This window comes from Rosa rugosa, chromosome 2 (assembly GCF_958449725.1).
Source record: "Rosa rugosa chromosome 2, drRosRugo1.1, whole genome shotgun sequence".
Classification (NCBI taxonomy): Eukaryota; Viridiplantae; Streptophyta; class Magnoliopsida; order Rosales; family Rosaceae; genus Rosa; species Rosa rugosa.
Window position 1 is genome coordinate 7800286 of NC_084821.1, and position 71052 is coordinate 7871337.

Genomic DNA, 71052 nt, shown 5'->3' on the forward strand with positions numbered 1-71052 from the left:
TGTTTCTTTTTCTTTTTTTCTTTTCCTATTTGATGAGTCAATCATGAATCAAACATCATTATACAATAAATCAAATTTTTTTTACCTATAAATTAAGGAAAAATAATAGGTTTTTGAGTGGAATGACCTGTATTATTAGACAAAGAATATGCTTCTCAGGTAATTACCTTCATTCAACTTAATCTAAATTGCAAAGTTTGTCCTCATACTTTGCAAAGCACCAAACTCAATGCTTGTTTCTTTATGATTCTTAATCCGGGTGCATCATCCTCAAATAAAAATATATATATAGAATCAACGTTTTATCCATTTCAGCCACAAGTTTCCATACTGTAGCCGATGATGTACACAAAATTTGGAGATGCTCTAAATAATATTGAATGCAATGAGTTGCAATCTTCGAGTGGGGCCAATAGTATGTTCTACTAGCATAATATAGTAGAACAAATCATGTCTATCATCATAAGGCCATTATTATTAGGCTGTTGTAAAGTTCTATAGTTGCTCAATAGATTCAAATACACCAAATAATTTCAGTTAGAATATTATCAAGAATGATGGATTCAAAGGGGCTCGAATGATCACTGAACTCATATTTTTCTTCCATGTCTCCATTACAAATCAGATGTAAAATTTTCTCCAAAGATGGGTGTAAAGTTTCTTGTTTTTCCATGATTGAACTTCAAAGCATCACATTAGAGAGAGAGAATGACTATGTTAGAAAAAATTTTGATGGAAAAGAAAAGAGGGAATCGAACAGAGTTTTGAAGTCCCCTGTGTTTGCGGGAAAATAAAGGTTTAGGATTTGGGGATGATTGACTTGCCAAATAGAAAAAAGAAAAAAAAACATAATTATAAAGGAGGGCAGTTAGAGTAATTTATAAAAAAAAATTGAATTAAAGTAATAGAAAAATAGAGGGACTGTGGTGAATAAAGAAAAAGGGTGTGTGAATAACACCACCCTTCAATAAAATAAGAGAAATATATAACTCTAAGTGTTACCGAGAGGAAGTCGGTCTAATAGTATTTTTCTTTACAAATATGGATGAGGTCTCATGCTCATCAAGTCCCCTTCTCTTAAGGTAAAATCCTCAAGTGCGCTTCTTACAAGATAAAATATAATGAAATAAAAACTGTGTGTTTTGAGAAATTTTATTTTATAATATTTGAAAGAAAAAAAGAAACCGACTTTGTAAGGGAGCTAGCACGCGTTATGTCAACTCCGAAAAGTATAAGTTGCAGGAACTGCTGTTCTAGGCATTAACAACGTTCTCCTAACAATTTTGTGTAACTTTTACTTTCAACCAAATTGTCTCATGTGCCCAAATTAGAGGTTTGAAAAGCAAAAATTGTCTCATGTGCCCAAATTAGAGGTTGGAAAAGCAAAACATGCTAAGAGATAAAAGGCGGGGAAAGAGTAATTTGAAGCGTTTAACAAATTGTCTAAAAAAAACTAGTTAATAAAGAAATTGATACAGTAACTTCGTCATCATCTCACCTCGAGGGGGAAATGCTGCTGAATCTCTGTAACATTAAAAAGGACGTAACATTAGAGGACATATCGTGTCAACAATTATTGTCGATGCAGAATTATATTGATGTTCGTCTGAGAAAATAACACAAGGTAAAGTTGAGATATGTTAAAATTTGAAATATTACCACGAAAGCACATGTGGCACCTTTAGCCTTTGGGTATTTGTCAAACTACAGCATTGGCATCCAATATTGGTGAGGACAGATGCTCGACGCAGAGTCAGACCTGTATCTTATACCTTGTAGTGTAAACAGAATTGAGGATTTGGCTTGCCTTAGCAAATTAATATTGACAATCCCGATGTCCTGCAAATATGTCCAATCTATATGCATGTTCATCGGATGGGAATTTGGAATCGCATCACACGATTCACACCTTTATGTTGTGAAGAGTGCTGAGTTTGCCAGTTTTGACCATTAATAATCCAAAGAGCTTCAAGTTGATAAAGAAAAGGTAATACTACTCTTTGCTCAAGATAATGGTACATGAATATGGCCTAAATTGAAGGTTTGGAACGTGCACGCATAAAACCTAGCCTAAACGGCTAAACCTAATATTTGACTTCAACAGAGGCACACAGAATCTATGGAACAATAAATGATTTCAAATGCCTCTCGTTAGAAAAAAAAAAAAGGGAAGAAGAGGGTGAGCTATCACCCTCGTGAATGATGTGCATGAAAAATTCAAACATAACTTCTCTACCGGCCCTTCCCTCCATTCACCAATAGTTGTAGCTGGTCCATATCTATTTCTAATCAATCGTGTATTTATCCAATACGTCAAAAATGTTTAAGGAAAACTGAATTGGGAGAGAACTGAATCATACTTTCATTGATAATAGGGGCCTCTTTATATAGAGCATTACAAGCATAAAGATAGAGTTGTACATGGAAACATAATCGTACATTGATTGGATATCTCCTAAGATTCTCCGAGAATATCTCTAATATAAACTCTATTTCAAATAGAGCAAGTAACCTCGAGTTTGGCTCAGACACATATTCTGGATTTACTTGAAGGCACAGTTGGCACCTTTAGCCTTTGGGTATTTGTCAAACTACAGCATTGGCATCCAATATTGGTGAGGACAGATGCTCGACGCAGAGTCAGACCTGTATCTTATACCTTGTAGTGTAAACAGAATTGAGGATTTGGCTTGCCTTAGCAAATTAATATTGACAATCCCGATGTCCTGCAAATATGTCCAATCTATATGCATGTTCATCGGATGGGAATTTGGAATCGCATCACACGATTCACACCTTTATGTTGTGAAGAGTGCTGAGTTTGCCAGTTTTGACCATTAATAATCCAAAGAGCTTCAAGTTGATAAAGAAAAGGTAATACTACTCTTTGCTCAAGATAATGGTACATGAATATGGCCTAAATTGAAGGTTTGGAACGTGCACGCATAAAACCTAGCCTAAACGGCTAAACCTAATATTTGACTTCAACAGAGGCACACAGAATCTATGGAACAATAAATGATTTCAAATGCCTCTCGTTAGAAAAAAAAAAAAGGGAAGAAGAGGGTGAGCTATCACCCTCGTGAATGATGTGCATGAAAAATTCAAACATAACTTCTCTACCGGCCCTTCCCTCCATTCACCAATAGTTGTAGCTGGTCCATATCTATTTCTAATCAAATCGTATATTTATCAAATACGTCAAAAACAAATTGTTTGTGAATTGAATTTTAAGTTCAGTAAAAATTGTTTAATGTTGATGAATGACTTAATAATTTTTGAATTGGTTGATTTACCAGAATATATATTACAAGAATAGCCGCTCTCTAAAAAATCCTAGACTACGTACTGTTCTTCTGCAAAGAGATTTTCGCGTCGTCGTCGTTGAACATGCCTTTCGTGTTGCAGGGGCCGAGCATGAGTCTATGTCGAGGTAGGTAGGCGACAGTATCCAGCGTTGGGTCACTTGTATACGCCAGGGACAGTGGAAGATGTCCAAGCGCACGTCGAGTACTGAGTCTCTCACAGTTCCAAACATGGGCCTAGGCTTGGTTTTCTATGGGCTTGGGCTTTTGTTTTGGGCCAAGATTTTATTAGGTTTTATTTATATTGTCTTTTATTTCTAGTAAGATGTGGCTCAATGCCGGCAATAAGCTTCTATCGTTATGTAATAGGGCGACGTGGGCTCTGTCCTGGTGTGTGCACCTTGTGTGCCTTGTCTACCCTAATTAGGTGGCGAGCTACTTGTCTCTTCAAATAGTCACAACCTCCTAGTAGTAGGATGAAATTAAGTGTCACCGGTCTCAATTCTGGTCGGCAACATAATGGGAAAGCTACACTACTTGTACTGATGCTTCGAGTTCAAGTCATTTTTTTGGTTGTGTCAACTTTGTCAAAGTAAATAGAGTAGTCAGTTGTGTGCACTCTTTACTAGTTAGTGCACGTTAAAATATATAGATTTTTTATAGACTTCTAATATTATTTTGGGATGTTCTCTTGATGCTTATTGTATTCTGGGGTTCAGGCTCTCTCTCTCCCTCCCCTTGTATTCTGCAGTTTCATTAATCAAGTTTTAAATGCAACTGCACCGGTCCTTTAAAAAAAAAAACAAAATTAAACTATGAATTAATCTACAATGCGACATGTATGCAAACAAATGGAAAATTAGATGCTTATATCCAACTTAACGGGGACAAGAGTTGGATTCCACTAAATTTCACTAGATTAGAAATGCACATAGCATAAATCTGACAAGACCTACTAATTTGGAGGCATTTCGTCTTGGCGCTCTAGAACATGCAAGTGCTTCGCCCCATTTAAGTGGCCAAGATCAAACCATATATATTATTAAAAATTGATGAACGGCCAAGATTAGCCATATAGAACTTTCCATCCATCGACAAACTTCATATAGTACGTTCTTGTCTCAAATTCTAGCAGAACAATAATTAAGAAGTGTTGGTACTGAAGCCACTATAAACGGAAACCAAACGAGATAATCACACACACTAGCTGAATGGACCAATGGTTGGACCAAACTATCAAACATTCAAACTTATACATTGAGAAGTAGGAGAGTTTCTCTATGAGAGCATCTTCTTGTGAGAGTCGAGTGAAATTTGATAAAATAAAAAAAAGTGCTGAGAAAGTGAAATGTAGCCTTTTGTTTTGGAGTTCTATTTCAACAATACTAGCTTAATATGAAATAGGGTTATTATCACAAATTGTACCTGAACTATACCTCAATCTTATCGATGGTACCTGAACTTCAATTTTGATCACAACCAGTACCCGAACTTTTCGATTTCATTTTAAATGGTACCTAGAGCCACCTCCGGTCACTATTCCGACTAAAAACGGCATGGGAGGCAATCATAGTGATGATTTTTGATGATTTCAAGGGTTGCAATCATATATAGTGATGATTTTTTGGTAATAGACTTGCCTTAAACTTTTTTTATTTTTTTATTTTTTTTTAGATTTGGCTTTTTTGGCCGGAATAGTGACCGAAGGTGGCCTTAGGTACCATTTAAAATGAAATCGAAAAGTGCGGGTACTGGTTGTGATCAAAATTGAAGTTCAGGTACCATCGATAAAATAGAAGATAAGTTCAGGTACCATTTGTGATAATAACCCTATGAAAAATATATATATATATATATATATATATATATATATATATATATATATATATATATTATTTTAAAACGAAGACAGAAGAATATGGGAAAGATAAAATCAAAATAGTTTTGGTTAGAGATTGCTCACTAGCCAAATACTGGAGCCGGTCATTTTCTGAAAAGTGAAATTTCACTTTGTTTTGACTAGTGGTGGAGCCGTTCTTCAGTTAAGAAACTAGTCAAATAATTTTAAAATTTAGTCACATTAGTTTGTTGTAGATATATTGAATGAGTAAGTTTTTTAAAAAGAAATTTTATCTACACATTCCTAATTTTTTTTTTTTTAATCGAAAGAGGTCAATCTGATTTTATAATTAAGCAAGCAGTATCAAACGACACACCCCTATAAGGTTGACAGTAAAAAGTCATCTTTTAGGACTTATAAAGATCCTATTCTAGACAAATAGAACTCCGCAATCCAGAGTACACTCACCTTTTAGGAAATTCACACACCATTATTCTTAAATACTTAATACATACCCCAATTTTTCTACATTTAAAATTTTATGCGTAAATGAAATGACTAAAAAAAAAAATATATATATATATTCAAAAAGAAAATATAAATTATTTTTTATGGAAATGAATATTCATATATTTTCATTGGTTCACTGAGCCGCCCGCCAGTAAAATACATACACCAGAGCCTAAGCCCCCCAAAGCAATACAATGCTATGCCTACTCGGCCTAAACACTGAGCCACCGCCAATAAAATACATACACTAGATCCTAAGCCCCTGCAGCAATATTACAATGATATGCCTACTCGCCTAAACGGGGAAAGAAAACCCAAGTAAACTTCATTATAGAACTTATTGCGCACTAATTTAAAAATAACACGAAACAAAAGAAGAAAAAAAATTGGTTTTGACTAACTACACAATTTTAGGGAAGACAAGATGGAAGTAGTCAATGCACGCAATTGTGGTACTAAACACCATCTATACCACCCAAGAGTTGCTCACGCAGTATAGCAATTAAAGCAGTGAACCAATAGCCTCACCTACACCTCTCTTTCCTCTTTCCCGAAGAGAATGGGAAAGCTGTAAAACTAGAGGAGGAAGAAGTAAGTGGCTCACTACCCATTTCCACCTGCTTTTGCTTGTTGTACCGTCCTTGGGGCTTACCACGAGCTTTCTTCCCCTCATCAGCCATCAACACCTGCACCTCCACTAGGCCATCATCATTCCAAGTCAGCACCAGGTCCTTTGCAACCAAGGTCAATGGAATCAACTCTAAGGAAAGGAAAACCTATGATCTGATTGGGGTCAACCTCCGTACCCTCCTCCCTGCTCCGCGGCACACCAGCAATCCGTAGACACTACTCTGCCACCGTCTGCCGCTCCTCCACCTGATTGATTACCATTTATCTCTTTAGCCCCATAGCATGCATCATATGTCTATGTTGTATAAATGGAGTAGAGAGAGATCTAGGCACATTAGCCTCAAATACCATTGGTGGCAAACTAGGATCAAGCCTCACCAACTTCTGAAGCCGCCACATCGTCTTGTTGGACCTATTGTGGACACGATGCTTCGACATAGTACAAGGAAGCACAGTCCCTGCACCTACCTACCATCCTCTCACATGTAAAGTTAGGGTTAGAGTTTTCATCATGAGTAAATCTCCTTGCCCAGCCACATTAAATCAAGCAAAAGTTCCACCAGAACACGAACCTGACCTTCTCAAAGTCCTTTTCTTTCAACGTCCATCACCTTCCCCTACGTCTCTCCGATTACGACCACGGTTGCATGAGTCACATATGTTGGCAGTAATTCATGAATATGCACCCAAATTCATATATGATTCAACGACACCTTCTGAATCGAAGACAAGTCATTATAGTCATTGAGTACGATATGAGCCCAGTTGAAACTCCATGTCGCTTCTTAATCTTATCAACGTCGCCGACCTCATAAAAAGTTAATAAAAACCTTCCATTCATCCTTTCCTGAACATTGAGAGTATCATGCAGAAGCCACATTGAGTGAAAGGCTACCATGAATGAGTGATTTTGAAAACCATACAGATATTCAATCTTCCAACCATGTAATATTGGTTAGCCACAAAGTTCTTGCCTTGCTTTCTCAGGTTTCTGAGATCAACAGGTTCATTCTCGACCTTCAACGACAAAGCTGATGCTAGTCTTGCGGTCATGGAGGCAATAGATGTCATCTCTAGGTTTGGTGTTGCAAAAACTCTAACAGAGAGAATAAGACACTAGGGTTTTGTCTTTTTTGAATTACAGATGTTAGAAAAGAAAATATTGTTTTTTTTTTTTTTGAATAGAGAAAATATTGTTTTTTTTTTTTTTGAATAGAAATTGATATCATTAGGATCAATAGCCGGCATTCAGCCAATGGCTAGATTCTAGCTGCACTTACAAAAAGATACCCAACAAGAAAATCCGGAAACCCTAATCTAAGCTAACCAAACTCATTACAAGTCAATGATAAGCTCGCTATAATTAGCGAACTTATAAACAAAAAACTCCATGTCTTCTAGGGCAAAATCAGTCACTAGCCTCCCATTAGCCAATCACGCAATTGTGATACCAACAGAAAACCACTTCCTATCCAACAAATAGGAGCACCTCGTTATCCATAAGCTCGCTTGAAAAACAAAAATCACATCCAAGATAATTACCAACTCTCGAAGAAGTCATGATCTGAATAGATTGGCACTTGAAGACCATAGGTAGCCCAAAACATGCTCAAGTAGGTCTAAAACTCGTGGGTCGGGCCTGCCCAAGTCTAAATAACAAGTGAGGGTGGCAAGGCACCCTCCTTGATAACCCATGAGCTAGGCCCAGCTAGCCCAAGCTCAGAATCAGACCCAGAACCTCAGGCCCAACTCCAAGCCCAGGAAGCCGCTCTAAGCAACCCCACCGGCGCTGCAAGTTCCGGCGGCCGGTTTCTCCAGAAGGCCATATCCGCCCTGCTGTATCCATGCAAACCGGTCTACCAATCAGATCGGCAACAACCGATCTGTCCCAATTTTGCTTAACCTCGCTCGATCAGAGCCTTCCCCACCGACACCAAATCCGACCAAGCGCCAATCACAGATAGCCCGACCATCGACACGACCACACCGCCGCGCTACCCTCGATCTATATCACGTTGATCACGTCAAACTGGCAGATCGACTCTGCTCCCCGACGCCACTGACAGACACCCCTCCACCTTCGATCAGAGATCGGAACGGCCGGCCAAACACACGACCATGCCCTAGATTGCCCCGACCCGTGACAAGAAGCCTTGCCGTCGCTAGAACCGCCTGCAACCGGAGAAGCTCTGGCCGCCGCACTCTGCTAAACCCTAGGGTTTCTTGACATTAGATCACAAATAATTTGATTTGATACCAAGGTTTGATTCTTATTTTCCCCCCAGACCTGTTAGCACCCTATTAATCTCTAGAAAACAAAATATTGTTGAAATATAGTTAATAGAATTTAGTTTTGTTATAAACCCAAGTTAGAAATTTCTTCATGTTTTCTTGATAATTTTCTGCAAACATGATGCCAGTAATAATGCATTACAAAATCCTTATGATTGTTTATATTATTTCATGGTGGTTAATGGATGGACAAAATTAATAAACATTATTTTGATATGAACCCTAATCAGGATCTTCAAAAAATCATGTTAATAATCATGAACCCTAGTCAAAATCTTCTTCATATGTTGATCTTGATAATCTTCAACAAACATGATTACGGACAATTTTGCATTATTCTTATATTCATTCATGTTGTTTCATGGTAATTAATAGAAAAATAAAAAGCATTCTAATTATTCTGATAAACGCATTTAATTTCTTGATGATATATATATATAATCTTGTGATTATGATCAATTTTAACTAAAAAAAAATCGAGGATTTTGATATTGATTTGAATTATGAAATTTAAGAGTAGTTTTTTTTTTAATTAAATCAAAACAATTTATTATTGACCTCAAGCCAGAATGACACATTACATACTTTTCTACTGTCATGAGTAAGCTGGTAAGAAAAGTGGTATATATAATAGTACCGCTCATTTTTTTTTTTAATCAAACCCAAACCCAAAGGGCGGGTGGCAATATATTCATCTAAAGCCAGGCTAGGCCGTTACATACCATTCCGCTGCCACAGACAGACAAGAAGGTAGTGGTAGTACCCACAGTGGTACATAGAAATAGACCTACTCATTATACATTTCATATCGTAGAGATAGCGGATATCCTCCATTGGTACTACGCCGGAGGCGCTAGAGATCGAGATTCCTAATACACGGAAATTATTGAATTTAGATAAAAACTAAAAACATAGAGTTGGGCCAAGAGCCTAAACCCTAGCCCAAATTGAAATCTACTGGGCTAGGGTAAGACCCCAGCCAGAAACTCAAAGCCCAAATAGAGGATAGCCACCAAAAAAAGTCCACCAAGGCCCATCAGACCGGTTTGGTCCAAGTCCACCTGCCCAGCCTCCCTGTCGTACGAAACCAGCCACGGCAAGCCTGTCTCCGTCCACCGCACGCCACCGCAACCCGCCCCCCACGGTCGCACCATCAGTGACTCAAATCGCACCGCACAGGCCACACTGTCGCCGCCACTACCCGCACAGCCTCGATCCGCTCCGCCGCGATCACACCGCTACGACCCAAACCCCACGGGCCAAGTCGCTACAAACCATGCCAAGACGAAGAAAAAACACCCAGATCCAGGACCACGCGCCACCCACCGCTCTCGAGCCAACCTCGTGGCACTGCCGTCCTAATTCGTTGCCGGAGCAGTTAGCACGACCACCACCGTCCATCCTCCCAGCCAAAACAACCCATTCGATGGCCCTCCACGAGCAATAGCAATCCAAAACCCGTCCGGCAGCCGATCTCACGACGACGAAGAGGCCCAAAGGCCCGCCCGCGCGTCCGAGCGCTGCCGGACGAGGGCGATTTTGTAGAGTGGAGAGACTTTAGGGTTTTCGTGGAGAGTTGTTTTAGTGTAAAGTTATCAACTCTTTAATAGTACCACTCATTGAAAACATCCAACGCTCGCTTACTCAAAGCAAACCTATGAACTATGATAACACTAAGACATAGTAAATAGGCTAAGTAACAAAAACTTAAATTTTCTCTTACCGTTAAACTACGGCTAAGAGGCTTAGCAGGGTAAATCATGGTTAACACCTCTTCAGCAGTAGCTTTCTTCGTCTTGGAGGGATTTTTAGTCTTTGAACCTAAAGGCTTCCCCGTTTTTTCTTTGTCTCTATCTTTTCCACATTCACCAACTCTCGTGACTCGTGGTACCATTACATATACCACTCGGTGCCTCTACTAAGCTCAGTGATTTAGCAGTAAATTTGGAAGAAAATTCAGGTTTCTTTACCTTCTTGATAGGTGCATCAATGCCCTTAATTCCTTGCATCAATGAAATATGGCAGCAAGATTTTCAGTTATTTTGGAGAAGAGAAACGAGAGGTCGAGCGACCTCTTTTCGATGGCAGTGACTCCTTAACAGGTATTAGCGCTGGTGCATTGTCATCACTATATTGGTGGTTGAGTGCATGCAGGGACGTAGCCAGGATCTAGATTTTGGGTGGGCTAATTTAAGGCTTGCTTACAAATTTTTTTTTCTTTGTCGATAATAATTTGATAGATTTTGACTCTAAATTTTAAAAGAAAAATTAATGACGAATATTGTAAGTAACAAAAAAAACGAGAACAAAATGTGGAAAAAGCAAAGAAAAGCAGACAAGATTTTCCTTTAGGAGAAGAATTTTTTAAAAAAAAAATAATAGGTAAAATTGATAGAAAAGTTGTAACAAAAGAAGGGGAAAGAAAAAGAAAAAGGGAGGAGAAATGGGGAAAGAGACAAAAATAAAAAAGAACATGAACTAAAGGGAAGAAAATGATGCAAAAAAAGGAGAAATATATTGGATAATAGCAAAGAGAACCGTCCTGGAACTCGAACCTAGGTCTGCACTTTTAGAAAGAGTTAAAATTCTTGCCATTTTGCCAACTGGTTTGGCCTTGGTCCTGTTGTTCAACAAGCATACTTATGCTATGTAAAATATTAGAAGAATTTTGGGTTGGGTTGTAGCCCAACTAGCCCACAACGTGGCTACGTCCCTGAGTGCATGTCCTGGCTGCGAATCACCACCGAACTTTTGACAGGTTCTTTTGGCCTAAAGAGAGTTCTTCCAATCAAAGGAATTAAAAACTGAAGTTTGAATGCCTTGAAATTTGAAGGCCCCATTCACAAACCTACCATCTGCAAAACCTAAGAAGGGACTGGCAATGTCAAGGCGTTTAGCAGTTGCAGGTTCAACTGCTTTTCCAACGATTCTTCCATCAGTCACCGAACAAACTCCATATTCATGGAAAATCAGCTGACAAAATCTACACTTGCAATTTAAGAGTAGTTTAGGTAATTTGAGTGGTGTAGTTAATAAAATGATAAAATAAGAAATTAAATGGGTGTTTATTAAATATGGAAAGAGTGTGTATTTTTTTTTTTTTAAGAATGAAAGTAAAGAGTGTGTATTAAGTAATTGGAAAAGCGTGAATAAAATTTTCCTTCTTTAAAATTTCAACAAAAATAATTTGGTTATAATAAAATCATAACAAGTTTGTAATAATATGTCATTCTTGTTAATTATTATTATATATAGTCTTTTTTTTTTTTTTGAAAAGATATATAGTCTATTTCTTATTTGAAGAAATTCATTATATGTGGATGATATTTTTGATAATTTTCAGAATGTTAACGCGTATAAGACATAATATCAAATGGAACCCCAGAAGATGACATTTTTTATCAGTGCTCTGCTAAGGACCTCCGCATATTTTAAAATAGGCCTCATCAAAAAGCCCGCGGATCAAGTGGGCCGATGGAGGCCCGCCGGCCTGGCCCGCCAAAAGCCCTTTAGGCCCGGCCCGTAAAAGCCCACAAACAAAAAATATTATATAAATAACACATAAACTGTTGTGCAGAACACCTAACTTTGCTGAATTACTGGGAACTGTTCGGATGGAATTAGGAGTTGTACCCTATATGCACGGAAAGCCCCATGCGTCTAGTTTCTGAAGAATTTTACGGTTTATGATTCCGACTTTTCTAGAAGGAGTTATGGCAATTTAAGTGAAGGCAGTTCAGCTTGAACGAGAATCTGCAACACAGAAACTGTTGTACAGAACACCTAAGTTCGATGAATTACTGGGAACTGCTCGGATGGAAATAAGCTCTGTACCCTATATACACGGAAAGCCCCATGTGTCTAGTTTCTGAGGAATTTTACGGTTTATGATTCTGACTTTTCTAGAAGGAGTTATGACAATTTAAGTGAAGGCAGTTCAGGTTGAACGAGAATCTGCAACACAGAAACTGTTGTGCAGAACATCTAACTTCGCTGAATTACTGGGAACTGTTCGGATGGAATTAAGAGCTGTACCCTATATGTACGGAAATCCCCATGTGTCTAGTTTCTGAGGAATTTTACGGTTTGTGATTCCGACTTTTCTAGAAGGAGTTATAGCAATTTAAGTGAAGGCAGTTCTGCTTGGAAGGGAATCTGCAACATCTTTTACAAGTTCATGTCTAGAAACGAACTTCGCTGAATTACTGGGAACTGCTCGGATAGAATTAGGAGCTGTACCCTATATGCATGGAAAGCCCCATGTGTCTAGTTTCTGAAGAATTTTACGGTTTGCGATTCCGACTTTTCTAGAAGGAGTTATGGCAATTTAAGTGAAGACAGTTCAGCTTTGAAGGGAATCTGCAACATCTTTTACAAGTTTATGTCTAGAAGGCCCAACACATATATTTGGAAATCTTCAGTGTGCCACATCATCATTATATGTGTGTGTGTGTGTGTGTGTGTGTGCCTCTTTGTGTGAGTGTGAATTTGTTGTAATTTGGCTTAGGGTGAAATTTGATGTTCTCATACTTCTATATAGAATATGTGCATATATATTCTACATGTCATGACTACGGTTGACCGATTTGATCGGATTCGAAAATATGGTAAAATTAGCTAAATTTTTTACCACACTTATAATTTATTATAATAATCTTATCCAACGGTCAGTTTTTCCATTTTATTTGAATTGATAGAGGTTGCCCTTTGGAGTGGATGATATATAAATATAAGTTTATAAGAGTAACTAAGTATGACCTAGCTAATCGAATTCGAAACGAGAATCAAATTGGCTGGATTTTCTACAACCACCGTAAAACATTACAATCTCTCCATCGAGCGGTTAGTTTCTTCGAATTCATTTTCCATTTCATGGTTGTTTTCTCCACTCTCCCCAGATGGTACCTTGGCAATTACAGGTGGCAGGGAAGAATTGTGTGCATCACATTTCAATGATGCAATTTCGTTGCTCACATATATTTCGTGAAGGTAACCAGGTGGCTGATGCATTGGCCAATTTTGGCACTTCTGGTACGGGCTTTACTTGGTTTGATTCATCTCCTAGTTTCGTTAATCAATTTTGTTTAAGAGATAAGTTGGGTCTCCCTAATTTTCATTTTAGATGATTTATTTTGTTTTGGAAGGCAGGATGATGTCTGTCATTCCTCATCAGTAGTACTTTACTTCTGGATGGTGCAGGATATGTCCTCTCCTCTTGCTTGTATTTTCCTTTACTTTTAATAAATATTTTTCCTCGCATTTGCGAGGTTTGATTAAAAAAAAAATGCAATGTACAAGTCAATACAACTTTAGGAGGCAAATTGGTATAGGTCAACGTCTTTGTAATTAAAATTGAAGTTTTTATCTTATGTTCACGCTCCATCTATGGAATATTTACAGACGTGATGTGAAAAAATAAGCACGTTTCGCGGTCGTCATGCCATCGGTCAACCAAGAAGACATACAAGTGATGACGGTTGACCAATTCGATCGGATTCGGAAATATGGTGAAATTGGCTAAATTTTTTACCACACTCATAATTTATTGTAATAATCATATCCAACGGTTGGTTTTTCCATTTTCTTTGAATTGATAGAGGTTGCTCTTTGGAGTGTATGATATATAAATATAGGTTTATAAGAGTAACTAAGTTTGACCTAGTTGATCGAATTCGAAACGAGAACTAAATTGGCTGAAATTTTTACAACCACCATAAAACATTACAATCTCTCCATCGAGCGGTTGGTTTCTCCAAATTCATTTTCCACTTCATGTTTGCTTTAGAATGAACCTCAACAATTAAAATGCAATGTATAAGTTATACTACTTTAGGAGGCAAATTGGTATAGGCCAATGTCTTTGTAATTAAAATTGAAGTTTTTATCTTATGTTCATGCACATCCATCTGTGGAATATTTACAGACGTGATGTGAAAAAATAAGCACGTTTCGCGGTCGTTATGCCATCGGTCAACCAAGAAAACAAACAAGTGACGACAGTTGACTAATTCGATCGGATTCGAAAATATGGTGAAATTGGCTAAATTTTTTACCACACTCATAATTTATTGTAATAATCATATCTAACGGTTGGTTTTTCCATTTTCTTTGAATTGATAGAGGTTGCTCTTTAGAGTTTATGATATATAAATATAGATTTATAAGAGTAACTAAGTTTGACCTAGTTGATCGAATTCGAAATGAGAACCAAATTGGCTGAAATTTTTACAACCACCATAAAACATTACAATCTCTCTATCGAGCGGTTGGTTTCTCTAAATTCATTTTCCACTTCATGTTTGCTTTAGAATGAACCTCAACAATTTAAATGCAATGTATAAGTTATACAACTTTAGGAGGCAAATTGGTATAGACCAATGTATTTGTAATTAAAATTTCTATCTTATGTCCACGCACATCCATCGATGAAATATTTACAAACGTGATATAAAAAAATAAACACGTTTCACGATCGTCACGCCATCGGTCAACCAAGAAAACATACAAATGACTACGGTTGACCAATCTGATCGGGTTCGAAACTATGGTGAAATTGACTAAATTTTTAACCACACGCATAATTTATTGTAATAATCACATCCAACGATCGGTTTTCCCATTTTTTTTGAATTGATAGAGGTTGCTCTTTGGAATGTATGATATATAAATATAGATTTATAAAAAAATTAGTGTCTTTAAATATTTATTATAAATAAAGCCCACAAGGCCCGTCCCGAAAAAACCCGCAAGACCCGCTTTATATGGACGGGCTTGGATCATTCGATTTACAATAAAGCCCGGCCCGCCATTATTTAAAAATATAGTAAGGTCCGGCCCGGCCCCGCCCAAGCCCGCTATGAATGGCCCAGCTCGGCCCGTTGACGAGGGCTATTTTAAAATATGCGGATGTCCTTGATAGACTCACTTTTCGATCACATATCAACATCTCGACCGTTCAGTTTTTAGGTCCTAATGTATAGATCACTTATGTAAATTTTCAGCCAAATTGATGATCGTTTAGATATCGAACTAGATTAAACCAATAGACGAACTGAATTTGTCCAACCTGAACCGTTCATGTTTATAATTGCAAATAGCAATTATGATTGCCTTAACGATTACCAATTTGGTTGAAAATTTGTAGAGATGATCTGCTCTTATAGACCTAAAAACTGAACGATCGAGATGTGGATATGAGATCGAAAATTGAGCCTATCAAGGAAATCCGCATATTTTAAAATATGCGGAGGTCCTTAGCGGAGAAGCTCTGCATTTTTTTTATCATTAAGATCCCTTATTTTCCTTTGACCAAAAAAAAAAAAATCCCATATTTTAACCACTCCGTACACTTAATCATCGGCTCACAAATATTCCTCATTTCGTTCATGTATGTTTTACAGATACATGAAAAAGCCGCAAACTCGGTACTTTTTTCTGTCTAGGCCACGATTCTAGTTTGACGGGACTCGTCTGTCACTTAGCGTAGGTCACCCAAGGCACACCTCTCCCCTCTTGCCCTTTATATACGCGCTCTCAACAAGCTTCAACATCATCGCCAACTAAACCATAACTCGAAACCATCGAGCTAGCTAGTCCATTCATCATTTAAAGTATACATATATAGATCGAGTTGTGTGGTGCTCATGGAGCTCCTCCACGGGTTCGATGTGAAAATGTTGGTGTCGACGGTGGCGCTGATCGGGTTCGTGGGGTTGCTGGTGCGGTTGTATAAGGGGCTAGTGGCGGAGCCGAAGAGGCTGAGATCCCTACTGGCCAAGCAAGGCATCACCGGACCTCCACAGGCTTTGCTTCTCGGGAATATCTCGGAGATAAAGAGGGCTCACGACCGCGGTGGCAATGCTAAGGCTCCGAGCAGCGAACCACCCATCTCACACAACCTGGCTGCTACTATCTTCCCCTTCTTTGATAAGTGGAGGAAGCAATTTGGTATTGTACTTAAAACACCATGCTTATCGTTCTTAATTGTCATTTCATAAACATGACTGTTGTCTCTCTTGCCGGAAGAACTTGATTGTTGTCATACCAGATATGTGTACACGTATATTTGTCCGTGCTTCTGTAGAAAGTTCATTTTCTGAAAGCGTTTTAGTTCGAAGCACATGAAATTTTTGAGATGTACCGATCAAAAGTGGCACCCAAAATTTAAAATTTTACAAGAATGGCACTTTGGTACCACTTTTTGTTACATCACAAAAGTACCATTTTTGTGTTATTTGGGGGGCTTGAGTGAGTTAATCTTTTTGAATTTTTATAACAAGAAAAAAAATACACTTTTAACCAAAGCACAAGCACTACCAAACAATCATACAACATAAAATTATTGATTCAAATTTATTGGTTACATAACGTACATGTCCGACTATGTTGACCTATTATCATACTTTTTTGTCATGGAGCTTAGTTAGGGATATTGAACGATTTCACTTGGGGGAGGTGGTTTCAGATGGCTGAAGGCCTTGGCATAAGAGAGAAACGTTTCGTATTTGTTTTCCCAGTTGGTGAGTTTGCGTTTCTACTAAAATTAACAGCGTGAAACTTGTGTGCAGGTGATGTGTTTGTGTTTGGTCTTGGCACCACGCAAATCCTATATGTGATCAAACCAGAAGCAGTGAGGGAGATCACAACCTGCACATCCTTGGACTTGGGGAAACCCACATACCAATTCAAACAGCGTGGTCCTTTACTTGGTAAAGGTATTTTGACCTCCAATGGAGCCTCGTGGGCTCATCAGCGCAAGGTCATGGCTCCTGAACTTTACATGGAGAAGGTCAAGGTAAGTAATGAGTAAAATTTATAGGTGGTACTTGGTAATGAACAGTGACATGAAAAAGTGTTAATTTTTGTAGTTGTGTTGAATCCTGCAGGGAATGATCAACTTAATTACCGAATCCTCGAATACTCTGGTGAACTTGTGGAACAGTAAAATTGATGCTGGCAAAGGAGTTGCAGACATAAAAATCGACAACGATTTGAGAAGCTTCTCTGGTGATGTTATCTCGAGGGCATGTTTTGGGAGCAGTTATACCAAAGGGGTACAGATTTTTGATAAACTAAGGCAACTCCAGGAGGCCATGGGCAGGAAAGTCTTTGGGGGTGCAGTTCCTGGAATGAGGTAATAAGAGTTAGTATAGTTGTGGCTCCTAGTGGTATTACACTATTACTGGGGTCTTATTGAGATGCTTGAACTTTCCGGACAGAAATTCGCTAACAGTTGCACAAATCAATGGAAAAATATGCTTGTAATTTTACATATTAAATATATGGTCTAAATTGGTGTCATATTAATTTGATGCAGACACCTTCCTACAAAGAGCAATAGGGAAGAACGGGCATTAGAAAAGGAGGTTGCGAGGTTGATACTGCAATTAGTGAAGGAGAGACAGGCAGCTGGGCACGAAAAAGACTTGTTGCAAATGATTCTTGAGGGTGCAAGAGCCAGTGATCTCAGTCAAGATGCAGCAGACAGCTTCATTGTTGATAATTGCAAGAACATATACTTAGCTGGATATGAAACCACAGCTACTTCTGCCACATGGTGCCTCATGCTGTTGGCTTCGAATCAAGAATGGCGAGAACGCATTAGAGCAGAGGTACTTCAAGTTTGCCAAGGCCGCGTCCCAGATGCTGATATGCTTCGCAAGATGAAACAGGTATCACTAGTTGACTAGGTTATATCTCACACATTATGTAGTTAATATGACAACATAACATGCCAAACTATTTGACAAGAGATTCTTAATATGAATAATGCTATGTGAACTACTTTTTTGGGTGGCAGCTGATGTGGCTGCTGATGTGGCACAGTCATGTCATATAATAAAATTCTGTGATAGGTTAAACTTTCTTCTATATCAGCTGTCATATAAAGTGAGATGCAGGTGATACCCCAAAATGTGGTTCACTTAGCATTACTCTTTTAATATTGCGCTTGAAACTACTTGAACATGTCTTATAAAAAACATACTACTTGAACATGTCCAATCAGTAACCCTAAACTTGAATCTTTTAATGTGCAGCTAACAATGGTGATTCATGAATCATTAAGGCTCTACCCACCCGTTACCATTATGTCAAGGGAGGCATTCAAGGACATGAAATTTGGAGACATTCATGTTCCAAAGAGTGTCAATGTTTGGACCAGTGTGGCGACAATACACACTGATCCAGAAATATGGGGACCTGATGCCTACGATTTCAAGCCGGAAAGATTTGCAAATGGGATCACTGGAGCTTGCAAGCTTCCCTACTTGTACATGCCATTCGGGCTTGGACCTCGAGTGTGTCTTGGACAGAACTTGGCCATGATCGAACTCAAGGTTGTCATAGCTCTCATAGTCACCAACTTCTCATTCTCACTTTCGCCCAATTACAGTCACAGACCTGCTCAAAGATTGGTTGTAGAGCCAGAAACCGGCGTCGATCTTTTGATGAAGAAGCTTTGAGGAATTCCCTTTGGATGAAGAAGCTTTGATATTTTGCTGGAAAATAAGATAGCTAGTTAGGAGCGTATTACTTTCTTTGTATTATTAACTTTAAAACCATGTTGGGTGTCTTGAGTTTGGTTGTTCAGTAGTAAGCCTGTACTTTTTTACTTTTACATCGCTGGTTCCATGTTATATATATATATATATATATATATATATATATATATATATATATATATATATATATATATATATATATTTTATCCAGAGCGGAGCTCCGCTTTGAAATTAACGTGTGAAGTTCGAGTTTTGGGTTACTTTTCGGTCGCATATCCATATCTCGACTGTTCAGTTTTTAGGTACTAATGTATAGATCATCTCTATAAATTTTCAGCCAAATTGATAATCGTTAAGGTATCTAACTCGCTTAAACCAATGGACGGACTGAATCTATCAACCTGAACCGTACTAGCTTGAAGGCAGTTATCAATGCTACTTGAGATTATCTAGTGATCAATAGTATGATCATTCTTATTCTTTTACCCCATTAATATACAATAAACCACATTGGGTAATTCCATGACTCCATCTCCCTGATATCTTTACATGGTATGATATATTTCCCAACCTGAGACCCCCCTGCCAGAGGGTGGGCCCTATTGCATCACAAGAAACCCCTCACTGGGTTCCTCCCCCCTGGTATGCGGCCTGGAATTATGACTCTCTGCAATGTGGTTTTGCTGCTTTGGCTCGAGACTCAGCTGAGAATCTTCTGGGAGGGCTCTCAAGAAGTGCATCTGCCTCCTCCTCTCTAGCTGCTGAAGCCATGGCTCTCGACCTGGGTCTCAGTTTAGCTTCCTCCTTTTCTTTCTCTTCCTTTCAGCTTGAATCAGATTCCTTGATCTTGATTTCAGCTTTGAAAAACCCTCTTTCGGCAGTTGATTGGTGGGCTTCGACTATTGTAGCTAGGCTTCGTGCTCATGCCTGCAATTTCAATTGTGTTAACTGGTGCTGGACCAGTAGAAGGGCGAATGGTGCGGCGGATTTGGTTGCATCTTTGGCCTCGCGCATGGTGTGCCCAGGGGACTGGTTTTCTAACCCCCCCCCCTCCCTAATGCGCATTCTCCTCTTTGACGCTGCTGCTCCCCCCCAAATTTTTTGTTGTTGTTGTTTTCTGGTTTTCTTGCCTTGTTCAGGGCAGGTTTACCCAGTTTTGCTTTGTTTCCCTGTTTTTGTTTGGTTGCTGTTGTTTGTTTCCTTTACCAAAAAAAAAAAATATGTGGAGGTGTCGTTTCAAAAAAAATAAATTATATATATATATGTGTGTGTGTGTGTGGAGGTGTTTAATTTGGAGTAGGATGCTTTACATTATATGATATATGTTTCTCAAACTTTGTTAACTAAAAGGAATAATGCTCATACACCCCAGATTCCTGAGAATACTTCTCATACACCCCAGTGTCTTATTTTTATTCCTCTTTACACAACTCTTTCTCTTTTCCATTCTCACCAACCCATCTTATCAAAATTCTTACCAGTAGTACCATTTTCTGATGTCTCTGTCAGTTGTTGGTTTCCTTTAAACGTCTGTTTTCTATTTGCTTTGTTGAAACGTGGTGGGCCCATAAGAATTATATTTGTCTGAATATATACAGCTGTTGCATTCATCCTCTATTTCAAAGGTAAATGATAGCTCTTTTTAAAGCTATTGATTTTCCTTATTCTCCTGCAAATATGTCGATTGTAATATAGGAAAATAAGAGTCTCCCGCAGAGGATTAAGATAAACTAAAGGCTTCAACAAAAGTCACAAAAACGTGACTGCAGCTCCTACTGAACCGCAGTAGAAAAACAAACTAAAAACCTAACTAAAACAACCCAGAAAAATACGAAAATTTACAGAGATATACTACACACGTAAAGAGTCTAGCACACAAAATTTGGTGAATTTTGGAGTTGATTTGCTATGGAAATAAAATACAGAAAAACAGAGAACAGAAAGAAAAATGAAATTGAAGCAGATTTGAAGTTGGTTGAGATCAAGATAATGAAACTAGCTAGGAAGGAAGTATCCACCCCCAACAATAACACACAACACACTTTGTCCAATTTATCACCAATTAACTTAGTTGAAGATACTCAGATTGGCTCGGTACGCTTGAACACAACCTATTACTCTTTCTTACCTTGTACGCTAGGCAGGAAGTGCTCTACACCTAGACTATTCCCAAGCAATGCAACCTAAAGGTACGTTTATTAGATTAAACATGCAGAGATCATTAAGTTTGAAAAGAGTTTGAGCAATCACTAGGCATCGCAAATAACTTAGAGCCTTGCTAAACCTAGGATTTTGTTTACTTGCTAGTGAAAACTACCAATTACTTCTCTAGATAATTTGAGGAATCCAACTATTGATCCAGGCATCAAACCATCAAAGTATTAGAACCCTAGCATGCATACTAAGTAGTCCTCCAAAGCATACAAACATAGAATTCATCAATGAGAAATTGGTAAACAAAACCTCAACTTTATTAATTGAAAACAAACCGAAAATCAAAGCATGTTATGGATCATGTCTAGGGGCTTCAACAGCTCCCTAGCTACTGGAAATTTAGTTACACATAATTGGAATCAAAAACACAAAGGAGTTCATGAGAAAGGAAGACAACAAAAATCAGAAATTGGGAAAAATACGATCAATGATCGATCTTTGAGAAACAGTGATCGATCGTCTCTGGTGTGATTTTGCAGTCTTGCTTCTTCTTCTTCTTCTTCTTCTTTGGTGTGTCTCTGGTTCTTTTTTATGTGATATGGTCTGTATGTGGTTGGTCACTCTATTTATAAAACATGGAAGGAGGCCCCTTTATGTAGGAGTTGCAAGTTTCAAGGGCACTCTTGCAATTAGGCCAAGCTTGTTTACTTGTTCTATTTGATTTTCTCTTCTTAGGCTGAATTCTTTGACTTGTAGATCCTTTACAGCTGATATAAAACATGCTAACAGCTCATATAAAACGTGTATAACTCAGCAAAGGATCCCCAAGAAGCCTCAAAACAATCTGCCAAGAGATAAGGAAGGTGACTTCCTTATCTGCCTCACTTAGGATTGCCTTTTTAGCCCTTCTTTTAACTCGGTTTCATTTCAGCTTTGAATGTGATTTTTAACAAGATAACAGCCTTGATGTTGATATTTAAGAGTGTATAAAGATCTTCTAAAAATCCCCTCAACTTGCTGCCCAAAAGCAGCCTTGAAAAGCCTTCAAGATAAGGTCTGTCAGAAATTTCCAGATTTTCCTTATCTTCTGGTCAATTTTATGGGCTTGTACACCGACCTTGTAGCTATCTTTCTGAACGTTTCTTAGGCCTATAATGCCCTATGATATCATTTATTGACGTCCAAACAATATCCTTCCAAAAGACTTTCCAAGAAAGTCTCCAAAAGACAGCTCCAATATGCTTCATAGATAAGACTGAAGGTGGAAAGCTGATCAGGATGCCTACTTTGTGCAACGTTTCTGACTTGATCCTTGACTATTATGATCACTTGATTTGGCTTTATTGTAGTGAAATATCTGGTTTTCACATGTAGTCAAGAATTGCTGCCATGGTGCACTCAAAATATCTTCAAAATGGGGTCCAAATATAGAAGAAAATAAGGCAGATTCCAGTTTTCATATTTTGCTTCTCAGCAACTGTTTTGCACGAAGTTTTCCACAAGCTTCCCTTCTTGTTTCTGACCACATAAATGGTTGTCCTTCATCTTTTGCATCAGTATTATACATCTGAGCCTTAACTTGCCACAATTGAGCTCCTATTTTTCCATGGTTGATCCACAAACCTCCTAAGAAAATAACAAAGTTAGTTTGATCTTTTTAACGAAATAACTAAGCAAAAGTGTAAAGGATTAAACTATAAATTCGTCGCATTTTATGCTCCTATCAGTAAACAGTACACTTTACTATTCAAGATTTCTATCATTGACAGATTAGAGCTAAATGCTATCTGCAAAAATACTAGCAAAAAACTACATAAGGAAAGAGAAAAGTTGAGAAAACTTAAAGAGTATAGAGAAGGTCTTAATAGAGAAACTCCCCATTACTGGGATATCATCTATAGACTTCAAACCAGAATTTATAAACTAGAAGAATATATTGATAATTTGTTATATATTCTGGAAGAGGAACAAAAACCTCTTGATTATCTGAGTATTGGTTAGATCCGCAAATCACTGGTATCAGAGCTTGCAAAGAGCTCAGCAGGGGAATCCCCAATGGGGACAATGTCTGATTTAATAATAGAGAGACTGAATTCTCTATTAAAATCTTCTGATGAAAGAAATTTCTAGATATCAAGAACATCTAGAAAAAATTCCTGTTATAATCCACCAATTAGAAAAATTGGAAAACAAACTGGATTATATCAAAGATCTTCCAAAAACGGAAGAAGAAAAGCTAACGAGTGTTAGTAGAAAAATCAATGAACAGCAAAAAACGCTGGATTCTATGAAAAATATACTGAAGGACAAGAAAGTGCCTACAGTAAAGAAGGCTAATGGATTCAAACCATTAGAAAGACCAGAAAAGAATCCTGTTCCAAACATGATTTTTCTGGATCCCTCAACTAGTTCTACTAGTATTCGGTATGAAAAGCCGAAAGAAACTCGAGATGTCAATATGATGAGCATCTTCGGGAAAAAGAAAGGAGTACAACTCCTAAATGCTGAAGAATTTGAATACAATGAAATCGAGCATGAGGTAAAAAACGCCTCAATTCCTAAGCTAGATTTCAAACAAATCTACAAAAGGAGAACATTTGACCTGATGGACAGCCATCATTTCAAATTGCTGGAATTTACAACCCACTCTACAACAGGAGAAACTGATCTACTTCTGATCACTCCTGCTGAAGTTGCCCGAGCAAAAGCAAAAAATTATCAATTTATGCACATTGGAGCAGTCCAAGTAGGCATAAAACTTATTGCTCGAGAAGGCATAAACTGTTCAGTTCTATGTGTCTTACAAGACAATAGACTAACAGATTTTCAAGCTAGTCTTTTGGGAACCCTTGAAGCATCTCTGTGCGACCAAGTGGCATATTTCAACTGCTTCCCCAACTTCTCTACCAGCTTGAAAGATGCAGCCCACTGTCTCCGACTGAGAGTCAAGACAGATGGCATATCTATGAAAAATGATATGCAAGAATTGGCAATAGTATACAGGATATACTATAAACTGATGAGTACTACAGTAGAACCAAAGACAAGGATATCAAACATCCCTGATCTTACTATTGGATTCCTCACCAGTCAGAAGAACCATTCACAGCAGATCTACAAGGTTACTTGGAATGAAGTAACTTTTCCTATTGAATGGAAATTATCTGGTCCGAAGCTACCAGCAGAAAGTGCAAAAGCAAAAATTTACGAAAGTAGAAAGACTGGAGAAATCAATCTAAATTTTGAAAATCACAGAAAAAGTGATGTCTGTCCTGAAAATATCAGGATAAACAAAAATCTTCTCAGAAGAAGTTACAGCACTAGAGAAGCTAGTGTTAGTGGTACAAAATACTCTGAAGAACCATCAGAGTCCATCACTGAAGAAGAATTAGAAGTTGATCTAAACAGACCAGTTAATATGCTTAGAGCACAAAAGCTCTATGATCTCTATGAAGAAGCAGAATTCTGCGAAAATCCTGAAAGATTAGAAAAACTAATCGAAGAAATGAAAAACTTCAATCCAGGAAAGGAAAGAAAACTCCTTCCCTACCAGGATGTTGAAATGGAAGACGGAGATAGCTCCAAAACTTTCATCACTAGAGAAAAGGGAAAAGTGAAACTCTCTATACAGAAGGCCCCTACGGGCAGAAATGGAGAAAGAAATTCTCAAAGGTTTGTCCCAGAGGACAAGATACCCAGAGTACCAATTTCAAACTATGGTATCTGGCTAGATTTAGATAAAGCTCTAGACAAGAGAAAAACTCTTGACCAATGGGTAGACAGCCTGATGATGGCATCTGCTCTAACCCTTGGAAAATTTGAAGCTCCTGATCTTCAGATGTACTTTGAAACTACTCTCACAGGAGTAGCCAAGAAGTATTATTATTCTTTCAAAGAAACAGCCAGAGGAAAAGAATGGCTGGAAGAAATCAAAACTTCAAAATCTCCTTATGATTTTGCAGCACCACTGTATGATCAGTTCTGTGGAGATCTTGCAAATATGAGTGAAAAGGCTAGAGAAACGGCCAAATCAAATATCTATGCTCTCAAAATTTGTGACATGAGATATTTTAAAGAATACTTGAATGAATTTCAAGAATACTACTGTACAATTGGTGAACTAGAAAATACAGATCTAGTCAACCTGTTGCACAGGAAACTCCCTGAACCATGGAGAACAGCTGTGCGAGAAACCATAGCAGAAAAACCAATTGAAAGATTTTCAGTTGGAGGAGTTGCCGACAGAATCCGGCAGCTATTGAAAGAACAATGCAAAGCCAATCTTAGAGCTAAGATGGCCAAGAAACAACTCAAAGGAGTTGAAAATTTCTGTTACGGAATACTGGATATGCCAACCAACTGGGGATGTCATGAATCCAAGTTCTACAGAAAAAAGAAAGGAAAATATTACTCTAAAAATTTCAAAAAGAGTAATCAAAGAAAGAATTGGAAGTTCAAGAAAAGTTCCAATTACAAGAAACAACAGGATGAAGATCCAAAAAAGAAATTCTTCAAGAAAAAGAAGAATACTCATCAACATAAACAATCAAGCAAGAAAGCTTGCAGATGTTGGTTATGTAAAGCTGAAGGGCACTATGCCAATGAATTCCCGGAAAATGGTAAAAGATCTACTAAAGCTCTCTTTGAAGAATATGAGCACATAGTAGAATCTGCAAATATGAAAGGCTACGAAATAGCCTATTCTGATGATGAAGAAGACGACAGGTCAGTTTACTCTGCCTGGTCCGAAGAAGAAGATTCATCTGAGTCTGAGACAGATTCTGAAGTAGAGTACTTCGAATCCAGACAAATGAATGTTTTGAGAATCAAAAACTGGGAAGAAAGCAAGACAGAATCCTTAATGTCTTCTTATCAGGTGAACCCTGGTACATTCGTTTGTGACTACTGCTTATGTCATGAAAAGAATGGTCTCCCTATGTTTTGTGAAGAGTCAAAAAAGACTTATCACAAAGAATGCTTCATAGCTGAAGCAAGAAGAAAAACCAAGAATGGTCTTGTCAGCCAACTGGTTGAACAAGAATATGAAGAATATTTCTCTGAACAAAAAGAGAAAGAAGTAGAAACTTTGTTCCAAGAAATTATGGAACCATCTTCCTCAAAAATAAAGGAAGAAATCATCGAAGAAGAAAAAACCGATGAAAATTTAAATTTTGAACTGGTTGAACCACCAGAAATTGTTCTGGAAGAATGTAAACCGTTCATTCCAAAGGGACAAGCTCAAGAAAATGAGCTTCAGCAATCGAAAGTCGTCTCTACGAGTAGATACAGCAACTACATAGAGATTGGACTAAAATTCCCTGATCATAAAAAATATCATCTACATGCCTTTGTAGATAATGGATCAGGATTTACAGTTGCAAAAAGATTTGCAATTCCAGAAAAACTCTGGAAAGAAGAAAAGAAAACAGCTACTGGTGTTACTTTTGATGGAAGCCATCTCACCATGAATAAAGTAGCAAAAAATGTTCATATCACCATTGGTGGAGGAACATTTACCATCCATAATGTCTGGCAATCTGAAGGCCAAGGCGCAGATTTCTTGTTGGGAAATGATTTCATTCTCCAACAGAGATTTATTCAGGATGAAGAAGCAATAGGCTTCAGAAAAGGAGAACGGGTGTTCCGGGATGATAGGCTTATTCAGGCCAAAAGTATTGTAGGTCCAAACTTTCCTACCCAATATCAGAGATCGCAATAGAATAGTGGTGATCTTACCCCCTACAAACCCAAATTTGAACCCATACTCCAAATCAAACAACAAGAAGAATTACTTGTTGAAGAATCTTCTGAAGAAGAAGAAGAAACTAGTGAAGAAGAAGAAGCTAGTTTCATTCATGAGCATAACCTCAAGCACTTTCAGAATAAGCTTGAGTCTCAGAAAATTCCCACTCTTGAGAAAATCAAGAAACTACTCGAACAGAACATCGATGTAGACCCCCAGAAGTTTTGGGAAAAAGACCCAGTGGTCTGTGAATTGAGATTACATGACATGAATGCCATCTGTCATGTCAAAGCCATTCCTCAGTACAAAGAGGAAGATAAAAAAGAATTCAGAAAAGATATTGAAGATCTCCTGAACAAGAGATTAATTCAACCTTCCACTAGCCCTCATCATGCTCCAGCATTCTACGTGAGAAACCATGCAGAAACGCTAAGAGGAAAAGCTAGAATGGTGATTGACTACAGAGACGTCAACAAGAAGACTGTCAAAGACGGTTATCAAATTGCTCTAGTAAGAGTATTGATCAACCAGCTCAGAGGAGCTAAAATCTTTTCGAAATTCGATGCAAAGTCGGGTTTCTGGCAAGTCAAAATGCATCCTGAGAGTATACCTCTCACTGCATTTGGAACACCACAAGGGCACTACGAATGGTTAGTGATGCCTTTTGGTCTAAAGCAAGCTCCCTCAATCTTCCAGAGAAAAATGGATAATATCTTCAAACATGTTGCGGAGTTTTGCGTCGTCTACATAGATGACATTCTGGTCTTCTCCAAAAACAGAGAAGAACACATGAAACACCTCCATGAGGTTGTAAAGCTGATAGTTCAGCATGGAATTATCCTAGGTGAAAAGAAAATCTTCTTTATCCTTGATGAAGTTGATTTCCTAGGAATAAATATCAAGAATAGAGTAATAAAACTCCAACCTCATATCCTTGAGAAGATCTGGAAATTCCCAGATAGAATTCCTGATGCCAAAAGTCTAGAGAGATTCCTTGGTGTCATAAATTATGGGAGAGATTTCATCCCCAAAATCTCAGGGTTAACAGCAATGTTATCTCCTAAGACAAGTTCCAAAAGAAAATGGAACTTCACAGAAGATGATGAGAAAACGGTAAAGCAGATAAAAAATCTCTGCAAAAACCTCCCTCCTCTCCAACAACCAGAAGAGAATGATGAGATTATCCTCCAAACAGATGCGAGTGATAACTACTGGTCTGGTGTTGTTCTGGCAAAAACGCCTGGAACTAACAGAGAAAAAATCTGTAAATTTTGTAGCGGCAAGTTCAGCCCTGCAGAACTGAATTATCCCACAGGGGAAAAAGAAATTTTGGCTGTTAAGAAAACAATTTTAAATTCTCCAGCTTTTCTTGGAAAACCCTTTACTGTCCGCACCGATTGTGCTAGAGTAAAGAATTTCAAAAATTTCAAACTTGATAAAGCTGCTGATAGAGGAAGACTAGCTAACTGACAATTATTCCTTAACCAATATGATTATATTGTTGAGTTAATTGCAGGAAACAAGAACTATCTTCCAGACGCCTTAACAAGAGAATTGGCCATGTTCAGTAGAAAAGATGACAATGACGACGAAGGTCGCAATCCCAGAAGCAGAAGAGCTGGGAAAGAACATGAAACCAATAAGGATCCCAAAGAAAAAATACTCAAAAGATTCTTGCTAAGCACAAAAGACTTAGCCACAACTGATCAATCCCAGGGTAAAGGATTGGCTAGCCCGTCTCAAACGGCAGACGGTAAAGGCTCATCAAGACCGTTGACGGCTGTTGCTTTGCCAAAAGCCAAACCTACTCCATCTAGAGTAATAAATGTTTTCAACTATGAACTTCGAACCTTTGATACTCCTGTGTTCAGAACTGGCACGAGACTTGCTTACCACCAGAAGGCAATTCTGGATAACCTTTTATTTGCCTTTCAGGAAAGAAGCAGTGGTCTGATGTTCCTAGCCCTCTTTGCATTAGCTGAAGAACTTTATGAGACTGCAAGACCACAGTTTGAAGAATTACAGCAGAGTGCTGTCAAGAAAGAAAAAATTCACTTCCTAGAAGATCCTGAAAGTGCTAGGGTCCCTATCATAGCACTCAAAGAATCAGACTGGCATGAATTCCACTGTCTGATAGGAAGTCATAATTCTGAAGATCATATTCCTCCAACCCTCTTCATCATAGCAGGACCTTATGTTGGAAGATACCTGGTAAATGTTCAGAGTGAACATCCACAAGAACACAAGCTTTGGCTTGTTGAAAATGGTTTTGTCCATAATCTGTGGACTAAGACCAATGATGATCTCAAAGGTTTGCCTCCCATCCTTGTCAACACAGTCAAGAACATAAGAAAAAATGACTGTACGCTTCGTTTGAAGTTCAGATCCACCCCCCCCCCCCCCCGAATGGATCAAAAAGGAAAATGGTGAGGTTGAATATATTCCTCCGTATCATTATGTGAGAATTATTCAAAGACAATATCTTCAACCTGCCTGTGTTGGGTACAATGGCCAACCGAACTCAAGCATCCCTTGGATGAAAGCCATGGCCCTAGAATATATCAAGAAGATCATCTCTGAAGATATCAACAATACCTTCCTGGCAGCAAGAGAAAAAATTATTATCACTGCTTACGATCATCCCGACGTAGTCAGCAGTGACCTGTTCCTATCTCTCACCAGAAAAGAGATAGACTCGACAATGGCATGCATGCAATGGGTGGAAAGACTTGAAACTGACAACCACTACAAGATGTATGTTGATACAGACGTCGAGGACAATGCAACAACTGGCAGAATGGCCCAAGCAGACAACAACTCCTTTGTCTTTGGCCAACATTCAGAAACAGCCGAGAATATGTAAAGTCACGGGTGAGAATAGTATCAAAAATTGCAACTGTTGTCTTTAAGACTTTTGCTTAAAGTCACCTTTTGCTTTTCATAAAGGGAAGTAAAAAACACTTCACCTCTCACCTACTAAAGACTTTTGCTTTTCCCTATCCGACCTCCATCATCAGGAGCACTCAGAAAAGCAGAAGATCACGGAGTTGTTCTGTACATTTTGTGTTTTTGAATTCTAGTTTGAGTTCCGCTCTCTATATATAAGGAGCTTTAGTTTCATTTGTAAAGCATTCGAAAATTTCCATATCAGTTCTAGATTCAAAAAATTGAGCAGAAGAGTCTTCTCTTAAATAGTCTAGCAGTGTGCTTCCCTTCTTGTTTAATTGTGAAGTAGTGTGCTCTCAGTACAAGTAAGTACCTGTTCTCATTCTTATGGATAGCTAAACAGCTTTTGCTGTTTGCCTGAGAATGAGGCTCTGAATGTTTAACATATATATTATTTGAATAAATGAATTCTTGTGGTTACTTATCCACCTCTTCAACAAGTATCGTTGTCATAATATAGTTATCTTCATCTTTATCGTTGTCATAATATAGTTATCTTTATCTTTAGGTCACTATCTCAATGTCTGCATCTTGTAGAAATCCAAGGTTTTGATTATACTATTTAACTGAAAAAACCAGTTTTAAATCCAAAACTAAGACAAGCAGCAGTGATTCCGCCTGTTAAAGTATCCGTTAGACAAGAGGCCGTTAGGAGAAAAACTTAGGCATGTTGAAGGCTAGTTTTGTTTTGTTTTGTCGTTTAAAATGAAATTTTTTCAGTCAAAAGGGTATTAGCAAAACTGCAGGTTAATATAGGATACAAATGGCATTTAGATAAAGACTTATCCCTGTTAGTCTTTTCTTAAAAGAAACAGTGTAATACAAAAGTGTTGGGTAGTTGGGAAAAATACTGGTGCTTTTTGGGTATACGGGAAAAACCCCTAACTAAAATATGTGGATGGTTACATTCAAATTTCAGCTAGAAAAGGAGCTGCCGAAAGTTCTGAAACCCTAAAGCCCTAAAGATCGAGTTTTTTTCCGATTGAGAACTCGTGCTCGTCCGGCGGCGCCTGACGTTTAGGCTGGCTCCGGCCTCGCCGACGGCCTCATGTTTGCTGCCGGACGGGTATTCGATCTGTAATTAGTCGAGGATGCTCCTTGGGGGGACTCTATGCTCGAGGGTACCAGACGGCTTTGGTTTTGAGTTTTCTAGCATCATCTCCGATCAAGACCGGCGGCGGGCTCGTGCTAATCAAGACCGACGACGTGATTCTGAATCGAGTCTTAATGGCATGGTTCTGAATCGGGTCTCAAAGGCGTGAGTTTGTGGCGGCGTGAGGTGGGGCGGTTGGAGTCGTAGCGATGTGGGATCGTGGCGTCGACGATCGTGGAGGCTCTGGTCGTGGCAGCTCGGGTCAGGCGGACGGAGGCGCTGGTTTTGGTTCGTACGACATGGCGTTTTTGGAGCTGTTGGGCTTGGACCAAGCCAGCTTGATGGGCTCTGAGTTGGAACCCTTCCCTGTGGGGCTCTTGGGCTTCGTATTGTGGGCTGGGATTGTAGCCCTAGGTCTTTTCTATGTTTTAGCTTTTGTCTTTTACAATAATTCCTTTTAGGACGCTATTGCACCTTTTGGTGCACTCTATGTACCTCTAGCACCTCTGGAGTAGTACCGAAGGAGGATTTCCACTATCTACGTATTTCAATGTGTAATGAGTAGGTCTATTGTCTATGTACCACTGTGGGTACTATCACTATCTTCTTGTCTGTCTATAGATGACAACGGAAGGGTATGTAACGACCTATTCTGACTTGAGTTGAATGATATTATCGCCCCATGGGCAAATTAAAAAAAAAAGGGCTAAATATTAGTTACTACCCTGTGGTTTAGGTCCAAAATCAATTCAGTCCCTAAACTTCTAATTTCATCAAAAACACCCCTGTACTTTTAATTTTGATCTAATAGGTCCAATTCGTTAATATTCTGCTATGGGTTCAACTTATAGTTGGATTATTTGATGAAATTTTTTTTATTTGATAGATTTCTAATAGTGAGACCCACTCCTAAATTGACTATGCATGCCACCTCAACACCACATCATAAAACATAGGCCATATATGAGCCACGTCAACAAGTTAAATGACTCAATTATCGGAAGACTAACAAATTGGACCTATTAGATCAAAATTAAAACTGCAGGGGTGTTTTTGATAAAATTAGAAGTCCAGGGACTGAATTGATTTTGGACCTAAACCACAGGGTAGTAACCAGTATTTAGCCAAAAAAAAAAACTAAAATATGTGGATGTATTTAATTTGGAACAGTGTAGGGCACACCTTTGCTATGATAAATGGCAATAGCTCTGTTCTACACATTTTAGGGTAGGATCAAGTTGTTACACTGGTCTATATTTAGGCGTACTTTACGCATCAATTTCTTGAGTTTGAATTATTTAAGGTGTGTCAATGCTACGCGCCTATGCCTATGCTTCAATACTTGAAAATGACGAATTTATTAGGTAAAGTCCATGTTCTAAAAATTTTTGGAGGTTGGTGGGTGGTGGAGAGGGACCTAGCGTTTAGGTTCTTAGGCGGTTCCTTAGGTAGATGTTTATTTTAATTTTATTTTATTTTACAACATAAAAGTAAGTGCAATTAAAACAAAAAAAATGTACTCGGTAGTATATTGATTGAAAACATAGTGAAAAAGTTCATCATATAATGACTATTTACATATAAGAAGTCATTTTTAAGTATTTGACCCAAAAACACATATATTTTGAATATTTTTTTTATACCCAGCCAATCTAGACACCGCCTAGTCTAATCAGGGCGGCTGGCCACTAGCACCTTGGCAATCGCCCTGAGGAATTTTTTGAACACTGCCATAAAGTGTCTTTCATGCCTCCTCAAATAGTTTTACGTTTATTTAGACTAAATATATATAATTGCTTCTTTTAAAACGTGGTTGTTAAAATAAGTGAGCATGGGTACAGTCAAATGAACGGATCTAATCTATGTATCGCTGTGGTTTTTCACAAATTCTTTATTTACCCAAAGATGGTAGAGGGAGGATATGTAATAGTCATGTAATACCCCGAAAATCCAAATTAAATTCCATGGATTTTTAGAAATGATTTCACGATAGTAGGAGCGAGTACGAAGCTTGGAGAAGTTGTGGAATTAGTTCGAACGATTTTATTTTCAAAAACGAACGTTTTTTTAGGGGGTCAACAAAGTTGACTTTTTATACGTTCAAAATTTAGGAAAACTTCCTTCATGAAAGTTGTAGAGCTCGTCGATACGAGTTCGTGGACATGTGGAACGCAATATTCGGAGTTCGTATGAATAAGTTATGAATTTTTGAAATTTGGGAATTTTCTATAAATATCGAAAAAAAATCAGAAATTTCATTTAAGGACGAAACATTTTCATTTTTGCTGAACAGTCCCCCAGCTCTCTCCGTTCTCTCTCTTCCTTCGACCCTCAGACCCGACGGGTCTTAGTCGACCCGACCCGGCCGAAAACGGCGCCTCCGGCCTCCTCCGTCCCCGGACCCGGGCTCCCCTGGGATCGCCGGCCCACTACGAGCCTCCCTCTGGTGTCGCTTTGCTCCGCCGCTGCCCCGAAAACTGGATCGAAGAAGCCAGCCAAAAGGAATCCGACCCGACCGGAATTCCATTTATCCGGCGTTTCGTGGGCCGATCGTTCCCATTTTCGTGATCTCCTCCTCCCCCTGATCATCCCCATATAGGCCTTGCATGACGATTTTGGGTGTAGAGCGCTTGATCAAAGGTTTGACTTTTTCGACGGCTCTGATTCAATCTGGAATCAGATCAGACGCTCCGGATTAATCCAACTTCAACGCTTGATCTAGGACGATCTAGGCCGAACCAGGCTTAGCTCCAGGTATGAAAGACGATCACCCTTTCATTTTGAACAAGTTTGTAGTTGGTCGCTTTGCCATCGGAGGTGGTTGACCCGGAGTTGACCGCCGCGTTGACCGCCCACTGACCACCGCTTGTGGCGGCGCGTCAGACCATATTTCGAGTTTTCATTATCTAGGCGATGATCTATGCATCCATACGAGCGTTTTGATATATAACTTGGTCATGTTAGAAAAAGTTGATAAATAGTGGATTTACGTTTTTACGTTACTATTTACGGTTTTTACGTTTTATCTTCGGTTTACGATCTGCGAAGATCAGACCATCGGTTTTACTTCAAATTTTAATATGTTGATCGTATGACTGTCCCGGTGACTTTGTGAGGTCACGGGCGAAGATCCGACCGTTGGATCTTCGTATAATTGAGAAATAGTGATTCGGAAGGCGATTCGTGAGAATCCGACCGTCGGATTTTCATATAATTTTGTGGAGATGTTAGTAAGGGCGATTCAGGAAGATCTGACCGTTGGATCTTCGTGATAATTTTGGAGGATGATCCTAAAGGCGATCCGTGAGGATCCGACCGTTGGATCATCATTAAATTCAGATCCAACCGTTGGATCATCGTTTAATTTGAATCTGACCGTTGGATCGTCGTTTAATTACATTTATGAGTTGTTGGCTAAGTTAAGATCATTATTGGATTAGGTTATCGACGGATTGATTTGGCGGACAATTCGGGAAAATTGTTGTTTTAGCTGTTAAGAAGACGCAGCTGGATTAGAGGTGAGTAAACCTCACGTGGTTCATATTACGAACCGAATAAATTTAATTACTTTATTTTTGTCGCAATTGTGTGAAAATATTTGTGGAATAAATATTTGTTTTCAATCATATGGACTTGATCAACTACGGTCCATAGGTAAGTAAAATGATTTTATTATACAAATGAATTTCACGGTTTTTATGCTTGAACTATAGTTGGTATTAGTGGTCATCCCTGAGCGGATGATTACGTATATATATATTTACGTGGAATATATATATTGGTTGACGTGTGATTGGTGTGATGAAATAATTGAGAATGAATTGGATATTATTCAAGCTATTAATCTCGCATTTAATTGTTGAATAATGAAATGTTGATCATGAGGTGTGAAAGCTATTTTATATGCCCAATGGTGAATATGTGGAAATTATTTTAAGAAATAAAGATTTGTCTTGAAATAATATGTCTCTTTATGTGGGTGTACATATACATATATACGATCTATAAATCATAAAGATTGTATTTTGGTGATTTTGATTATGTCTGAGAAGTACAATTGTGAAGTCGGGTGTTATCTACTACCCCGTGCTTAAGTGAATTACTGGTAAATGTGTTTTGGTGATATGTGGAAGTTAGCCTTGGGCCCTAGTCCCTACAGATAGTGCACTATTATACTCTTAGGAAGGTTGCTTACTTTGAGTATACATACTTGGGTATAGTACGTTGGACCCTAGTATGCTGCGGCTTTCCCGTACTTTGGGTATAGTACGTTGGACCCTAGTACGTGGATTTATGATTTGTTACCAGTCAACCTGGCTTACTTGTGCTTTGGGTATAGTACGTTGGACCCTGGCACTTGTATTTATGAATTGTTACCAGTTAATCCGAAAATTCACTAAAAAGAAAAGTGTACTTATATTATTTTGATCAAATATCTATTTGTGATATATTGTTAATATGTGAAGGTGTTAGTGGAAAGAGAATCAAGCATGCTTTGCTTTAATGTTATTTCACATATTAATGTTGCAATATTCGTTGGTGGTGATCAGTCAAATGCTGAGTTTTAAAAGAAGTATCGAGAATAAATATGCTTATATATGTTTCTTTGATTTTTGGAATTACATTGTGAGTGCGTCGATTGTTTACTTGAGTTATAATAAATATAATTGAATAAATCAACAGTTCTTTCTTGTTTGCTCATACGGGCTGTCAAAAGCTCACCGGGTTTTGTGTTGTTGCAACTCCCGGTACACTATTCAAATTGTGTAGCGGGTAGTCTTACAGGTCAGGAGAATCAGGGCAGTGATCGTGCGGTTTAGAGTATTAGTATTAGATTTACAGCAATTGTTTTGTGAGGAGAATTATACTCATTTGAGTTTTACTATTTGATTTGGTGAGAGTGTGCTGTAATAAGTAGCTTGAGGATTTGGTTTATGTAATATCAAAGGTGTAATGTGCAGTTGATTTTGAGAAAGAAATTCTGAGATTATAAACAGGGTATTTGAGGTTCATGCTTCGAATATGAATTACTTAAATTCAGAATTCGGGGTGTGACAAGTCATTTCTAGCCTGAGTATTAATATATATCGACATGATATTCCTCAAAAAAAAAAAAAAAAAAAAACGTGGTTGTTAGTTTTCTTTTGGTGGATTCAATAATTAACACTCAAAAGTTACATAAATTTAGGTTTGATAAACAGAGACACAGGGCGTGGGAATGGGGTGAGAAATCTTACAATTTCCATTAGCTTTTGAATATTATGAACATTATGTGTGATGTCACATTATTAAGTAATATGCGGCAAATATCACCCATTGAATATTATGAATATCATGTGTATTGTCACATTATTAGGTAATATCAAGGTTTTCAAATTTCTCCGAAACTACATAAATTTCCATCGAAATTTCCGTAATTTGGAAATACCGAAACGAAATTCATATGCTATATCATTTCCGTCACGAGTTTCCCGAAATTTTTCAAAATTTTTCGTACATTTCCGCAAAATTCTTAATTTATGAAATATCTACACACACAAAATATATTTAAAAATTCATACCGAAATTTTGTCGAATATTTCTCCAAAATTTCGGTGAAATTTGTATGTCACCTACAACGAAGTTTTTTACTCATATTTTCATAGAGAAAACATGAAATTTTGATTTTTTTTTTCCAATCAAGTTGAATACAACAAAAAACCTTTTTGCTTTTATCTGCTACCAAAATCATTTCCAAAATTCATGTACTTGGAAGCAGTATTGTATGATATTAAATGGAAGCAGTTCAACCATATGGATCGAACCACATCGTAGTAGCTTTTATTATTAATATTTTATATTGCTTTTGTTGTACTTGTTCATTTTCATTCACGGGGTTTTGGTATTACGTTCCCCCTCCATGTTGTATTTTTCTAATTATTAGTGAAAAATGTGTGATGGCCAAGTCTCTCACTAGGTTCCAACCATCAAAAAAAAAAAAAAAAGTAAATCACATTCACGTTATCGATATACAGCACAATTATAATTACATATAGATAAAAACACTAGTTTAGCAACATACTACAGTACTGGTTAATTACTCGTTCATATTAAATATCACAATTCTATTTTAAATGTATAATTTTAGACAGGCTACATTGTAAATAGGTATATTATAGGTCAGTTTAGTCTATGTAAAAGTTTCATTTAAGAGTTTTGCTATTGGAACCTCCAAATTTACTCACTTAACCTCTATGTTTTTTGCACCTCTTATCAAATTTTCAAATACTAAATTTACTCACTAAAGTTCCTCAAATAACCTCACTCATATAATTTGCAAACAAATTATTATCTTTAAAATAAAATACTTAGTCTTTTCAATTATTTAATTACTCTATAAATCTTAATTACATATACATTTCTTAATCAAACAACATGCATAAATCTCTTTTCCAATAAAAAAAAAAAAACCAAACACAAGATATTGAGTTTCAAGAATTAATTTCTAATCAATAAGAAAATACAAGTCTAGTTGGTGCTTGTTAGAATACAAGTCTTCTGTAGAGATTTCTGATATTATTTCAGAAAATATTCTAGATGCTTATTGTAATCAGGGGTTTAGGCTCAATGTCCCCCCCTTGTATTCGACGGTTTCATTAATCGAGGCTTGAGTGTAGCCGCATCAGCCCTTTATTCAAAAAATAATAATAATAATAAAATAATATGAACTATTCTATTTTTTTTATAATTTTTTTTTCTATTTTAGCTGTGCAAAAAAGATATATGAAGAAATCATTTTTTTAATGTTTATTTTTTTCTCTATTTTTTGTACCTCATGATTAATTATTTAAATATTTTTTTTAGTTTTTTTTATTGCTAGCTAGCTCTTTTTTTTTTCCTTTTATTTTGCAAATATAATAGATAGACTTAGATTTAGGTCATAAATCATAATAGGATTTATTTTGTTTTTCCTCACCAATATGCGTTTAACATATATATCATACATTTTTATGTCACATTTTTTTGAAACTAAACGACGACAACCTTTTATTAGAAGAACTAGTTGTTACAAGAGATAGCAAAGAGCCCATCAAGAACCGGAGGGACACTCCCACTCCATAAAACTTGTAGCCCAGAAACTAAGGCATGTTTAGCAAGATTATGAGCAATCCTATTTGATTCTCTATAAACATGTGTAAAAAAAGAACCTGCCAAGGAGGTTAATGATGAAGAGATGTCGTCAACAACTCTACCTAGCTCTGAGGTATCCTCCCCTTCAGCTTGTATTGCTTGCACCAAACACAAACAATCTGATTCGAACATTATAGGTGTTAAGTGATTGTCCTCTGCTAGTTTACATGCAAGGCGGCCAACAAAGGCTTCTACCATAATTGGAGACATGATATGATCAAATCTGTAACAGGCTCCAGCCACGACCACACCTGTTTCATCACGTACTACCACTCCAACCCCACCTCTATGTGTGTTTGCATCATAAGCCCCATCCAAGTTAGCCTTAAGCCAACCAACGAGTGGAGGGCACCAAGGTTTAACCCGGCGGCTAGCCTTGATAGTTTGTTTAGCTCTCGTAGCTTTGAACGAATGAAATAAGGATACAGCTTGGAAGTACACTTGAGCAACATAATGAATCTTACCTGACCAGACTCTTTGGTTGCGTTCCTTCCATATACCCCAAATCAATATTAGCAGTAGGGAAAAATCACCACATGAAAGAGAAGATTGACAAAAGTAGAGCCAATCAAGCACTGAGCATGGAGGAGCCTCAAACACCGATTGGAGGGATGGAGCCATCCTAAAAAGATCACTTGCAAAACTACAATCGCGCACAACATGAGCTATAGTCTCCTCTTCTTCATTGCAGAAAGAACACCCGCCAACAACATTAACCCGACGCCCTCGAAGCTGTGAGATGGTGGGGAGGATAGAGGTACATACCTTCCAAATGTGGACCTTAATTTTGCCGGGAATAGCAGCAGACCAAATGAACTTCCAAATACTTGGAATCTCCACAGAACTGGAAGTAGACGTCAAACTTGTGTGTAGAAAACCAAAAGCCAAGTGATACGCACTTTTGGTAGTAAACCTGCCATTCAAGTTGTAATGCCAAATCACTCGATCAGGCACATGATTGTTACTTAACGGAATAGAATAAATCAAAGCAGCCTCTTCAGCAGCAAAGTTTGCCGAAATCACCTCCCCATTCCACTGTTTGTCAAGAATAAGGTCACTAACCATGGTGACATTCGTACTCCCCTGCCTAACAGGACGAAAAAGATTAGGTCTAGGGAGCCAAGGATCTTCCCACACCCTAATAGTTTACCCATCTCCCACCTGCCAACGGATCCCCTTCTCCAAAATAGACCGTGCAGCAAAAATACCACGCCAACATGCCGATGGAGTACGTGCCTCAGGGGCCAAAAGAAAAGATGAATGAGGAAAATACCGAGCCTTAAACAACCGACTGACAAGAGAGTTAGGATTCCTTAAAATGCGCCACCCTTGCTTCGCAAGCAACGCTAAATTATGAGCATGCAAATCACGAAAAGCCATGCCCCCCTCCTTTTTTGAACAACAAAGTCTTTCCCATGATAACCAATGAATTTTTCGATTGTCTGCCTTACTCCCCCACCAAAAACGAGCGCACATTTGATGAAGAGAATCACAAAACTCTTTAGGAAGCAAAAAACAACTCATAGTATAAGATGGTAAAGCCTGAGCCACCACCCTAATCAGAAGATCCTTCCCCGCCCCACTTAGGAGCTTCCCTTGCCATCCAGCCAATTTCTTACTCAAACTCTCCTTAATGAAAGCAAAAGACTCAGTCCGATTGCGCCCCAAGTAAGTGGGAAGTCCCAAGTACTTTTCATGTTTAGCTTCAATTACCACACCCAAAAAACCAGCAATCAACTGCTTAACCTCTTCAGGCACCCTTTTACTAAAAACAATACTACTTTTTGTAAAATTTATCTGTTGGCCTGACGCCAATTCATAATCCTGCAAAACACTTTTGATATGTAGACATTCATCCATAGTAGCCTTACCAAAAAGTAGGCTGTCATCCGCGAACAACAGATGATGTATAGCCAGTGCATCTTCACAAATACTTATCCCAGCCAAATCACCACAAGAGACTTTACGCTCCAGTAAAGCAGAGAAAACCTCCGCACAAAGGAGAAAAAGATATGGTGATAAAGGATCACCCTGACGCAAACCTCTAGATGGAGTAAGATACCCTCTAGGCTGCCCATTAATTAAGAAAGCATATTTAACAGTGGTAACACATTGCATAATTAATCCAACCCAAGATTCATCAAAACCCAACCTCAGCAAAACTGCTTTCAGAAATCCCCACTCCATACGATCATATGCTTTGCTCATATCCAACTTGAGAGAGAAAACCCCGTCAGAACTTAGAACAAATTTTGTACACCACATTGCACAAAGCTATAGGGCTTAAATCCGCCACAGAAACAGGGTCTTTAACCTTGGGTATCAAGCAGATGTGTGTGAAATTAATCTCCCCAAGCAACTGACCGGTACTAAGGAAATTCTGGACTGCCCCAACCACATCACCACCTACAACCTCCCAATATTTTTGAAAGAATAGAGGAGGCATTCCGTCTGGGACAGGAGCCTTAGTGGGATACATTTGAAATAACGCTGCTCGTATTTCAGCCTCCGTGTATGGAGCACATAGATCTTCATTCATGCTTGCAGTCACTTTAGGTTGAATCAAATCAACAGTAGCATGCAAGTGAGTATAGTCAACGTCCCTTGCTTTGAACATGTTAGAAAAATAATTCAATACAACACTTTCCATCCCCTCCATAGAGTCCTGTCATACTCCATTATGATCAAACAAACCATGCAAGCAATTCTTAGCTCGGCGATTAGATGCTTTCCGATGAAAGAACTTAGTGTTCCTATCACCCTCTGAAAGCCAGGTCACTTTTGACCGTTGTTTCCAATACGCATTTTCTTCCTCCAAGAGGCAGTCCAACTTAGAGTTCAATAGGTTACACTCATCCTGATTCTCATCAGTCAAGGGTAGATCAATGAGGGCTTTCAAACGGTCACGTAACAGAACTATTTCTCTGCCCCTATTACCAAAGGCAGTCCGCTGCCATCTATTCAGTGAGAATCTGGTGTGCATAATCTTCTTCGTCACCTGAAACATAGGTAATCCTCCCACCACAGTTTCCCAGCCCTGTGCCACCGCATCCTGACACGCAGAATGCTGTATCCAGAAGCTTTCAAAACGAAACCTGTGTGCTCTCCGACTCAATCTCAGAGGGATATAACGATGAACCCCCAAAAGGATAGGAGTGTGATCCCCATGTATAGGAGGTAAGTGAGTAACTCTTGCAGCAGCAAAGATATCTGTCCATGTCGCCGTCGCCACCGCACGTCCAATCTGCTCCTCATACCAGGGCCACGCCAAGTAAAAGGAGAACCCACAAACCCTAGATCAAACAAATCACACTGAGTCAACACATCCCTAAACGGTTGCATCTGCCCTTCTCGTCGCACTACCCCGCCCTCCTTTTCATTTGAATGAAGCAACTCATTCATATCTCCAATCACCACCCAAGGTAGGGAGGACTCTGCACCGAGGGATTGAAGCAGAGCCCAGGTCAGATGTTTGTTCGCAGTTACTGGGTGACCATACAGACCAGTTAGACGCCACGCAATCCCGGACCCATCAGAGGGCCTAACCTCAACATCAACATGATTTGCCGATTTGGATCTGAAGGTCATGTCCAAACCATCGCACCAGAAAAGAGCGACACCACCAGATTGGCCGTCGCTAAAAACCGCTTCGCAGTTCAAAAACCCTAGCTGCAGTCTAAGGTTATTCATATACTCCCAATCACTCACTTTAGTTTCTGAAAGAAAAATGAATGAAGGTCTAGTTTGTTGAATCAACAGTTTCAACGCTTCAACGGCCGCCGGATTGTTAAGGCCGCGGCAATTCCAAGCCAAAACCTCCATGGAATAAGGTTTTGGGGTGCTGCACTCGTCAAGGGAGGCGCTTAGGGTTTTTCAGTAAAGAATTTAAATGTGGGTCAACATTACATTTTTATGTCACATGATCTTACTCATATTTTTAATTCTTATTGAATATATATGAAAGCTTTAATGAGTATCTAGTGAAATTGGAAAATGAAAATAGATAAGGAAAATAATAAAGAATACAATATAATATTATTGAATTGGAAAGTCTACATAAAATAAATATAATATTTTTTTGGTATCATTATTGTCCTTAATAGTCATTTTATAGTACGTTATATATGTCATTTAATAATTGATAATAGAGTGAGGTCAAGTGAGCAGATTTAGAGGTTTCAATAGAAACACTCTTCATTTAAAAATATCATTTTTTAAATGCAATTAATGTGATTTCTTTATTTTTAACCTACTGAAATCGAAACTTTATCAGAAATTTCTTTAACTTTACCGAAACCGAAACCGAAATTTGAAACCTTGAGTACCATGTTTCGTAAATAAATTATAATCTCTCATGTGCCGGAGAAATGCGCACAAAATGCACATTAGTGCGACAGTGTGTACAAGAGAAGTTTTCGCGTTAAATGTTCGTATAATTTCAACGACTCGTCGTTTATTCCTTCTGACAAACGTCGACTTCATATAGACCGGAGCTGCAGGACTCTCGGTCGTTTGTCTCTGTTCTCTCTGCTCTTCCGACGAGCTCCAAATTCCTTCGGAATGGAATTAAATTAAATTAAATTTGAAAAATTCGAGTGATAATGGATGCGGTGGCGGAAGGGCTGTGGGGGTTGGCGGACTACCAGGAGCAGAGCGGCGAGATCGGCAAAGCCGTCAAGTGCCTGGAAGCCATCTGCCAAAGCGACGTGTCGTTTTTCCCCATCGTCGAGGTCAAGACCCGTCTCCGAATCGCTACTCTTCTTCTCAAGCACTCCCACAACGTCAACCAGGCCAAGGCTCACTTGGAGCGCGCGCAGTTGCTCCTCAAATCCATTCCTTCCTGTTTTGATTTGAAGTGCAGAGCTTATAGTCTGCTCAGCCAGTGTTACCATCTCGTCGGCTCCATAGCTCCTCAGAAACAGGTCCTCCACAAGGCCCTGGAGCTCACCGCTAGCGGCTACGAGTATGTTCATTACTTGATTGGGCTTATTTTTGATGGTGTATTTGCGAGTTATGAATGTTTGATTTTTCGGTATCGGTTGGAATTTTGTGAAGTATTGCAGTGAAGTTATGGTCTTGCAACTTCAATTCGCAGCTGGCAAATGCGTTGATTATTGAGGGAGACTACCAGAGTTCGATTGCGGCATTGGACGCCGGCTATGTTTGTGCTACTCAGATAGGTTATCCTGAGTTGCAGGTAAAGAACTCACTTTTCAATTAGGTTTATGCTTGCCATAGTGACAAAGAATGCAAGCTCCATCGGCTTTGAGTAATGAAATCAATTTACTTTATAAATATTCCAACAGTTTTCGAAGTCAAATTGAGGCCTTAGAAATTGAAAATAAGTCATTGCTCAGTAATGGCTATGTTTGCAGTACTCGGATAAGTTAGCTTGAGTCACAGGTAAAGAACTCGCTCATAAATTAGGTTATGCTTGACCTACTGACAAGTAACGCATGCGTTCCCTCAGGTTAGGTGACGAAATCAACTTACTTTATAATTATTCCAACGGATTTGAAGTTCAAACTTGGGCTGTAAAATCTGAAAATAAGTCATTGCTCAAATAGGTTATCCTGAGTTACAGGTCAAGACTCAAGAACTCACTAGTCAATTAGGTTATGCTTGCCTTAGAGGCAAGTACTGCAAGCCACTTGACTGCAATAATAGAAAGAACTTACTTCATAACTATTCCAACAGTTTTTTAAGTCAAGCTTTAGCCAGAGTTTGGACTCTGGCAAGAGAAGATTACTTGTAGTTTGATTTACTCATTTTCTTTTGATGCACTAGATGTTCTTTGCAACTTGTATGCTCCATGTACATCTCATGCACTGGGAGGATGAGAGTTCAGTTGAGCGAGCTGCTGCCAAATGCGATGAGGTCTGGGAGTTCCTTGACCCCCAGAAAGTAAGTGTGTCTAATTACTGTATTCCTTAGTGTCTGTACATTGCTTATTCTGAAATCTGAATTTATGATTTCCAGTGATCTAATAGTGATTAATCTTGTTCTTGCTTTCTTATGCTGATGCAGAAACAACTATGCCTTGGCTTATTCTTCTACAATGAACTGCTGCACATATTTTATCGCCTCCGAGTATGTGACTACAAGAATGCTACACCACACATAGAAAGATTGGATGCTGCCATGAAGGCCGATTTGAAGCAAACACAGTATGTGCAACAGCTAACTAAGGAATTTGATGCCTTAAATGAGAGTCTCTCCCGCCCTGATCTACACTACAGGGAGAGGTTAGCACTGTCTGAAAAACAGTCTCGGATACAACACCAGCTGGCTTCTCTTACTGCATTGAGTTCAACTAGCAAGGGAACTTTGGAACCAGCTTATTTTGGAAATATGAGACGCACTGATGGAGATAAGCTTGAGCTAGCACCGCCTCCTATTGATGGGGAATGGCTACCAAAAAGTGCAGTCTATGCTCTTGTTGATCTTATGATGGTTGTGCTGAGCCGTCCAAAAGGAAATTTTAAGGATTGTGGAAAGCGCATTCAATCTGGAATGCATACCATTGAAGGTTGTTTCTTCTTTTATCTTTTTGGAAAGTGCTATCTATACTCTTATTATTGTACCTTTTTTTTTTGTAAGGAAAAGAAGAAAAAGAGAGGTTAGAGATTAGTGATCCTGCACACTTTTAACCTAAATTTTTACTTACTTTTATTAATTCCTTTTTTTTTTTTTTGGCCTTCTCAGAGGAGCTTTTGAAGCTTGGAATAACTGATGGTGTGAGAGGTGAGATTCACTTTTTGAGATGCCTATGAAACATGGTTTCACTGTTTCTATTATTGTCATATTAAAGCAACATATCTTTATTTTTCCTTTTTGCAGAAGTGAATTTGCAGCACTCTGCCATTTGGATGGCTGGTGTGTATTTAATGCTACTTATGCAGTTCCTTGAAAACAAAGTAGCCATGGAGTTGACACGATCTGAATTTGTAGAAGCACAAGAGGTAGGTGGCATGTTCCAGTATTGTTATGTTTCTAGGTTCTTGTATAATGACATGTGTCCCTATCTCTCTCCTGATCTATCAGCTTGGTATAGAGGGCAGTTTAATGTTCTCTTCAAGAAAAAAATTGGTAGTTTTATGATACTTTTATATACCCCATGGCAGCCATTGTTGAATTTAGTATATCTCAAGCTAATACAATGAGTATACCAGAATGATCAAATTACCAGACTTAGCTTACTTGAACATAGTTTTCTCTCTTGCTTTATCTTTGTCAAGCCTAGTTATATCATGTAGTTATATTTTAGGCATGGTGTAAAACCCACGCAATATGCCAGATGGACATATTCATTGTGTTGGACTGTTCAATGTGACTAGTAGGATGCATCTTGACCTACATGCTTGAAGCAATTGCTCTGAGTCTGTAATTGAATTCATCCTGGGATTGTTTTTTCTCACCCAAGAACAAAGCTTCTTGCCAAATCTCCCCAGCATGAATATTAGTTTATTTTTCATTATCTTTATTTGATGAAGATTGTATTCTCAGCCATTTTCACAAGGGACATATAGATGTTTCACAAATATATCATCGTGTCTTGGTTATTATTTAAGATGGCAACTGATTATTTGAAATGTTATTTTCCTACCTCTCTGTCGCTTAAATACACCAATTATGTCTTGCAGGCATTGGTGCAGATGAAGAATTGGTTTATACGCTTTCCAACTATTTTACAGACATGTGAGAGCATCATTGAAATGCTCAGGGGGCAGTATGCTCATTCCGTTGGTTGTTATAGTGAGGCAGCTTTTCATTTCATTGAAGCTGTAAAGGTAAGTTTTTTTTTTTTTCAATTGCTCTTGTTTTTAAAATGATGCCACATCACCTGCTCAATTGCAGGTCCCATTCTACACTAGATTTGATTCTGTTTAGCAAAAGTGAAAACTAAGGGAAAAGGCCTATGGATGTAGTTTTATATGGCATTTAAACTAAGTCTTACATGTCTTTTGCATAAGCAGCTCACAGAGAGCAAATCAATGCAAGCGCTTTGCCAAATATATGCTGCTGTCTCCTACATATGCATTGGTGACTCTGAATCATCTACACAGGTAAAGTCTTCCTGTTATTTCAATTATGATGCTTCTATATGCTGTTGTAATTCAGTCTTTGCGATATATTTTCAATTCTTTTGTCATTGCATTATTTCATATCACTGAACTGATGTTTGGATGCAGGCACTTGATTTGATTGGACCAGTTTACAGAATGATGGATTCATTTGTTGGAGTTCGAGAGAAAACCAATTGCCTTTTTGCCTATGGTCTTTTATTGATGAAGCAACAAGATCTACAGGAAGCAAGGTAGAAGCTAAGCTTAATATCATCTTCCACTGTTAGTATATAAGCATGATTGTTGTACATCCCGAAGAAAGTTTGACATATGACAGATATGGGGATAACTCTTCTATTGTGCCTTTCTTTTTCTTTTTTTTTTTGCTTTGTCATATAGAATGAGTCTATATTAGTTTTAAAGCATTTACTATGAGTTTAATATGTCATCTTGAGGGTGTCAGTGATCATTAAGTCTTTCTCCTCTTGAACATTGAATAATCTTTCTAAGTGAAGTATCAACTTTTCTTGACCTCTGTGTCAACACAATTAATACAATGCTTTAACTGCTGTCGAAGATGAGTTGTCTGGGTCTCCTTAATCTGATCTTAGGAAGTCCATCAAACTAAGTGACAAGTAGCGACTGGCATTCCGACATTGGATTTTGCCGTCTTGGAGAAATAAGGGTAACAACACATATTCATGTGCACAGAGTATAAACTAATACCAAGGAGAAGTGCTGCTGTAATGTGTACTTCTTTTTGTATAATGAGCCCCAGAGCCCTCCAGTCTCTGCTGTTGTTTGGTACTTGGTGGTGTTTTCTGTGAAGATTCTTCTGTAAATAAATTCGTAGTTGCAGCTAATCATGTGAACTGATATAGTACCAGTATCTGGTTGATGCAGAAACCGACTCGCCAAAGGTTTGCAAATGACACATAATCAGCTTGGGAACCTTCAACTTGTTTCACAGTATTTGACAATCCTTGGGAGTTTGGCACTGGCGCTGCATGACGCTGGACAAGCAAGAGAGATTTTGAGATCATCCTTGACATTGGCAAAGAAGCTTTCTGATATCCCCACGCAGATATGGGTGCTCTCTGTTTTGACAGGTAGATATGTCCCTCTTAGAATTCTCATATCTATAACAGGCTACGTGGTATCTTTTTAGTGCAAAGACTCCTACCAGTAGTATGCTATGCATGCACTGACAAAATTCCTCAATTCTATGCTCTTTCTGGGCTTGCACTGATATATGATATTATCTTGTTTCTTCACTGTAATCGATACTTGTACATACTATCAAACATAAATGACCGAAAAAAATTGTTAAGTATGTCACATTCATTGGTAACTGACCATTCAGTTGATTTGAACTATTTATTTCATTGGAGTAATTTGTTGATATATGCTATATTTCATGTAGCTTTATATCAAGAATTAGGTGAGAAGGGAAGTGAAATGGAGAATGTTGAGTTTCAGAAGAGTAGGATGGATGCTCTGCAACAGAAACTTATAGATGCAAATTCGTCCATTCACCACATTGAACTAGTGAGGACACTCATATCTTTGTTCCTTTTTTTTCTCTCAAAAAAAAAAAAATATCTTTGTTCCTTTTTTGACAATGTGATATTTTGACCCTTACTGGTTACTTATCTTGTACATATAACTTGCAGATTGACACAGTAAGGATTGAAGTCCAGCAATTTCATGAGGTTGACAGTCGTTCAACCCTTGGCCCAGCCATGAGCGCCAATCTTGACATTCCAGAATCTGTTGGCTTGTCTGCCCCAATGCCTGGTCAGTCGACATCAAGGCTAGTAGATATAGACATAGGAAACATAGGAAGACGTGGGAAGAGGAAAATGTAGGTTGTAACTTGTACAGTTCAAACATTGAAATCGCCCTCTCTGTAGAAAACTAATAGCTTAAAGGACGGTGAAGTAGCGCAAATTCAAATCTTCCTGCAGTGTACTGTAAATTAGGTAAGCCCCGCAACAAATAGTATATTTAGCATTGGTTTGAGGGATGATGTATGTTTTCTGAATCCAATCGTTCCATATTTATAAGATTCCTGGGGCAACATAAGTACATGTCATCGGTGCACTTTAAAACAGCTTGAAAGCTGAAGTCTATGCTTGTTTGGTTCTGGAGAATTGTTCATATGTCATGCAATGAACGGATCCATTACATGGTCAAAATTATCATTCAGATGAAAATGGATTAATTACACGTGTTTAGGAAAACTACTCTGTACTTTGACATGAAATCCGGAAGAATGCAGCACTGCTAAACAACTGTTGACGGTGAAAATTCTTGCCTATTTCTTGTTCTGTAGATTTGTATCCACAGAGAAGTAAAAGCTTAGAGGTCTTCAGGATGAGCGATTTGAATTCTTCTGTGCCGTCTTTGTTACTGTTTTCATTCCTCACTTTCAGTTAGTCCCGAAATCTCCTTGAGTGGCTTCCAAACGAATCTTCTCCTGCAAAAACATTGATTTTCGACATGATTGTCAGAATGATCTCTGCTAATGAAATCTAGGACGAAGTAACAGATTTGTTGTTTCTTTATGCAACTCAGAAATGCAGGACGAAGACATTCAGAGAGTACCAGTTTCCGCACTCAGCAATGACCCTGACTTTGGGGCGGAGGGTTGGAAGGAGCGCAAGAAACTGCAATTCTGCCTTTGACAGAACCTGTGCACAAGTACATTGATTTGTTTTAAATCATATTATGCTTCCTCTTTGATCATACTACTAGAAATGCGTAATAATTTAGAAAGGTAACTTTCATTTTCAGCACCTTGGCTTCAATAATCCAGACCACAAGCCCTTTGGCCTTTGGAGGCAGCGCAGCAAGCCTATAATCAACCTCTGGTGGAAAATACCATCTTGCTATCGGCTGCTTCCCTAAATGTGCCTACTCTCCAATAGTATATCGAGTAAGAAAAATAGATTGACAATCCGATAATGATATATTGCTATAAGCGAACTCACTCACCGGGCAAACTGGATGGACCTTGGTGAGAGTGGTCTCAGGATCACCAAGACCTCGGGCGCTGAGGTCCAGGAAATAGTAACCCTGGTATGTCAATCGGTTAAGGTAGCGGCCCTCGTAGCCTCCCTCGTGGGGTGAGTAGACTGCGAGTGCCTTGTGCTCTTCCACATCGGAAAGCCACTGTCCCAGATCAAATCTCACCAAATCCCCTCCTATGAAGTCTGCTATCTCCCTCCCTGCACACGTTATCATCCCACTCCTCTTGGATGCTTTGCCATGTCCACCCATCAGCTTCATGTTTCTGTTTCCCGCCATGTTTACCATGCAGTTGTTTCTTCGAGGCTGCTGGTGCTGGAGGTTGGCCGAGACTGGTACAGTTCCATGCCTTAAGCAATTTGCAGCCGTTGCCATATTGTTTTTGCTGCAAGTTTCTAACTAGAATGGAAGATAGTGATGGTGGGAGGAGGAACCATTAGAAGGAATCAAATGGAAATTAGATAAAGGTTGGGAAAATACAATGCCAATGCTGGGACTTGGGAGTTTGTATGGTGCACAAACAAGATAAGAAGTCACACCTCACGTGGATGCTTCTATGAACTTATCTCCTCTTTTGTAACACTACCAAGTTCTAATACAGACAATAACTTGACAAAACTCCTAGTAACTTTTTGTCATATTCCATCAAGGAGAGTTCTCAATTCAAAGCGAGTAAATAAAATTTCATACTCGAGCTCATAGATACTTACACGTATTCAATGAAAATAGTATGCCTCATATTTGTAAATGAAAAAATACCTAAATTTTGTAAATAAAACAAGACACGTAATAGATTTTGATTTGACAATGTGACCCATTTTAGCGTGTTTATTCTTTATTATCAAATAAAATTACATAAAATAATTTTGAATAAATATAAACTAAAGTCTTACTACAAATCTTATTGCACGGGTGTAAACAACTGGAGTTGAAATGAATATAGTGATCTAGGTTCAAACTCGGTTAAGCTTGTTTGATTGTTAACAATATTTGAGCTCACAAACATATTCAAGCTGTTCACTAAGAGTACTACAAATCAAATCAAGTAAATTCCTTCTTACTTTCTTATGACCTTTTGGTACAAAGCGAGAAAAGCAAGGCCTCTATGGGAATAAAAAGCAATATACTAGTATTGACCATCTGGTCCTCCCACTCGATACCTATATAAACACTCCCCCACATACCAATCATTCTTTGATTGAATCTCCACTTTCCCCCTATCACTGTCTTGATACACATCCTTCCTTCCCTCCTTCCTCTAAAACCCCACAGAATTTGAAGTTAGGGTTTTACAGAAATCCCAACACGATCAAAAATGCTCGGTGCTACAGCATCGAGGTTCTACAGAGTCACCGGCCTTGTCTTCCGTTCCCACCAACCCCTCCAAAGCCGCAACCTTTTCTCTTCCTCCATTTCAAAAACCTCCTTCCATGGAAACCCTATTCTTCTTCTTCCCCAAACAACATCCAGAAGAAGAATCATTCCTCTCCAAATCAACGCCTTCGTCTCCGGCACCTCCTCCTCCTCCGCCCCTCCTTCTCCGCCGAACGGCCGGGCATGGCTATCCACTTCGGCGCCGGACCAGACCAATCCACGGCCTTTCGTCCCTAAAAAGACTCCCGACGAACAAGTCGGCGACGTCCAGATCTTCCGGACGCTCGCCAGTTACTTGTGGATGAAAGACAACTATGAATTCCGGCTTAGGGTTCTTACTGCCTTGGGGTTTTTGGTTGGGGCTAAGGTGCTCAATGTCCAGGTGCCGTTTCTGTTCAAGCTCGCCGTGGATTGGTTGACCACGGCGACCGGAAATGCTGGTAGTTTTGCGGCGTTCTCTGCCGCCAATCCGACTCAGTTGGCTCTTTTCGCAACGCCCGCGTCGGTTTTGATTGGCTATGGTATTGCACGCTCTGGCGCTTCTGCTTTCAACGGTACTACGCATGAAGTAATTGCTTGCTCATTATACCATTTCTTTTGATGTTCATGTTTCAATGACATACATTGCATTCCTAAAATTGTTTCGAATTGTAACTGTGCAGAATTGAGGACTGCTGTGTTTTCTAAGGTAGCATTGCGAACAATCCGATCAGTATCCAGGAAGGTATTGCATTCTAAATGTTAACTTGGTTGTGTTGCATTAATAATTTAAATACTTTATATAAAAATTGGCTTTTCTGAGATGAAATTTGAAATTTTTGCAGGTCTTCTCACATTTGCATGACCTTGATCTTCGATATCATCTTAGGTTTGTCCTATAGCATTCTAGTTATATTATTCATATCTACCCCTTCCCATGTTTGCTTTGAATGTTAAAGTAGTGCACTTAGCTGTTTATTCTTCTGTCCTTGAACTACATTGCTTAATGAATGGCATATTCTTCTATGAAAGAGTTTTGAGAAAACAGAGGTTGAGTCAGTAGATAACTTATGTGTCTACACTTAAAGCAAGAACACAGAGAGAAATGAAGTTGGTGAATAGGAGGGAGATTTCTGATATCTATTATTAACTATGGAATGAATTCCCGACAAAGGAGATGCTTTTCTTTAGGTATCCAATCTACCTTAACAGACAACGAGATAAAGATTACATTTTTTTTTTACAAGCTGCACAGGGGCCAGTATGCTCTGTGCTGTCTGACATGTTGACATATTCAACTTTCAAGTCATGATGATTTCTTTTTCATGGAGATATATTTTTCCCTGGTTTATAATGACAGCCTTTATTCAATGTTGAATTAGATTCGAACTGTTAGTTGTTTACTCACATTTCTTGTATCACTTGGCTAATATTTCAGTCGAGAAACCGGTGCACTAAATAGAATCATTGATCGCGGTAGCCGTGCTATAAATTTCATTCTCTCATCTATGGTATTCAATGTTGTACCCACCATTTTAGAGGTAAGGATCTTCACATATACAATCTTGCTATTCCTTCCGGTTAGTGAACAAATCCAACTGATTCAATGTGTACTGTACCTTTGCAGATATCTATGGTTTCAGGTATACTGGCTTACAAATTTGGAGCACCTTTTGCATGGATAACATCACTATCAGTTGCTGCATATATTGCATTTACATTGACTGTTACACAGGTATCAAGTCTCTTGTCTATTCTTGTTTATCGTTTCTTAGGAATGGATTGTGCACCTTGTTTCTTGTTCCTCTTTATTAGTTGGCCATGTTCTTTTTGTTGTCGGCCACATTTTCTTGCCTGTGCTGTCTTCTTCACAGCTGCACACTGTGCCATGTTGTTACATGTCAATAAATATCTCGAAAAATGCCATTGTACTTTCACGCAAGGTCTTGTGCACAAGACTTCTCTTCCTTTTTTTTCCTTTTTCTTTTTTCAAGTTTTTATCGCCTGTTTGATGGAGGAAGGGAGGCAGTTGGTTGGGAAAGGGTTCCTCACCAGCTTCTTACCTGTTTGAGATGCTGCTAATAGTTTTTGGTTCACTAGTTTCAATTAATGATTCCCTGTCTTTATAGTGGAGGACGAAGTTCAGGAAGGCCATGAATAAGGCCGATAATGATGCTAGTACAAGGGCAATTGATTCACTTATTAATTATGAGGTAAGTTGATGCACTTTGTATGGCTTTGCCATCTTTCTCCTTATTGTTTCAAATTTTTGATCTGCAATTTTATCATCTCACTCTGCTTTCTTTTCCCAGACTGTCAAATATTTCAACAATGAAGGTTTTGAAGCTGATAAATATGACAAATACTTAAAGAGTAAGTTCTGGTATTATCACAATATCTGGTTTGTTTGCTCGATGATTCCTCGTGAACTTGTATATTCGTATAAGAAGATGAATTAAACCCACATGTTCTTGACACACACAGACACTGGTAAAAGCTGCTATTAATTTGCTGATAAATTTGAGTGTTGAATTTTTATGCCACTCATGTGGCTGCATGCGTGTACTATTTCGTTTAAAAAATGTTTCAAAGCACATTTGGGTCGAGAGGTGAGTCCCAATTTACGTTGCACTTATGTATTAGATCTGTAAATGTTCACACACACACACACACACACACACACACACACACACACACATATATCCACATATACCTGTTATACAATATGCATTCTGTGTGTTCAGAGAGTGACAGAGAGAGTCAGAGATTCTCTGAATACAAAACATGCACTGTGGGGTTGTACTTGGGTACTGTCTTTTTTCAGCAAATTGTTCAAAATTATGAATTAACTTCCAATAATTTGAAGTTGCAGATAAATCTTATGCTGTTCTTTACTTCATAATCCGAAGAGGCTTTTCTTGACATATGTGATTAGATTAGACATGATGATTACTATACATATTGGAGCAACTTTTTTTTTTTTTTGGTTGAATTTAGTTCAGACTTAATTCCCTAAAATGGTCATCCTTGTTATTTCTTAGTGTTGCTTATGTTGCTTGTGGTAATTCTGTTTTTCAGGGTATGAAGATGCTGCCTTAAAAACACAACGTAGTCTTGCTTTTCTGAACTTCGGCCAAAGTATCATATTCAGCACAGCTTTATCAACGGCTATGGTGTTGTGTTCAAATGGTATTATGAATGGCAGTATGACAGTTGGTGATTTGGTAATATGTCCAGATATCTCAATTAGTCTTTTATTTTTTTCCCCATGTATTTGCAAAGCGACTCAATAATGATCATTCAACTCATGAAAGACCTCAAAATACAGGTCATGGTAAATGGACTTCTATTCCAGCTATCACTTCCACTCAATTTCCTTGGTAGTGTTTATCGTGAGACCATACAGAGCCTTGTTGACATGAAATCCATGTTTCAGTTACTGGAGGTAACCAAAGAAACTTTTTACAGTTGGATTGCAACATGGTTGATCTATGCTTTTTTCTTGTTATTAATCTCTTTTACATGGCTTGAATGATTAAGTTTTTTGTTAGTAGAATATCAAGGGATGAATATCGATTGTATTTTTTTAATAACGTAATCAAAATGATAAAGCCTATATCTTTTCTTAAAATTACAAAATCTTTGCTCTTTTAATATTTCTCTTGAATGAAGAAAGTAGCAAAAACATACCCCACTAAACTCATAATAGCTACTTTTGGTTTGTACTTATCACTCGCTCAAGGTTGAAAAAGATTATAATTATTGGCACCCTTTCACTTGCTTTATCTTCTTCTGGTTACTGTAGGAAAGGGCTGAAATTAGAGACAAAGATGACGCAAAGCCTCTGCACCTAAGCGGGGGGAGCATTCAGTTTGACAACGTGCATTTCAGGTGATTGATGCTTCTCTTTGTATGGTTTTATAGTGTTGTTGGAGCATTTTGTGCATTACAAATTAGCATATAACCCAGTTTGTTGGTTTCTAAATTAACTAAACTGGATAGTAGCCAGTGGATGTGAGGGACGAACAACTAAAAGTAGAATATGTGGTGTGATCAATTGAAAGAGAGATGAATGAACAGTAAATAAATTCTGGAGGGGAGGGAAGAGTCATTCCACCTCTTGAATCTTTTCACTAAATGGAAAAGGTTTTTTAGTTACCATGGAACGGACTTGAGTTAATAGGACTTTTGTCCTTTGTTTTCTCTGCACCTCAATGGCTTAAACATTTCTATAGTACTCTAACATAGTTGCCATGATGCTGGAAAATGTTTCTTGGACAATAGGTGTGATCTTGACAGATTAACATTAGGATCTATAACTGTGTTATTCCTGTAGCTAGTTTGTTATGTACATCATTTGTTGCTGATCCTCTACATTTGTCATCCATTTATACAGTTACGTAACGGAAAGAAAGATTCTTGATGAGATATCATTTCTTGTACCTGCTGGAAAGAGTGTGGCTATTGTTGGAACCAGCGGTAGTGGTAAGGCTTGACCTTGTTAGGTTTCTTCGATGTATCTGGCAATCTTGTTTTGTTTCAAAGTTCCCTTTGGTCATGAAAATCATTTCTTGTTTGACATTGAAAGTATATGCGTATTTGCAATAAGGCCATGCATGTGAACTGTTTTGTTTGTAGTCTGCGAATACTGTTAATGCAACATATGTGCTATAGTCATGAACTTATTAAATTGGTATCTACTTGCAGGAAAGTCAACCATTCTCAGATTGCTGTTCAGGTTTTTTGACAGCCATTCCGGAAGTGTAAGAAATTTATCATCTTTTCTGTAATTCTTTCTTAGTGGTGGGATATGGGCTAATTTTATAAAGTATCTTCTGTTATCCTATCATTGGAGTTTAATTTTGTCAAGTCTGAATGGTAATCACTTGATACTTTTGCTTGCTTATTCTTCTACTATTGAAAATCTTTGTGCTGCCTGCAATTTCTAATACTAGACTTGCGATGGATCCATTAGTCAGCTACTTAGCTTAAAACATGTTTAAGCTGAATTAGGTTTTTAAACTGTTCAGTCAGGAAAGAAACAACTTGGTATAGTTTTACTTAAAGTGAAGATAAACCTCTTAGCAATTGATTGGATAAAGTTGCTTAGAACAGTTGCTGAGCAATGAAATAATTATTTTAAACATTTTACATGACATAAGAAAAGCTTTGCTTGACAATGAGCAGAGAAGGTAACATAAGTAATAGTTGTTGTGTATCGTTTCTTGCTGAATTGTTAGTGTGAATATTAATAATTGCGAAAGAATGATTTCTAAATTATAAAAAAGAAAGATCCACACACACACACACACACATATTGTTAGTGTGAATATTAATAATTGCGAAAGAATGATGTCTAAATTATAAAAAACTAAAGAAAGATCCACACACACACACACACACACACAATGAAAAATAAAATAAATTATTGCTAAAGAAGTTTATCCATATAATGATTGAGTTAGGAGCTTAAATTATAGATACCAAGTGAGGGTTAAGTTAAAGAGGATGAACCTTGAAGAAAAAGGTCAAGGGTCGTAGTGGGTAGATTAAAGAGGACAAATATATTGGACCATGGAGAAGAGAAGTTGGTTAGGTCCTATTCATCCTTCCTCTGGGATGCTATAAAAAATGCTCCTCGCGCTTGATAAATAGTACTTTAGCTTCTAGTTCCATTCTATTTTTTTTTTTTTTAATCATGATAAACTGCTCGTTGTTATACAGCGAAAACCATTTTTATTCCCTTATCTTCCATTCCAACTTAGGTTACCATTAGCTAATTGTGGTTATTCATATTGACATTCTTCCCTTTGAAGACCATTAAAATGTTTATCTCTGACAGATAAGGATAGACGGTCAAGATATTCGAGATGTGACACTTGAGAGTTTGCGGAACTGTATTGGAGTTGTGCCGCAAGATACAGTAAGTCCAAATAAGAAACATCATTCTTGTTTTTTGTTTGGTTGTAAGTTGTAACAACTTCATTCTTGTTTGTCATAAGTCGTCACGTAATAAGAAAAGAATTGGTTCTTCATGAACAGGTACTTTTCAATGATACAATATACCACAACATTCATTATGGCCGTCTTTCAGCAACAAAAGAAGAGGTATGATATAATGAGTATCAAATTTTTGATTATTTGTAAATAATATTTGGCAGTGTTGAATTTACCAGGATATTCTCCTGGCCTAACATCTCTATCTGTTCAGGTGTATGAAGCTGCTCGACGTGCAGCAATACATGATACTATCATGAACTTTCCCGACAGATATTCTACTGAAGTGGGGGAACGGGGGCTCAAGGTGAGAGGCTGATACTCTTCAGTTTTCACTAATTCATGTTTTCATTAGTAATATGCTAGAAACTTCTCTTCAAGGGTCAGGCTTGGGTTCGGGCCTCTATGGTTTTTGAACATGTCTGAGTAAACGATGTACTATGGAATATAGTGAAACTCATACTAGAACTGCACATCGACCTCCTGCAAATTCAACGCGTTGTACTATCTTATGATTGACCGTATTAGTTAGAAAGGACTGGGAAATAGAAAAATGAATAGTTAATTGTTAATTGTTTTTAGTGAACTATTGAATTATGAATAATATGGTCATTGTTCTGCGCAGTTAAGTGGTGGGGAGAAGCAGCGTGTGGCACTGGCTCGTGCTTTCTTGAAAGCACCTCCAATTCTGTAACCATTCTATTCTTCTGTCAACTTTTTTTTATATATTCATGTGGTCTGCATTATTGTGTTCCTATATGATGTTGAAGTTGAACTTCTTGATGAATCAAATCGTTTTGGTAAATAATGAAGATATCCTATTCTCATCTAGGCATCTCCTTCAAAGCGAAGGTAGATTATTGAGAAATGATTTACCTTTTATTTGAAATGCACAGGTTATGTGATGAAGCTACAAGTGCACTAGATAGCACCACAGAAGCGGAAATATTAAGTGCATTGAAGTCCTTGGCAACCAACCGAACTTCAGTTTTCATTGCTCATAGGCTGACTACTGCAATGCAGTGCGATGAGGTAACCATTCTTCCACCTTCTAGTTGCCTCTCCTGCATTTTTAGTAGTTTGCTACTTTGCTACTATACCTTTATTTGCTACAGTACCGTTCTTTGCTACAGTATCTTTGCTTTTGCTACTACCTCTTACTCCTGTGTCTTTCCGAATCAAATCTCAGATAATAGTTCTGGAGAATGGGCAAGTGGTTGAGCAGGGACCCCATGATGTTCTCTTGTCTAAGGCAGGAAGATATGCACAGCTCTGGGGACAGCAAAATAACACAGTTGATGCACTTGATGCCACCATCAAAACAGGGACATAATGTTGACCCATTCCTCCACCCCCCTTCTTCCAAAACCTCCACCCCCCTTCTTCCAAAATAAGAATGAGTGGCATACAAAGTTACTATCTGTCTGTATTCTGGTATTTGTTTAGCCACCTTTGACATTCAGTTTATAGATATATTAAATTCACTTTGGAGCAAGCAATGTTTTCTGGTGCACGGGAAGAATTGGTGCTTGGCAGGCGCTTTTTGCCATAAAAGTGCATTGACTATTCTCAGTTCCCTTTCACATGTCTTCAAGCTCCAAGGCAGAAGCTCCAGTGATGAGGTAGGTTGTACTGGTTGGTTACTTCAGACATAAATGTTAATGCAATGCTCTTAGGCTGAGAAATTGTTGAAGAGATGCTACTTGGAGAATGTTAGGAGGAGTCTTTGGATTTGAATGAGAACAGAATCCAAATTTGTTTACTTAATTAGAATACACAAGCCACATCAACTTTGCGAAGCATATACTATACCTGGAGCAGCTTACAATCAGTGGAAGCAATTTTGTAAAGTAGCACATTGATAGCCCAAAGTTTCTTTACTGTATCCTGCTGCTTGGATAAATTGCATTCCTCACTGTATGAAACAATTTTATGAGGATTGAATGTTTCTCATTTCATTTTTACAATTCCTTAAGCAGGAAACCATACTTTCCATTGTATCACGAGTGTACTATTTGTTTTGAATAAATTTTGCCTTGTGCTTTTAGTTTTATCTATGGATGCACAATGTGCAACTCATTGTATTCTTTTGGTTATCTATGTATATATCTTCTGCTGATATGTGCTCATTTTCTGTCTAGCATTGGTTCTTTATTTTGGTAGTTGAATAAAACTCAGCTTGCTTACCATTATTTTGGTCATATCGATAACGACAATGCGAAATGTATTATAATCGTGCTAATGTTGCGTTCAAATCGCACGATTTGGGAAGTTACGAGCACTTTTTCCATGGAGAAATTAATCGTCGTACAGTTGTCAAATTGATTGTTGCATGTAACGCCTCGACCACGAGTGTTTGACATGAATTCATTTGCAGAAAAGCAGATAACTTACTCTTAGAGGGTACCTTGAAGGCCATTATAAACTTGATTGTGATGCTTGAATTGGAGATGTGAAAAATTTTCTGATTTTGAAAGAGTTCTGGGGTGGTGATCTGCCATATTTCCTTCTTGTTGAGAAGAAAGTGTTCATTTGGTAATTTATCTTGCTTTCCTTTTGCTTCAATGTGCAGTGCTGCATTTATCTGCTTACCAGAAAGCTTTCGTCTGTGGTTTTTACTCTTTTCTCTAATCCAATTTATCGCCTTCTTTATTCACCGAATCTGTTTCCTAAAACTATATTCTTACTATGATTTTGTAACACATGTTTGCTCTTCAGTCTCAAATTCGCAACCTTCTCTTTGTAATGTTAGCTCTGGATCCTCGGAGAGCAAATGGAATCTTGAGTAAAGAACTAAGAGAACAAAAAAGGGGCAGTGGTATAGTGTTTTTATCAAAAATGAAAACTTTTCTCTTTTACAAAAAAAGAAAAGGAGATTTGGTTTAGTCCATAAGAAGTATTTAATCCAGAAAGGGAGGTTGTGCTCATTATTGTATTATGAAGAAATAGAAATATGGTCAGCTTTGATACCACCAAACTGCTCAAGTTAGTAAGATGTACTAGTAATGAGCTGCAATTTCATCCGTTACGAGTGAAAATTGTACATGCATTTGCAGATTTGCTAATTTAATTTTTTGCTCATGTCTTAGTTTGATTCAGCTCATTTAGGCGTTTAGAAAGACACAGGAGTTTGGTTTTTTTTTTTAAATTTACTTCAGGAATCAGGTTAGGTGGTTTTTTTCATGTTCTTTCTTCTTGTTTTACCCTTCTGCTATAGTTAATGTCTAATACAGTAATATAGAAAAACTTATTACCAAAGCTGATGCCTTGCAGCCAAAATATATATAATACGGGGGTGAAAATGGAAAGTGGAGGTGAGGTAAAACGAAGAAAGAGTGCCCGAATTTCAGCATTAGAGGAGGAAAAGAGGAACAAAGCATGCACCGTAGACAGTGACAATGTTAGCGAGGATCAGACTCATGTTAGAAGAGGAACTTCTACAGGCAGGAGGGGCCGCAAGCGAAAAAGACTTGAAGATGTTGGCCTATCATCTCCACAGGTCCTTCTGTCCCTTCCTTACTCTTCATTGAAACTCTAGTTTCTCATGAATGATCTTCTGTTTATCATTTTCTATTATATGCAGGATAGTGAAGACCCAAAAGATGAAGATTATTCGATCTACGAGGGTGAGCTTGTTACTTAGCATAGATTTGAATTAAATTCTAGTGGTTGTAACTTGTAACACCCTCGTCAGTAAGATTTCTGAACGTGTTAACTGAGTTATTGTTTATATTTATCAGATGAAGCAGCATATCTGTCATATATACAGGAGGAGCCTGAAACTCGGATACTCGAGTTTATCCTTGATATACTGCAAAGGTGCATATACAATGCTTAGTAGAACACCATTTAAGAACTCGGATTTTTTTACATGAAACATGGTTTCTTATCTTGATCACTCTGCTTAATATAGGAGGGACACATGCAACTTATTCGCAAAGCCTGTTGACCCTCAAGAGGTTAGTTATACTAGGTTTCTAAAATCTCATTTTCAGATGTTTTGTTCCTTATTCAAAACACTGATCTATTACTTGCTTTTGAAGGTTTGGACCTATTACAGGATTATTAAAGAGCCAATGGATTTTGGAACCATAAGGACAAAACTTCAGGAAGGAAAATATACAAGCTTACAACAGTTTGAGGTTCACTCCCAAACACTCTTTTACTTGCTTTCCTTGAACAATGTATGAACAATTTACCTAGTTTTTCATTCCTTTTGAATTTAACAGCATGATGTGCATCTAATATCCGCCAATGCAATGCACTTCAATTCATCGACCACCGTTTTTTACCAAGAGGTCAGCTACTTCTTACTTGGTTGAATTGCACATTCTTCGTAGACATAAACTACCAAGTTGATCTTAGTTTTATTTGTCAATGCTAATACATTAATGCTTTCAGGCTCGAGCTATACAAGAGCTAGCGCAGCAGCTTTTCCAATCTCTAAGAGCTGATCCAGAACAGTTTCAGTTACAATTCTTACTGACAAAAAGAGGCCCTGGTAGGAAGCCGCAAAATCAAGGCAGAGGTTCACATAGAAGCGTTCCTAGATCAGTTGGCCGACCGAGTTCCTCGCGTGGTCCATATGTTAGAAGGAAAAGTCAAGCAGGCTCATCTAATGCAAACTCTTCCGGTAAGTACAGATATAGAAACACTTTTCTTCAGAAATCTTTCATATGTTGGACTGTAAATTATGATGTTTAAAGGATAGAAGTGATACGGTTTTGCCATTACCCTCGACTCATCATGCCTTTGAGGAATGCTTATTACTTGCAACAGATGTTATTATTGAACTTATTGCAATGGCTTATTGACTGTTGATTAGAAGATAACTAGAGAGGGATATCTGGTTGAATTTTCATCTTCAAACATTCATGTAATGAAAAGGAATCTGATTTGGTTTCTTTCTCTTTTGCTTTTCACAGGAATGAGAAATGGTAGAAACTCGAACTTAATGGAATCAGAGAGGCGTGAAACTTATAGGCTTTCGGATGAGGATAAATCATTATTATCAGTTGTCCATGATTCTGCAAAGATACTTCTTCATGTAAGTGACTTATGGTACTGGCACAAAAACTAGGTTTATCAAACTTTGCATATCATAGTATACCCTTACTTGCATAATGATTCAATCTTTCCTGGTAGACAATGGATCCCTGGTTGTATTTTGACAACCCAAAATGTTCTCTCGAAACAAGAGTTTCATTTGACATGCACTTTGTTCCATCTTTGTTTCTTTTAACTTCTTTATTACCACCCTACTAACCACACAAATATTAACATTGCTTACCTATATCCAACCTATCTCTTTTGTAGGTTGATAATGGTGATTCTGGATATAAAGAAAGTTTGATGCAGTTTGCTAAAAATTTGGGGCCAACAGCTCAAATGCTAGCTGAAAGTAAGTTGGTACAAGCTTTCAGCCAACCTCCGAATTGCCAGCCTCAAGCCACTCGTCCAATACAAACCCAGAACTACATGGCTCCTGCTCCAGTCCTAGCTTTGCCAGCACCAGAGGTACCTGGTCACCTTCTCGATGGTAACATTAATGGTCAAATACATCGTGGTTCCCCATATTACTTGCCCAACATTGATTCAAGTGCTTCATATTTTCACGGTGATGCTTCTGCACAAGGATATGCAAGAGCCACCAACGGTGGTATACATATAAATGATAGTGCTAACAGGAGAAACATGAACCCTCCTAGCACATCCCAGTTAGGCATGCTTCCGAACTATCGTGACAAGGGAAAAATGGTTGTTGATCTAAATCAAAACATGGAGCTCGTAGGGCCTGGTGATACAGAAGCCAGGGCCCATTCTCAAAATGTAAACAGCAATGTTCGGTTGGAGTCACATATCCGTGTTGTTAGAGATTTCAGTAGTCCTGGGACTTCAAGCAGTGGCATGAAGTTCAGGGCTGTGGACATGTTGGGCAAGCCTAACCCCCTAGAAAACCAGCAGCAGTTTCAGCAAGCTCATCAGTTGCCTAGTAGTACTGGGACTTCAAACAGTGGCATACTCTCTTGGGCCGTGAATAGGTTGGCCAATACTAGTCGCCAGGAAAACCAGCAGCTTCAGCCAGCTCAGTTGTCTAGTACTGGATCATCCAACCAGTCAAGTTTACTAGAGATCATGGCCGGAAGAAGTACCTATTTGAAGCCATCATCATCTTCGTTGCGCTCTTCATCTGCAATGTTATCAAGTTTGAGTGAGGCATCAACCTCCTGGAATGATTTTGGCTCACACCTGAACAACAACAATGCAGCTAAATCTGCACAGACAGGTCAGCAGCTTCAATGGAGCCAACGCAGTGCAGAACAAGATCTGCAAGAAAATTGTAGCTTTCTAGAAATGCTTGGTGACGGCTGTAACCCATGGGACAAGAGTAGTACACTTTTGAGAAACGAACAACATCTTGATGACGTTAATTATTCTTTGGGAAGTAATGCATTTATGAGAAATGAACAACAGCTTGGAGAGGTTAATTGTCAATCGGGGAACAGTACATCAATGAGAAATGAACAACTGTTTGGTGAGGGTGGTGCTCAATGGGGGAGCAATACATTTCTGAGGAAAGAACAACATCTTGCCGACAGTAACTTTCCTCTGGAAAACAATACATTTTTGAGGAAAGAACAACAGCTCAATGGGGGTAACTTTCTGTTGGGGAATGGTACATTTATGAGGAAAGAGCAACAGCTGGATGTGGAGAACTTTCACTTGGGGAATAGTACATGTTTGAGTAAAGAGAAACAGCCTGAGAATGGCAACTTCCAAGTGGGAAATAGCACATTTATGAGGAAAGACCAACTTGATGAAGCTAATTTCCAATTTGGGAATAGTACTTTCTTGAGGACAGAACAACAGTTTGATCAGGGTACTTTTCTACTGGGGAAGACTTCATTTATGAGCAAAGAACCACAGCTTGATCGTGGTAATGTTCAAATGGGGAATAGTACATTTATGAGCAAAGAACAACTGCTTAATGAGGGTGCTTTCAGACAGGGGAACAGTACCTTTATGAGCAGAGGACAACAACTTGGTGAAGGTTCTTTTCAATTGGGGAACAGTACATGTATGTGGACAGAGCAACAGATTGATGAGGTCAATCACCAATGGTGGAATAGTACATATTCGAGGACCAGTACATTTTCGAGGAAAGACCACCAATATCTGGGGAGGAGTGAACAACAGCAGCCTGTGGATGAGGGAGTAATGCCGGACTGGTACAGTGCAATATGTTCTGCCAATGAAAGAGCTACTAGTAGTAGTAGTAGTACTCAATGGTACCAAAAGGAGCCTATTGATCAATCTTTGCTGCCCTTGCTCTTGGTGGACAATCAGCAGCCTAACTTGGCTCTTCAGCTGTGAGAGAGTTCTTCATTTGCCAACTAAGAAAATAGTAAGCTCTGGCAGTGAGTTGAGCTTAGAGGTAGTCTTTGTAAAGAATAAAAGGGAGTCTTTCATTTTCTATTAACAGTTAGGCCTCGTTTGGTTCGCGGAAAGGAAAGTAGTTCCTTTGTCTTTCCCATGGGAAGGGAAATGAACTTTCCGAATAACTTTCCATTCCGATGTTTGGTAATGTAAGGAAAGTTATCCGGAAAGTTGTTAAAAAGTATGTAATTAATGGAATAAAATAATATGTTGTGAGTAATAAATGCAAGGAAAGAATGGGGGAAAGTGATTCCTTTGGAGTATGGAATGAACCATTTCCCCCCCTATTTTCCTTTGCTTCAGGAAAGTATTTCCTTTCCTTTTGCATCCCAACACACAGGAAATGAACAACTTTCCTTTCCTGATGCTTACTTTCCGCGAACCAAACGAGGCCTTAGTTTTTTCTACCCAGAGTAAAAGTGAGAGGGAGTCATTGAACAATTACATATCGGAACAAATCAAATGATACTGTATGTCACATATGGTACTTGCTTGTGCTTATCAGTATTGCATTTTTCCCATTTGAGAGAAATTGTATGTTATAATGTAGAATGTCTATTTATACTCCCCTTAAATTGAATTTCATTGAAATTAAGGAATAAAATGGCAAACACTATTTGGTCTAGTGACATAAGTCTTCTTTTTATAAGTGAGAAGTCTTGAATTCGACTTACAGTAAACTAGTTGTTGTATATAAGTTGTTTATTTAACAAAAAAAAAAAAAAAAAAATTGACAGTGCGTCTAGCGAATGAGTTACCTTTCGGCTCTCTATTATACTTTATTTCCAAAAAAAAAAATATATATTGTAAACACCACACAATAAAGATTTTAGTGACAACTATTACATAAAAATTGGGCTAAGCTACGACTCAATATCCGCAATTCCTATAAATGAGAACCTAACACAACTATACTACGAAAAAGATTTGAGATTCAAACTCTGTGTACTAAAGTTATGCTTGAAATTTTAAATATTTTATACCAAATTTAAGTCGCAAATAACATATTAAGAGACGGACCATTAATAAAATGAAATAATACCTACAACTCTAGAAGACATAAAACCTCGGCAGTTGGGACCGACCCTCAAACCAGCAGGGGGAGGCAGTCTGAGATGGTGCAGAGAAGATCTGGAGAGACGGTGGATTCTCTCTCGAGCTCTCATTATATATAGCTTTGTAATGTTCATGGGAATTGGGAAGTACCGTATAAACAGGTTAAACTTGAAAATGCACCGTGACATCATCCTGTAAATGAACTTGGTAAATGTAATATACATTGTCATGATGCAACACCTCAGAAGATTCATCTCTATATAGTTCACCCTCAAGAGGTTTCGAAAAGAGCAAAAGAAAAAATCTCAAATAGGGCATTTGAAAAAGTAGACAAAAGGCACTTGGTCCCAGTGAAAGCCGGTTAAGCCTGCAGATGGCTGGCTCCTTACTTCGATGACTCGTACTTAACCGTCCAATGACAATGAAGAAGTACCCCATTTGTGATTAAACAACACGAGCAGTGAAGCAGAAAAGTAGGGAATCATGGAGATTACTTTTAAATTACGTAAATAGATCTATGATTAACCGATATCAACGCCACTAATCTAGATATGACATTGGCTGGAAACATTTTCTCTTCACGCTCGATGTGGTTTGGCATTTTTAGCGATATCAAAATCTAAACTAGAACGATATTTGGAGTTCACATCTAAAATCAATTGACAATGTACACGTGGACAACTTTGGGTTGGAGCCCGTGTAGCCGTGAAGCATGCACACGTGAGTAACCCAGCCACATCATTCACCGTAGCCTGGCTGGCCCTGAAATGACGACGTTTCATTTCTTTATAATTTCTCAACGCCCGTGTAGCCGTGAAGCATGCACACGTGAGTAACCCGCTCTAATACCATGATAAAGTAATCTGGGGTTCACATCCAAAATCAATTGGCAATTGATGGAGTGGCTCAAATCCTTATAAACTCATAATGCAAGGTCCTCAATTTCCTATGTGAGATTCATACTCTCAACATGAGTGTTTTACTTAAGAGTAACATAACCTTCGCGTTGGAAAAACACCGCCGTAGATCAAAGTAAGTAAACTGAAAATTTGTTAGTTGTCCGGTAACATAAAGACTTGATAATGAAATCTAATGACTAAAACTTAATCGGCGCTGACGGTTGAAATGTAAAGAACAGAGTGAAACCCCTACTTACTCCGGGTTTCACAGTCGGATCGAATTGGGACAACATAACACCGCCGATGGCATCCTCTAATGCCGCCAAGGCACCAACAAACTCCGATCCACCTACGACTGCTAGAGTAGAGCCGATATGGCAGACCCAGAGAAGAAACAGACCAACTGGCTCGACCTAGAAAACCTTCCATTGAGAGGGCTGCTTGATTACCGTGGCTCGTCGAGAAGACCTCATCGCTAGTGGTGAAATGCAGCCCATTGGTTAGTGTGGGTAGACTCATTGCTAACCAATAGAGAGAGCTAAGGTTTTCATTGGGAGATGTTAAATTAACCATGTAATTGCTTCAGAAAGTGTTTTTCAAGTAAGTATTAACATCATTTAGTATTGGTTCAAACCAACTAGAGGTATTAGACAGAGTGACCCTCTTTCTCCCTATATTTTCATCCTAGCTATGGAGCTTCTAATTAGGCACCTAAATGCTCTAACTATCAACCACAAGTCACACGTTGGCCTTCTATCCTCACTGCTTGGTTTTAGAATTTCTAACCTCATGTTTGCTGATGACTGTTTAATTTTTGCTAAGGCTACTAAGAAAGGAGCCAGGAACATTTCAAAAATTCTTGATCTCTTTGCTGCTGCTTCAGGACAGAAAATTAATTATCATAAATCTTCTCTCTATTTCTCCCCAAAAGTCAATTCTAGTCTCAAAACTGATATCGTCAATATTTTGAACATTCAGCAGAAGGCTACAATAGGTAAGTACTTGGGTATCCATAATGTTATTTTTTGGAAGGATCCTATAAATGCAAAAGAACTGTTACTTAATTTATCTAATAAGATGTCTGGATGGAAGAAAGGAACCCTCTCAAGGGCAGGTAGGTTAACACTTATTAATTCTAATATTGCTGGTATGCCTAATCACATTATGTCTTGCTTCAAATGTCCAAAGAAGTTGACTAACAACATTGATAAACAAACCAGATCCTTTTTCTGGGGCTCAGACATGAAATGTGCTCCTGTTGCTTGGGAGCAGGTGTGCCAACCCAAGTCAACAGGTGGCTTAGGCATTAGACCTTCAGCTTATTTCAATAATGCAGCTATAGCAAAGTTAGCTTGGAAAATAATTAAAGATAAGGATAACTGGTGGTCTCAAATTATGAGAAGAAAGTATCTAAGAAATGTTTCTTTTTTTTTCAGGCCAAGAAGAAACAGAAGAACTCTATTGCTTGGAATGGCGTCTTAGATGCAAGAGACCTGATCATGAAAGGAATGAGGTGGATTGTAGGCAACGGTAAGAATATAAAGTTCTAGACCTTTAATTGGGCTTTTGATTGTCAGTTACTTGAAGTTATTCCTGATAATAGACGGAATATGATTAATCTAGACGAGTCAGTGGATGAGTATATTGTTAATGGTAAATGGGACAGGGCTAAGCTAGCTTCTGTCCTAAACCCTGATATTGTGAAGCAGATTCTTGGCATTCCTTTACCTGTTTGTGAACAGGAAGATGAATATATTTGGGGTCCTTCCTCAAATGGAAGATTTTCTATTAAATCTGCTACGTGGCTGCAATATGATCATCTTCATAAGCATAGCCAATCCAGGTTGATTAGTAAGCTCTGGCAGCTTAATGTTCAGCCAAAAATTAAAATCTTTGGCTGGCTGTTGCTTAGAGGAAGGCTCAAAACAAGGGATAGGCTTTCCAGGTTTGGAATTATTAATGATAATTCTTGTCCTCTTTGTAATAGAGATAATGAGATTGCTGACCATTTATTTGGTTATTGCGATTTTACTAAGGAAGTTTGGAGGCTGGCAAACATTAACACCTCTGTGGACTGGGAGGATGGGTATCTCAAAGTTTTTGAGGAACTATTCTTACTACAACCTTACAACGCTGACCTGTTTGCAAAAATTATTACTTTGTGCTAGCAGGTTTGGAAGACTAGAAATAATGTGATTTTCAGAGCAGCTACTGCTAATCCTATGTCAATTGTTATGACAGTTGAAGCAATAATGAAAAGCTTCGCTGATTTTAATACTAGTACTAGCGGAGCAAAAACTTCAAACATTTCAACCACAATTAAGTGGTCTGCTCCTCCTAGTTCTTTTGTTAAAATCAACTTTGATGGTTCAGTTAGTAGAGATTCAGCTGCTAGTGGTTTTGTTATTAGAGACCATGATGGAAGACCAGTTATCGCTGCCACCAAGTATATTGGCAACTCTACTACCCCTGTTGCAGAAGCTACTACTCTCAGGGATAGCCTGGTTGCGGCCAAAGACAAAGGTTTCACAAGAGTTGAAGTTGAAGGAGACTCGAAGCTGGTTATCGATGCAGTTAATGGAGGGGTGACCCCACCTTGGAGGCTGCTCAAATTAATTGAAGACATTAGAACTATTGCAACTTCCTTTTCTCAAATTTCATTTAAACATATCTATAGGGAAGCAAACTTTGTAGCTGATGCCATTGCAAATTTAGGACATGAGGCTGCTTTTCCTATGTCTTGGAATGATAGGGTTCCTTGTGAGGCTTCTAGTGCCTTTTTGACGTTGTAAACATTGGTTGCCCAAGAGGCTTCCTTATTTAAGTATTTTATTTTCATAAAAAAAAACATCATTTAGTAGATATCAAGTGCTTTGTCAAAAGACTTCTGCATAAATAATCTGAAACAGATCTCTCGTGGAAAAAGGGAGGCATCAAATTCCATTAATCCAACACTCTCCCACTACTAAGTACAAAGTTTTAGGATCGAGATCTATGTAATACAAGAAACATTTGGTGACTTTATCTTTGATAAAGCAGGTGTTATTTGTCGTCTGGGAGTTCTCTTCATGCATATAGTAATAAAATAAGGGAACAGAAACATGGCAACATGAACTGAGCTACCTAGGAACCAAAACAAGCCCCCCTTATGGAAAGAATATTAACCTAACTATAAAATAACGTACAAATCAAAGACCATAAGTAAGAGATGCCCATTACTCGAAAAATACAATTAAAAAGCCACTTCATTTGTACTTCCATTATCGACACCCAATGAACTGCATATTTAAATACACTTCAGATCATATACATGCATATACACATCACACCTTTTGAAGTTTTAAACCATTTTAATAGGGTTCCAGAACTTCAGATGAAGGGTTTCACTACAGAAGAAAAGTAGAAAATCAAAACACTCAGAGAAATTTCTTCTCTTTTTTTTTTTTTTTTTGAGAAAAAGAAAATTATAACTTGAAATTCATAATACAATCGGAACTAAAAACTAAATTTATTGAAATTAAAAGTGGAGAGGGCAGAAAGCGGCAGCTTCTTAGACCAGGTGATAGAGGTATCCGAGCTGTGACCCAAATTCGCAATAGCATCCGTTATAAAGTTGACTTCACTAGGAGAAATTTGTTATTTTCACACAAATTTGCAAAAATAATGCCAAAAGAATCACATTTTTTGTTGAAGGGTTCTCATCCCACAGCCTGCCTAGGGTTCTTCTCTAATCGAAAGCATTCATATTCAAGATCACAAGTCCGCAAAAAACTGCAAATAATTTACTCATCTGAAAGAAAATAGGAAATTGAAAAATGAGGTTAATCGACAAGGGAAAGGTGAATAAAGAGTAAGGTAACTTATGCATATTCTTTTTACTGATGCAAGACAAAAAAAGTTTACTTTTATCTATGTGAATATGTGATATCGGTTTTTTATATTCATACCAATAGGGCTGACGACACTAAGGCCAATGAAGCATAGGTGTAAGCTGATAGCTACAAGTTCCAACCTCTGCTTTCCTGCTTCTGGGTTCTCTGAGAGACTGCCGTTTAGCCCCACAGAGACAGTGGGCTCTATATCTATATCTATATCTATTATCTATAACATAAGAGAACCAAATTACCAATGCCTAGCTACCTCAAATTAGTATACTGCTGCATCATAATATGCGCTTCCAAAAGAATAAAGACAAGTAGACACCCAACCAACCAAGCCTCCATGTTTAACATGTAAAGCATCAATGGAGTTCAGCTCTTTTAAGCTTGCAGTGTGACTTCACTTCACTCGCAAAAGTTTGCTTTCGATTCTCAGGCAAACGTGTCTTTTAATCTCTGGCTGTCACTAAACTAACCATATATATATGTACATATGTACATCCTTCACTCTCTACAGTGTAAGGACCGATAATATAGAGATGAAGAGGGTATAGTATGGGAGAATAGTACTGAAAAGTGAAGTATGAGTGACTAGCACTGGATGGTGAAGTACCCTTTGGTTAGAGAAATGAGCCCCAATCATTTTTGGATTTATTTTCTGCAGACTTGAGTGTACTTTATTATTGTGAAAAACATGGATGGGAACACCTATGTAACAAAATCAATTAGAAGACAGTAAAGGGAGCTCCCTTCAGTCCAAGCACAGAGAAGAAAAGGATGAAATTTATCTCCCGATTCATTCACACATTCGCGGCAGAAATTCCTTCCGTTTTCTCTACCGTGTTTGAGTGAATGAGTCGGCAGCTAATCCAAACCCTTTGCCCTTCCATGAGTGGACTGAAGAAAGCTCTCTTGCACTATCTTTAAGCAGTAAGAACTATACATGTTCTAAATTATTCCAACAATCTATACTGCTAGCTTCATGAAACCAACATATAATTCAAAAGGAAATATGGAAACAAATATACATGTGGTACATCTATATCCTTCTGCATCATAACAAGAAAGAAGACTTGATTTATCTCCTTTTTCAAATAGCTGGCTAATTGACAACAAAATAACAATTTACATGATGCAATTTCAATCCCGGC

The 71052-nt window shown here is 38.2% G+C and overlaps 5 protein-coding genes and 1 long non-coding RNA gene across 7 annotated transcripts; 4 read left to right on the forward strand and 2 right to left on the reverse strand.

The window, feature by feature from the left end:
• The first annotated feature begins 16064 nt into the window (after positions 1-16064).
• LOC133733015 (cytochrome P450 714C2-like) lies at positions 16065-19195 on the forward strand. 2 transcript variants are annotated; one of them, XM_062160623.1, is made up of 5 exons: positions 16065-16524; positions 17145-17371; positions 17463-17710; positions 17894-18248; positions 18615-19195. In XM_062160623.1, the coding sequence occupies exons 1-5, from the start codon at positions 16221-16223 to the stop codon at positions 19038-19040; spliced, it is 1560 nt and encodes a 519-aa protein (XP_062016607.1). In that variant the 5' UTR covers positions 16065-16220; the 3' UTR covers positions 19041-19195. The 2 variants fall into 2 exon arrangements, with proteins under 2 accessions (XP_062016607.1, XP_062016608.1); XM_062160624.1 differs by lacking the exon at positions 16065-16524 and adding an exon at positions 16991-17072.
• Positions 19196-19505: 310 nt separating this feature from the next.
• Positions 19506-22951, reverse strand: LOC133733016 (uncharacterized). Its single transcript, XR_009857450.1, has 2 exons — positions 20558-22951; positions 19506-20279 (listed from the first exon to the last, which is right to left on the reverse strand). It is a non-coding gene; the product is annotated as an uncharacterized LOC133733016 (long non-coding RNA).
• Positions 22952-42649: 19698 nt separating this feature from the next.
• Positions 42650-48341, forward strand: LOC133731689 (sister chromatid cohesion protein SCC4). The gene is made up of 12 exons (XM_062159085.1): positions 42650-43148; positions 43241-43382; positions 43973-44089; positions 44213-44714; positions 44891-44929; positions 45026-45147; positions 45829-45975; positions 46162-46251; positions 46378-46502; positions 47155-47360; positions 47675-47799; positions 47925-48341. The coding sequence occupies exons 1-12, from the start codon at positions 42787-42789 to the stop codon at positions 48117-48119; spliced, it is 2172 nt and encodes a 723-aa protein (XP_062015069.1). The 5' UTR covers positions 42650-42786; the 3' UTR covers positions 48120-48341.
• Positions 48342-48404: 63 nt separating this feature from the next.
• On the reverse strand, positions 48405-49814 carry LOC133731690 (NAD(P)H-quinone oxidoreductase subunit N, chloroplastic). The gene is made up of 4 exons (XM_062159086.1): positions 49249-49814; positions 49051-49167; positions 48859-48944; positions 48405-48730 (listed from the first exon to the last, which is right to left on the reverse strand). Exons 1-4 carry the CDS (start codon positions 49654-49656, stop codon positions 48670-48672), a joined length of 672 nt encoding a protein of 223 aa, XP_062015070.1. The 5' UTR covers positions 49657-49814; the 3' UTR covers positions 48405-48669.
• A 633-nt stretch (positions 49815-50447) lies between these two features.
• On the forward strand, positions 50448-58684 carry LOC133731993 (ABC transporter B family member 25, mitochondrial). Its single transcript, XM_062159448.1, has 18 exons — positions 50448-51209; positions 51318-51379; positions 51480-51523; positions 52073-52175; positions 52262-52369; positions 52764-52847; positions 52947-53007; positions 53713-53858; positions 53963-54079; positions 54440-54525; positions 55031-55119; positions 55342-55397; positions 56477-56557; positions 56677-56742; positions 56846-56938; positions 57257-57321; positions 57528-57663; positions 57821-58684. Exons 1-18 carry the CDS (start codon positions 50597-50599, stop codon positions 57962-57964), a joined length of 2154 nt encoding a protein of 717 aa, XP_062015432.1. The 5' UTR covers positions 50448-50596; the 3' UTR covers positions 57965-58684.
• Positions 58685-60687: 2003 nt separating this feature from the next.
• LOC133733175 (uncharacterized) lies at positions 60688-64005 on the forward strand. The gene is made up of 5 exons (XM_062160801.1): positions 60688-60773; positions 60861-60929; positions 61033-61264; positions 61557-61678; positions 61948-64005. The coding sequence occupies exons 1-5, from the start codon at positions 60708-60710 to the stop codon at positions 64003-64005; spliced, it is 2547 nt and encodes an 848-aa protein (XP_062016785.1). The 5' UTR covers positions 60688-60707.
• The last annotated feature ends 7047 nt before the right edge of the window (positions 64006-71052 follow it).

Bases quoted from the DNA above. Each gene is read 5' to 3' on its own strand.
- LOC133733015 (XM_062160623.1), top strand. From the start codon at position 16,221: ATGGAGCTCCTCCACGGGTTCGATGTGAAAATGTTGGTGTCGACGGTG. The intron at 17,372-17,462 runs GTAAGTAATGAG...TGAATCCTGCAG, and splicing joins TTTACATGGAGAAGGTCAAG to GGAATGATCAACTTAATTAC. The intron at 17,711-17,893 runs GTAATAAGAGTT...AATTTGATGCAG, and splicing joins GGTGCAGTTCCTGGAATGAG to ACACCTTCCTACAAAGAGCA.
- LOC133731689 (XM_062159085.1), top strand. From the start codon at position 42,787: ATGGATGCGGTGGCGGAAGGGCTGTGGGGGTTGGCGGACTACCAGGAG. The intron at 44,930-45,025 runs GTGAGATTCACT...TCCTTTTTGCAG, and splicing joins AATAACTGATGGTGTGAGAG to AAGTGAATTTGCAGCACTCT. The intron at 47,800-47,924 runs GTGAGGACACTC...TATAACTTGCAG, and splicing joins CCATTCACCACATTGAACTA to ATTGACACAGTAAGGATTGA.
- LOC133731690 (XM_062159086.1), bottom strand. From the start codon at position 49,656: ATGGCAACGGCTGCAAATTGCTTAAGGCATGGAACTGTACCAGTCTCG. The intron at 49,168-49,248 runs GTGAGTGAGTTC...ATTGGAGAGTAG, and splicing joins AGGTCCATCCAGTTTGCCCG to GCACATTTAGGGAAGCAGCC. The intron at 48,945-49,050 runs GTGCTGAAAATG...ACTTGTGCACAG, and splicing joins TCTGGATTATTGAAGCCAAG to GTTCTGTCAAAGGCAGAATT.
- LOC133731993 (XM_062159448.1), top strand. From the start codon at position 50,597: ATGCTCGGTGCTACAGCATCGAGGTTCTACAGAGTCACCGGCCTTGTC. The intron at 51,380-51,479 runs GTATTGCATTCT...AAATTTTTGCAG, and splicing joins TCCGATCAGTATCCAGGAAG to GTCTTCTCACATTTGCATGA. The intron at 56,558-56,676 runs GTAAGTCCAAAT...CTTCATGAACAG, and splicing joins GAGTTGTGCCGCAAGATACA to GTACTTTTCAATGATACAAT.
- LOC133733175 (XM_062160801.1), top strand. From the start codon at position 60,708: ATGGATTTTGGAACCATAAGGACAAAACTTCAGGAAGGAAAATATACA. The intron at 60,774-60,860 runs GTTCACTCCCAA...TGAATTTAACAG, and splicing joins CAAGCTTACAACAGTTTGAG to CATGATGTGCATCTAATATC. The intron at 61,679-61,947 runs GTAAGTGACTTA...TCTCTTTTGTAG, and splicing joins CTGCAAAGATACTTCTTCAT to GTTGATAATGGTGATTCTGG.